At 43.3% G+C, this 51,014-nt stretch overlaps 1 protein-coding gene across 1 annotated transcript; it reads right to left on the bottom strand.

Moving 5' to 3' along the window:
- Positions 1 to 329: 329 nt before the first annotated feature.
- On the bottom strand, positions 330 to 47,767 carry LOC147106697 (inner centromere protein A-like). The gene is made up of 18 exons (XM_086007747.1): positions 47,684 to 47,767; positions 43,808 to 43,994; positions 42,697 to 42,792; positions 40,515 to 41,281; positions 37,250 to 37,295; positions 33,142 to 33,211; positions 32,890 to 33,022; positions 31,678 to 31,726; positions 30,783 to 30,900; positions 20,640 to 20,774; positions 20,233 to 20,342; positions 17,733 to 17,853; positions 17,498 to 17,596; positions 16,308 to 16,510; positions 15,035 to 15,176; positions 13,906 to 14,112; positions 5,189 to 5,336; positions 330 to 2,047 (listed from the first exon to the last, which is right to left on the bottom strand). The coding sequence occupies exons 2-18, from the start codon at positions 43,930 to 43,932 to the stop codon at positions 1,839 to 1,841; spliced, it is 2,778 nt and encodes a 925-aa protein (XP_085863873.1). The 5' UTR covers positions 43,933 to 43,994; positions 47,684 to 47,767; the 3' UTR covers positions 330 to 1,838.
- Between the last annotated feature and the right edge of the window lie 3,247 nt (positions 47,768 to 51,014).

Raw genomic sequence — 51,014 nt, 5'->3', positions numbered from 1 at the left:
CTAGAACAGAGATTAAATCATTTAACAATACTTACATTTTCATGGAATGAAACGTGCTCAAGTTGCGATACAATACTGAGAAGTGGAAAATTTTCTGCATTTAAAAAAAAAAAAACCAACAGCAGCATAAGGTTTAGGCTGAATTTGAATCCAGGCCCAAGAGATGAATGACCGCTCTCCATGTACCAATCACACTCAGCCAAACCAGAGGGCCAACAGGTTTCAGAAACTGTATTCTAGTTTACAATTTTAGCTTATTGTTGCATTTTAACTGATGTTGAAGTTGATAAAACCCAAACTTGTGTCACAAGAACAAAGTTAGACACCACTTCAAAACTAATGTTTAGTGAGTTTTTTTTTTTAAAGTACACTTTTCCTCATGTAACATAGTCCTCGTGTACAAGACAAGACTTAAAAAAAATAAATCACTTGTCAGACTGAGATTAAATCATTCAACAATACTCATCAGACAGAGATAGACTCACTACACAGGAGGCACAAACAGAGTTTCGATTCTCATCCCAGTTGAACTCATAGCGAACACAAAATTCATATTGCACCCAGAATTCAATCTTCTAGGCAAAATTAAGTACAGCACTAAAAAATTGAGTGTCAGAAACATAAGGGGCTTTTTGATGCAAATATTCTCTTCTTTTCAAGACACAACTTTTGCTGGGATATGATTCCATGGGCATCTTGCCCAAGTGACCACACTGCACACAAGAGTCTAAGCAGTGAGTGTTGGCAGGCTGTTTGTGGGAAGGAAAAAGAACCTGATTTCCCCCCCCCCCAGACCTCCCCATGTACACAATCCACAAGGGGAAGCAACTCAGAAGTGTGAACTCAGGCCAATTTTCCAGTCCCTAGCCAAGAGGCAGTGAAACCGATTCCAGCACTTAAAGCGTCACCCTAGCTGAGATCAGCTAACTCAGCACAGACTAGGAGCTGAATTTGGGGACCTTATTGATCGGTATGTCTGTCGGTTTTCCAGTGCATTTGTAAAAATGTGCCATTCCAGAAGCTTCCAAAAATATATCAGTGATGACATAATACAACTTATGAAGACAACCAATATGGAGTTACTACACTAGCCCCAGAGATCAGCTATTTAGTTAAAAAAGTATTTGTTTCAGTGGAACTGCTGCAGCCCCATTTTTTAAAAATGGGTTCAAGAGAGGGACATTCATGCTAGGGACTGGAACTTCGCTCATTTCAGGAATCACCATCAAGCTCTCAGATCAGGTGTAGTCAGGTGCAGAGTAAAGCTCCCAATACCCTAATCCATCATGCCTGGATCCCAGTTTCCGAAAGTACCCTCGACTACACCAGCTTCCCCCTCCCATTTCCTTACACCAACTATCCTGTGAGCTTGCCAATTAGGTGGTCACTTTTTGACCATTTCTCCCCTTTCCTCTGCCAAATAGGAACTAAATAGCGACTTGCCAAACTCATTACATATAGGTTTCTTACAGAAGTCAGACAGAAGAGACTTTTATCCCATCAGGCTGCACTGGATTTGAATCCAAGCCCAAGTGAAAGGCACTCAATACTAGAGTCTAATAAATGAACCAAAAAAATCCCTATATACTAGAATGTAAAAAAAAACCTAAAAGCAAACCCATACTTAATAAAGGTTGCGGAGCAGCAGCTGACCGATCTTCCATTAAGTCTTTATCTGCTATATACATATATATATATATACACACACACACAGACAGAAGAACAGATAAAAGTGAGACAATAAAGCCATGATATCAAGTGGTCAAGCAAAGGGAGCAGGAGACAGTTTCACATTTTACAGTACTTGGAATGTTACTGTAAAATACAACAAGGACAGTTCAGTATTTCTTAAAGCCATAGGGCATGTTCTTAATGCTGCGTGATTGAGGTGGCGAATGCCAAACTGCAGAACTGGTGCGTTTCAGGTAACGTGGCTTGCTTTTGCCAAAGATGGTCTCAAGGTTGGGGGGTTGAATGACACCAAAGAATTTATCCAGGTCAAGAGGGTGGTAATACTGCTTTATGAGTGCTTGCTGCAGTTCTTTACCTGATGATAGAAAAACAAATTCCATTACAATTATGGCATTCAAACACAGTGTGATACACAGGAGCTGGAAAGCTGGTTTACCACAACTCCTCAGATTGAAAACACAAACTAATTTAGCCAGTTTAGTTGCATTGCTGATGGGGTGGGAGGGAGGAGGAGGAGGAGAATCACATTTGGCCCTGATGAATGGTCCACACCGGAAACATCTGTTCACTGCACAGATGCCACCTGACCTGCTGAATATTGCCAGCATTTTCTATTTTTGTTTCAGATTTCCAGTATCTGATTTTATTTGTTTCGAGAGTATCCTGTCCGGCTGCATCACTACCTGGTATGGCAACTGCACCGCCACAGACCGCAAGGCTCTAGAGATGGTGGTGAAAGCTGCACAACACACTATAGGAATTAAACTACCTGCTGTGCAGGATATCTACCCCGAGAGGTGCCGGGGGAAGGCCCCGAGAATCATTAAAGATGTGAGCCACCCCAGCCACAACCTCTTCACCCTGCTCCCATCCGGTAAGAGATACCAAAGCATACAGTCTCGTACCAGCAGGTTTCGAAACAGCTTCTACCCCCAGGCCATAAGACTCATGAACGAGTAATTTATTACTGTTTTATTTATTATTACTGTATTTCTATTAGTATTTTTCATCATTATGCCATATTCCAATGTTGGAAGGACTCGTAAAAATCAACATTTCATTGTGCAGTACACACGTCTGCTGCATATATGACAAATAAAATTGAATTGAATTGAATGAGTCCGACCCATTTGTCCTTCCACTAACAGAGGCCAGAAAAGGAGGCAATTCAGGACAGCGGGGACAAATGTTTTACATTTAGTTACTAGTGTATGAAAGAGTTTGTGCCAACATGAAGAAAAAGACTTTGCTCCTTGCACTTGCTGGTGGTGGAGGGGCAAGGGAAAGGAGATTAACAGACAGTTGGTAGTGGAGAAAAGAAGCTAGGTGGTATCTTTGTTCTCCAGGATTATTCAGGAGTAGTGGGCAGTTTTAGAAGAGGAGAATGAAGTCTGATATGCTCAAGTCTGCAACTCAAACTTGATGTAGAAGAGACAGGGGCCATACCAGTAGGAATGACCAGGATTAAAGGTTTTTCTGAGGACAAAGGCATCAAAAGATAAGGTGAGGGAATGGTTGACCAAATAGCCCACTGCAGAAGTATAATGGTGAATGGTTAGCCAAAGGCTAGGCAGCTGTGAGTTTGAAAGTGCAGTTGTGAGTTTGAAAGTGCAGTTGTAAGTGACTTTGAGCAGAGAGAAACAAGTCCATTCAAGTGGGGTCAAAAGTGAGTAGTGATCGAGATCAAGGCCACGGAAGATGGCATGGTTGAGGGGGCTAGAGGGGTGCTCAAAAGTGGAAGGGAGAGAGTCCAAGGTATGAATTGGTGATAAGGGCCACAATATGATTTGGAAGAGCAGTTGGTGTAAAGTATAGCCAGAGAAGGCTTTAGTAAATGAGCCAAGTGTCACCACCAGCAAGCCAAGTTTCAGTCAAGCCAGCAGGTCAATAAAATCATCCACAATAAGGTTTCGTTTGGAATGAATGTACTTTCTGGATGGAAATGCAGTAATTATATTTCAAGAGTTGAAGGGGGTGAACGGGATGGGAAGATGCCTCGTGAGGTGAATCCCCAGAGGGTATGCTGGGCAGGAAGATCAGCAAAATGGAGTTGAGGCTGCTGTCCGTAAGGAGGCAGTGATGGGTGCCTCAATGGGCCTTCATAGAATGCCAAAAAAGAGGCACACAGAATGACTACAGGCTTATTCAAGGATGCATTCAAATCTGGGATGGTAGGAGAGTAAGACAGAAGAGTAGTGAAGGGTTGGGGAAGGAGGCAGAGCAAGTATACCTGTCCTCGCTAACAAAAGATGCATTTAGTAAGCTAATATGGATCCAAGCAAGTATTTGGAATAATTTGCAGTACATTTGTGAAGTTAGGTCAATGACATCCCTACCAGTTTATGCACACATTCCCTGCAACAAGGTACAAGCCCCATGTGTTAACCCATAAGTAAACTAGGTTTAAATCATTAAGTATAGCCCTCATTTAAATTCCATTTCAACTTCCACCTCCGAGCTATCATTTTGGGGTGGAAGGTGAGGAGTGTCACCACTTCCCATTTTGCAACAAGCTGATCTTCCCCACCCTGTTGCAAACAGTGATTTGGTCTGCACATGCCCTTCAGTGTGCTGTCCTAGTCAATAGTAGACCTACTAGAATGTGAAAATTGAACAAAATGAGGAAAAATTCAACATTTGAAACTTTTTCCTGAAGAAAATTCACTCTTGTGGGGTACGGTTCCAAAGGCACTCATCATGTGAGCCTAAACAGTATCAGCAGCCCTACCTGAAGTGCAGGTTGGGCTCAGCTGCACTGCCTCCTGTGGTCATATCCACACACCTTCCAACAAGAGTCACATCATCAGTAGTAGGAGGAATGGTTGATTTTCCTGCCCCAGACACACTGGGGCCAATTGTAGCCAACCTCGACTGAAATCAGCTAACTCAGCAGATGAGAGGGATCAAACTTGGAACCTTATGGATTTATATGGATCACTGCATAAACTGGTTGAGCCATTAAGTGAGCCTTCAGTACAAGATTTAAAACTGCATAGCTACCACAAGATTTCCGAAAGCAATTAATGGTCTCAGAAAGGTGAAGCCTCTTGCATAATAACCATCAATTTCTGAGGTGGGCAATTGAACATCATGGCCTGGAGTTTGAATCTGGAATCGACTGAAATAGCACAAAAGATCGCTGAATTTAAAACGCAAGTGAGTTATGCCCATAACCACTCATGCTCAAGGTTCCACGATATTTTACACTGGTTCAAAAGTCAATTCATTTGAAGTGGTCCCTGCCTACAAAACTGGCCACCCTACCAGGTCGGCATGCAGAGTTTCTGCTGATTGCACCCATTTGGAGGTGATCATCACATTTCACCTAGAATTTCAAGTGCACAGGTATCCGTGACCACACTAATGCATTGTTAACGACCTGCAGTCGCAATGACCAGCAGTCAATTGAAGCCTCACTCAGGTCTAAGCTTTCCATTTCATTTTAGAAATACAACACAGATTTTCTTTCTAAATTGATCTGAAGTTAGTCACTTACCACTAGCCCAAGCAGGGATCGGTTTACGTGGCGCTCCCTCATCATCTGTGGAATCATCACTGTTCAGGTCCATTCCATAGTTGTCTAGATTTACTTTAGGCAACTTGAGTTTGGGAGTCATGGTGTAAGACTCTAGGGCTGGAGAGTGCTGGAAAACAAGTTAATCTGTTAAACGCCATAAATTGTTGCATGATCAACAATTCCTAGCAAGATCCCCAGAGAGTATATTCTTCCCCCAGTCATGCACCTCCCCACTCTCCCAGTTCTGATCTCCTGTGGTCATGTGGAGCCAACAGCATTTTGGGCCAGCACCAAGAGTCATGCAAGCAAGTCCAGTGAAAAGCCTTTGACTATCCCATCAATAGGGTACCATCCAGGCTCTGCACCTTCCTGTGTAAAGTAGCACAAGTCAATAATAAAAGTAGCACAAGTTAACAAGTCAATGATAAAAACGTTGCAACAGTCTGAAGGTTATGGGTTCAAGCTCCATTAAAGATTTCAGCACATAAGGGAGCTGCTCCGTTGGGACGGACTCCACTTAAACCGGGCTGGGACCAATGTCCTGGCAAATCGAATAACTAGGGCTTTAAACTAATAAGGGGAGAGGGCGAGTTCAGGCAAGAGTAAATTTATAAGTCTGAAGAGAAAAGTCAAGGTTGTAGAGCAGAGTAGCGATTTGGGTAAAATCAAGCAGATTGTGTCAGGAAGGGACAGAGAGTTTAATAACGGTATAGGGCATTAGCGAATAAGGTCACACCAGGGAAAAATAGTAAAATGTTAAAATTAAAAAGGCACTATATTGGAATGAGTGAAGCATTTGTAACAAGATAGATGAATTAATGGCACAGAGATAAATGGGTTTGATTGAGTAGCCATTACGGAGATGCAGGGTCACCATGGTTGGGAACTAAATTCGTTTTAGAAATGATAGGCAAAATGGAAAAGGTGGTGAGGTAGCCCTGATAATAGATGAAAAAGGTAGTAGGGAGAAAGTATCTTAGCCCAGAAAAATCAGAATGTAGAATCAGAATGGGTAGAGCTAAGAAATAACAAAGGGCAGAAAACAATGGTGGGAGCAGTTTATAGGCCCCCTAACAGTAATCAGAGTGTTGGACAGAATATAAATCAGGAAATTAGAGGAGCACGTAACAAAGGTAATGCAATAATTCTGGGGACTTTAACCTTCATATAGACTGGGCAAATCCAATTGGCAAAAGTAGCTTGGAGGACGTTCATGGAATGCATTCAAGACAGTTTTTTGGAACAATATGTCGAGAAACCAACTAGGGAACAGGCTATTTTAGATCTAGTATTGTGTAATGAGACAGGGTTAATTAGTAATCTTATAGTAAAGGACCTTCTGGGAAAGAGCCATCATATGTTCATATTAGAATGATGTGGTTAAGTCTGAAACTAGGGTCTGACATTTAAACAAAGCCAATTACGAAGGTATGAGGGACGAGTTAGATTGAGAAATTAGATTAAAAGATATGATGGTAGAGAAGCAATGGCAAACATTTAAAGAAATAATTCATGATCCTCAACAAATATACATTCCCTTGAGGAATAAAAACTCGACTGGAAAAGTGGTACAGAGAAGTTAAGGATAGTATTAGATTAAAAGAAGAAGCTTACAGTATTGCCAAAGAGTAGCAGCCTGAGGATTGGAAGGGTGTTAAAAATCAGCAAAGGATGACCAAGAAATTGATAGAGGGAGAAAATAGAAGAAATATTATAAACACAGATTGTAAGAGTTTTTACATGTAAAAAGGAAGAGCTTACCCGTAAGAGGCAGAGACAGGAGAAATTATAATGGGGAATAAGGAAATGGCAGAGACTTTATTTTGTATCTGTTCTAGAATTCCCTAGATTCTAGAACAGTCCCCATGGATTGGAAGGTAGCAAATGTAACCCTGCTGTTCCGGAAAGGAGGGAGAGAGAAAACAGGGAACTATAGGCCAGTTAGCCTGACATCAGTAGTAGGGAAAATGCTAGAAGCTATTAAGGATGTGGTAACAGAGGACTTGGAAAAAATCACAATATGATTAGGCAGAGTCAACATGGTCTTATGAAAGAGAAATTGTGTTTGACCAATTAGCAGGGTAGATAAGGGAGAACTAGTGGAAGTAATATATTTGGATTTTCAGAAGGCATTCGATAAGGTGTTACACAAGATTAGCGCTCATGGGATTGGAGGTACAGGAAACTTTGGTTTATCCGGAGGTTAGCTGTCCGGAATGCTCGAGCCACCAGCAAAAATCAGGAGCCATTTCGTTAGTTTTTTTTTCTTTTTGTTGCTTTTTTTTTCCACCAGTCAGGCTCTGCAAGGTCTTGCTGAAGCTGTTGCTAAGCTACAGAGACGCTTGCAAGGTATGGCCGACTGTTTAGAAGCTGAAGCAACGAGGTTTGTTGCCAGATACAGAGCTCAAAATCTCCGTATGTTTCAACATTAGTGCTGGTTTGTCCGGCAGTTTTGATGGGACGGCAACAGCTCGGTCCCGGATAGCACAAAGTTTCCTGTAATATATTAGCATGGATTGAGGATTGGTTAACAGACAGAAAACAGTAGGAATAAATAGGTCATTTTCAGGATGGCAAGGTGTAACTAGCGCAAGGATCAGTGCTTGGGCCTCAGTTATTTACAATCTAGATCACTGGCTCAGGTGAGGGGACCAAATGTAATGTATCCAAGTTTGCTCATGATACAAAACTAGGGGGGAAAGTTAAGCTGTGAGGAGGACCCAAAGAGACTGCAAAGGGATACAGACTGGCTAAATGATTGGCAGATGGAGTACAATGTGGGGAAGTGTGAAATTATCCACTGGCAGGAAGAATGCAAAAGCAGAATTAAAAAAAGACTAGTAAATGTTGGTATTCAGAGGGATTTGGGGGTTCTTGTACACAAATCACAAAGTTAACATGCAGGTATAGCAAGCAGCTAGGAAGGCAAATGGTATGTTAGCCTTTATTGCAAGGGGGTTCGAATACAAGAGTAAGGAAGTCTTGCTGCAATTATATAGGGCTTTGGTGAGACCACATCTGGAGTACTGGGTACAGTTTTGCTCTCCTTACCCAAGGAAGTATATACTTGTCTTGGAGGGGGTGCAACAAAGGTTCACTAGATCGATTTCTGGGATGAGAGGCCTGTCCTGTGAGGTGATTGTGTAAAATGGGCCTATATTCTCTGGAGTCGAGAAGAATGAGAGGTATCTCATTGAAACATATAAAATTCTTTGAGGCTTGACAGGGTAGATGTTGAGGGACTGTTTCCCCTGGCTGGAGAGTCTAGAACTAGGGGTCATAGACTCAGGATAAGAGTCATAACGGCACAGAAGGTGGTCATTCAGCCCATTGAGTCCATGCCTGCTCTCTGTAGAGCAATCCAGTCAGTCCCATTCCCCCGCTGGAGCCCTGCAAGTTTATTTCCCTCAAGTGCCTATCCAGTCTCCCCTTGAAAACAGTGTCTCCGCTTCCACCACTTCCATTGGCAGCGAGTTCCAGGTCCTCACCACTCGCTGCGTAAAAAAGTTTTTCCTCACATCCCCCATGTATCTCTTTCCCAAACCCTTAAATCCGTGTCCCCTAGTCCTTGTACCATCAACGAGTGAAAATAGCCTTTCCCCGTCAGGCCTATCCAAACCCATCCTAATCTTGTACGCCTCTATCAAATCACCCCTCAACCTCCTCTGCGCTAATGAAAACAAATCCAGCTTCTCCAACCTGTCTTTGTAGCTATCCCCGGAATCATTCTGGTAAATCTCCTCTGCACCCTCTCAATGGCCTTCACATCCTTCCTAAAAAGTGTGGTGACCAGAACTGGACACAATACTCCAGTTGTGGCCTAACCAGCACTTTATAAAGGTTCAGCATAACTTCTCTACTTTTGTACTCAATACAGGAAACTTTGTGATATCCGGCACCGACGGGACCGAGCTGTTGCCGTCTGTAATGAAATCTGTTTGTCTTGATCCTGTATTCGTTTTGCACTCATGTATATTACCCTCCCCCACTGTGTATAGTTTCACTTCCTCTTTCCCGACTAACCTGGGAGGTTCCAGGTCTTGGCTCCGCCCCTGACTTCTCTTACATAAAGATCCCAGGATCTGTATGACTCATTCCTGTGAGCCAGTCGGCGTGTTGAGATGTTAGCTCTGATCTTAGTGATTAAAAGCCAACTTGTTTAAGTCTATAACTTCTAGTTTTGTGGTTATTGAAGGCCCATCACCGTCCCATCAAAACTGCCGGACAAACCAGCGCTAATGTTAAAACATACGGAGCTTTTGAGCTCCGTATCTAGCAACAAACCCTGTTGCTTAGCAACAGCTTCTAAACAGTCAGCCGTAGCTTGCAAGCGTCTCTGTAGCTAAGCAACAGCTTTAGCTAGACCTTGCAGAGCCTGACTGGTGGAAAAAAAGCAACGAAAAGAAAAAAAACTTACTGAACCAACTCCTGAATTTTGCCGGTGGATCGAGCAGTTAACCTCCGGATAAACCAAAGTTTCCTGTACATCTATTTATGAAGCCCAAGATCCTATATGCTTTGCTAACCACTCTCTCTATGTCCCGCCACCTTCAGGGACCTATGCACATCAACTCCCAGGTCCCTCTGTCCCTGCACACTCTTTAAAACTGTGCCATTAAGTGTATATTGCCTCTCCCTGTTCCTTCTGCTAAAATGCATCACCTCACACTTCTCTATTAAATTCCGTCTGCCCATTCTGCTAGCCTTTCTATGTCCTGTTGCAGTCGATTGGTGTAATCACTGTTTGCCACACCCCGAAGTTTGGGGTCATTGGCAAATTTAGAAATTCTACTCTGTATTCCTATATCCAGGACATTTACATCAAAAAAAGGAATGGCCCCAGCACTGAACCTTGTGGAACACCACTGTCTACCATCCGCCAGTCTGAAAAACAGCCATTTACCACAACTTGCTGTTTTCTGTCCTTAAGCCAATTCCTTATCCAAGCTGCCACTGGCCCACCTATTCCATGAGCCTCAATTTTGTTAACCAGCCTTATATATGTGGTACTCTGTCAAACGCCTTCTGAAAATCCATGTAGACAACATCCATTGCATTCCCTTTATTGATCCTCCCTGTTACTTCATCAAAAAATTCAATTAGATTAGTCAAACACGATCTGCCTTTTACAAATCCATGTTCGCTCTCCTTAATTAACTTAAACCTCTCCAAGTGCCTGTTAATTTTTTCCTTGACTATTGTTTCTAAAACTTTACCCAACACTGATGTTAAACTAACCGGCCTGTAGTTACTAGGATTGTCCTTACAGCCTTTGAACAATGGGGTCACATTTGCCACATTCCAATCCTCATGCACCTCCCCCGCATCTAGGGAAGATTGGAAAATTATGGCAAGCCCTTCCGCTATCTCCTCCCTCAATTCCCTTAGCAACCTGGGATGCAAGCCATCTGGACCAGGCGACTTGTCCACTCCAAGCATACCCAGCCTTTCTAGTACATCCTGTATCATTTTTCACCCCTTCCATTGCGCTTCTACCTTTTCCACTTCTACCAATATTTTGTCAGCATCCACCTCCTTAGTAAACACCGATACAAAGTACTCATTGAATATTCTAGCCTTGTCCTGCACCTCTAGCATATATCACCTTCTTTGTCTCCAATAGGCCCCACCCTGCCTCTTACTACCCACTTACTGTTCACATGCCAGTAGAAGATTTTTGGGTTTCTTATGTTAACCGCCATTCTACTCATATTTTCTCTTTGCCAAACTTATTTTCATCTTCACTTCCCCTCTCAACTTATTGTATTTGGTCTGGTTCTCCCTTGAAGTATTCACCTGACATGCATCATTTTTGTTTCATCATCCAAGGAGCCCTTGCTTTGGTTCCCTTACCCTTCCCTCTTGTTGGACTGTACCTAGCCTGTACTTGGAACATCTCCTTAAAGATCAGCTATTGTTCCATCACAGTTTTTCTTGTCAGTCTTGTTCCATTTTACCCTGGCTAGATCCTTTTGAACTTAGCCCTATTCCAGTTTAGAAGTTCCACTCTAGATTGTTCCTTGCTCCTCTCCATTGCTAATTTAAATCTTATGATATGATGATCACTCGTACTCAAGTGTTCTCCCACAGACACTTGGTCAACCTGGCCCACCTCATTCCCCAGCACCAGATCCAGCAATGTCTCCTTCCTAGTTGGGCCAAGAACATACTGGTCAAGGAAATTCTCCTGAACACATTTCAGAAATTCCTCCCCCTCCTTTCCCTTTACCCTAGCATTATCCCAATCGATATTTGGGTAATTAAAGTCCCCCATATCACCACTCTATAGCTCTTGCATATCTCTGCGATTTCCCTACAGATTTGCTCCTCTACCTCCCCCCTCACTATTTTGAGGCCTATAGACTACCCCCAATAGCGTGATCATACCCTTTTTGCTCCTCAACTCTAACCAAATGGATTCTGTCCTTGTCCCCTCAAGAACATCCTCTCTTTCCAACACTACAATGTCTTCCTTAATCAGCACTGCCACCCCAACTCCGTTTTTTCCTTCCCAATCTTTTCTGAACACTTTGTACCCATGAATATTAAGTGCCCAGTCCTCACTGCATTTAAGCCACATTTGTTATTGCCACAAGGCTAATTGTGCTTGTAGCTCACCAACCTTATTTACCAGTGTTTCTGTACATGCATTCCAAACCCATTTTTGAATTTTTTGTAGTCTTTCTTAGTCTGCTCCTATCTAATATGGTACTACTTTCTTCTCCAATACTATCCAACACATTCACTCTTACGCACCTTATTCCTCCTTTCTGCTCCTATATGCTGGTGCCCAACCCCCTGCCAAGCTAGTTTAAACCCTCCACAACAGCACCAGTAAACCTCCCCGTGAGAATATTGGTCCCAGCTCCGTTGAGGTGTAACCTGTCCGGCTTGTACTGTTCCCACTTTCCCCAGAAACAGTCGCAATGCCTCAGGAATCTAAAGCCCTCCCTCCTGCATATCTCTCCAGCCATGCATTCCTCAGCACTATCCTCCTATTCTTGTATTCACTAGCACGTGGCACCGGGAGTAATCCGGAGATTACTACCTTTGAGGTCCTGCTTTTTAATCTCTCCTAGCTCCCTAAACTCTGCCTGCAGAACCTTGTCCCTCTTTCTGCCTAGGTCGTTGGTACCGATATGGACAATGACCTCTGGCTGTTCACCCCTCCCCCCTCAAGAGTGTCCTGCAGCTGCTCAGTGACATCCTTGACCCTAGCACCAGGGAGGCAACATACCACCCTGGAGTCACATCTGCGGCCGCATAAACACCTGTCTGCTCCCCTAACTATCGAATCCCCTACCACTATTGCTCTTCCACTCTTTCCTCCCCCCGTGGAGCTGAGCCACCCGTGGTGCCGTGGACTCATCTCTGGCTGCACTCCCCAGAGGAACCATTGCTCCCATTAGTACTCAGAACAGAATACTGGAGAGAGAGAGATGCACGCCGGGTCTTCCTGCACTACCTGCCTGGTCCTCCTCTTCTGTCTGGCGGTCACTCATTTTCTTTCTGCCTGCATACTCAAGCTGCGGGGTGACCACCCCCAGAAACACACTACACACGTAACTCAGCCTCGCAGATGCACCGCAGTGACTCCAGCTGCCGCTCAAGCTCTCAAACACGGATCTTGAGCTGCCATAGCCTTCCCACATGGCACAGGATGTGCCCTCCACAGGACTGAGCTGCCCTGCCATGCCTCTATTTAATAGATAAGAACTAACTCAGCAGATGTCACTTTTTCTACTCTGACGTCACTTTCAGATTCGGCCTCTCACGCTCTGGTCTCGCCCAGGTCCACTGCTTCCTCTTCCTGCTGCTCTCACGCTCTTTACAGCGCTGCTGCTCCTCTCGTGCTCTTTATAGCATCACTGCTCCTCTCGCTGGCCTCTCCGGCCATTTAGGACTGAGATGAGGAGAAATTTCTTCACTCCAAAGGTTGTGAATCTTTGGAATTCTCTACCCCAGAGGGCTGTGGATGCTCAGTTAATGTGTATATTCAAGACTGGGATCGATAGATTTTTGGGCACGAAGTGAACCAAGAGATATGGGAGTAGGGAGGGAAAGTGGAGTTGATGTAGAAGTTCAGCCATTATCTTACTGAATGGCGCAGCAGACTCCGGGGGCCGCATGGCCTATTCCTGCTCCTATTTCTTATGTTCTTATAATCTAGGCTGATACTTCAGTGCAGTACTGAAGGAGCGCGGCACTGTCAGAGATGCTACGTTTCAAGTGAGATGTTAAATTAAGGTTCCATCTGCCCTCAGGTGGACATAAAATATCCCACAGCATTATTTGAAGGGCAGGGGAATTCTCCTGGCCAACATTTATCCCTCAATCAACAGCACCAAAAAAGTTACCTGGTCATTCATCTCATTGCTGCTTGAGATCTTGTGTGCAAATTGGCTGCCACCTTTCTCTATATTGTAACAATGACTATATTTCAAAGTACTTTGTTGGCTGTGAAGCACTCTGGGACAGAGGTCATGAAAGACACCTTGCAAATGCAAGGTCTTTCTGTTTTAGGGAGGGAGGAGAGGTAGAATAAAGGTGATACTGACCACTGATGTTGCACTCTAGTGCTCCAACACACCTTAATTTAAAATCTAAAGGATCGCACTACAATGTAGAACTGAAATCAACAAGTGTCTCCAGTCCTTCTCCATTCCCTCTCCCACCCTCATCACTGAAACACTTACATGCACTTCCACAGTCACATTCAGTATATTTTTGCTGGCGACTTCCTTCTCTGCTTTCCGGTCTTGTTCTTCCTTCCATTTTCTTTCCTCATCTTCACGAAGTCTCTTCTCATTTTCTTGTCGTTCACGCTCCAGTCTTTCCTGCTCCTTTCTAGTTCTCTCTTTTTCCAAACGCTGCCTTTCCAGCTCTGCCAAACGCTGTTCTTCCTACAAATAGGCACATGCAAATATTAAGCTCAAAGCTCTGGGCTACTGTGTTAGTCAAGACACAACTGTACAGCACAAATACAATTGCCAACAACCTTAAATAGCTATGATTCAGCCCACCAAGTGGGCTCTATTTGCTTCAAACTAGCCAGATCAGCTGAACAAGTGATGAGATCACCAAGTGATGTGGAAAAGTAGATACTAGATTAGAATATCTTGTAAAACTCTCCCTTCCCCCAATCATGATGGTGTTGACCCCATATTGGGGGGGGGGGGGGGAAGTACATCACCAGAATGATATTCATGTGAGTTTCAGTGAGATCAGCAGGTCATTCAACCACATTGTGGTGGGGGGATTGTATGCACACGAGTTTTTAAAAAAAGTCACAAGCTATTGAAACCTGATTTTATGCTCAACGCCTATAGAAATTGGTGGATAATGATCTGTTGGAGGAACTGCATCAGATTTTCCCTCCCTAACCAAAGCCAATGATAGCACACTCACTCCTCTCCAGTGGAAGAGATCAGCTAACTCACCACAGCCCAACAACTGAACCTGGAAACTTACTGATCTGCATTGCTTAGCAACTGGATGGATAGTTTCACTGAGCTAATTGGGGAAAGCACTGAATCCAACTTTCTAAAAAAGCAGCAACCTTCTGAAAGTGGAGATCAAGACCACAGGCATCTATTTTTCCATTATTTAGCTGGTGCAATACCAATGTCATTACCAATTAAAGCCAAATATCCTGAAGTTGGATTTTACTTTTAATTGCTGAAAGATACAGTATAGACATTTCAATAACTAGACAGTTTCTTCACCCAATCCCCTTTCTTTTACACTTCACCTACTGCACAAAGAGGGGAAAAAAGAGAAAGGAAGTGGCAGATACACCAGTATCCCAAAGACGAGGTCCCTTACCTGCTTTCGGTCTTTTTCTTGTGCTTCCTTTTGAAGCTTTTCCTTTTCTCGTTGAGCCTGCAGTGCAGCATCCTCCCGTGCTGTTCGCTCCAGCTCTCGCTGTAACTGGAGGGCTCTTTCTTTCTCCAGACGTTCACGTTCTCTGATAAAAGTTAAATTTGCTATTCATTCCTGGTCTTGCACAATTCTATTTTTAGAGCAATACATTTAACATGAATCTACTAATTTTGAACTCCAGCAATGAGGGAAATAACAAATGTCAGGTAACACCTCCCCAATGTAACAGTTGACAAGTATTGGACACTTGAATACTGTCTTTCATTTATTCATGTTTGTACCGTTTATATTGAAGGAGTGTTCGATCAGCGTTGACTTGAGACCGACCAAATAAACAAAGTGCAAATGGGTTGGGGACAAGGCACAAGTTGGGTTGGTTTCCCATTATCTAACAACTGGAAGCAACAGCCCAGAGACCAAGGCAGGCAGAAGCGTTCCTGGCGATTACAGCTAAGAGTGCAGGTGGACGAGAGCGGCAGTCAGTCTACACAGCTTAGTGTACTTTAGATGCCAACTCACCTACTGGCAAGGCAGTATAAATTCCTCAGCGATCAGCACTCTCCAATTACCACAACCAATTTAAGACAACTATTCTGGTTACAACAGATTCCAGTTACAACAGATTCCAGTTACATCAACCACTGCACCAAAAATAGTAACGTTAATCCACCTAAAATTCCACCAGGATTGGAAATATGGGGAGACCTGAATGCGATTAAAAAGCTGTTGTCCAGATTTAAAATGTAAACTTTTCCATCTAGTCACTTGGAGTTCTGCAAAAAGCTTAAGAGCGGGAGCACTGTTGCTAGCTTGCCAATTCAAGTTGTAAGCACCAGACAGTATGATTATGATCATCTCATTAGCATAGCCCATTATACTCTGTGCTGTCGCTGGGATTTCAGTAAGTGCAATAGCCGATATGAAAATTTCATTTAATACCCACTTGATCTGTGTAAATACTCAGCAGTACAATTACAGGTTCTCTCCTTCCAAACCTGGCTTTATGTCTAGAGTATTTTGAGCTGTTTAATACTTGGTTAAAGTACTGGTCGTTGCAAGTTTTATATATAGTGGTAGGAAAAATATGAAGTTAAGGTAATAAATTTAAGAGTACTACACAAAGTGGTCATCTTGCATTAGAGCATTTGGGTTGAAGAGCTGATTTTATCGACAATAAAATCAGCGGTGACAACTACAGCATTTTATTGCTACATACTTCTCTGCCTGGATGCTCTCTTGTTTCCTCTTTCTTTCCTGTTCCCTATCTGCAGCCAGTTGCAGCTCACGCTGTCGCTCTCTCTCTAGCTCAGCTTGCCGCTGCTCTTGAAGCTTTCTGGCTTCTGCCATTTTACGTTGCCGCTCCAGTTCTTCCTCCTTCTTGCGTTGCAGTAGCTCTTTGTGTTTGCACTCCTCTTCCTCCTGTATGGGTAAGCACTGATTAAAGGTCTCTTCAGACAATTGTTCTTAGCTCATCAGAATTTGAATGAAGCACCTGCAAGATTTAGGAGCTATCCAAGTGTTGATCAATAGGATTAAAAACCATATACAGGAAACTTTCTGGTATCCGGCACTGACGGGACTGAGCTGGTGCCGTACCATCAAAACTGCCGTAGAAACCAGCGCTAATGTTAAAACATACGGAGCTTTTGAGCTCCGTGTGAATCAACAAACCCTGTTGCTTAGCAACAGCTTCAAAACAGTCGGCCGCAGCTTAAAAGCATCTCTGTAGCTAAGCAACAGCTTCAGCTAGACCTTGCAGAGCCTGACTGGAAAAAGAAAAGCAACGAGAAGTAAAAAAACTAATAGGAAACGGCTCCTGAATTTTGCCGGTAGATAGAGCTTTCCGGACATTTAACTTCCGGTTAAACGAAAGTTTCCTGTACCACAAATGGCATATTTTAGAAGTCTTGTAAAGCTTGTTTCAGAGCTGCTGAAACAGTAGAGCAAGTTGCAGCAAACAAAATCTGAGGGCGGTAGAAAAAAAAATCCGGAACTTTCAGTCTACTATTGCTGAGGTCCTGGAGTTATGCAAATAAGCGAAAACTTCATAAATGTATATCAGAAACAATAGCTTGCCACCAAACCCAGGAGGGAGGGGATTTAGTCGAGAAGGGTGGAATATAATTTTTAAAAAGCCTTCTACCATTTTAGCATAATCAAATTCAACAAATGTGATAATCACGAGCCATAATAAATAGAAGTTACTATCATTTGAAAAAAAAATCTCAGCTGCTGTCTAAGGTTGGACATTAATCTGCCAATGAGCCAGGATCACTAGAAAAATAGACATGCATGAAGTACCAAGGGTCTACCAGCTTCCATAGAACTGAAACCAATGCAAATTAATGGTAGCATAAAGAGAAGTAACTGAATAAAGAAAGGGCTTCAATGGTACAGCAGCCATACCAGCTGTTGCAATCTCTTATTTCGAGCTTCTACCTCCTCCATCCTCTTGGCAGCTACTTTCTTTTTTGCTTTTTCTTCAGCAAGTCTTTCCTCACGCATCTGTAAAGCGATACAGAATACGACATCAACCCCTTTAAGTGAATGGGTACACTACAGAGGTAAAAACATGGTAGCCAATCCCTAATTGTTTGATGCCTGGGTTACCTGCAGTTAGGCAGCATCAGAATTGCCATACCTTTGCATTTTTTTCATCAATCTGAGCAAACTTCTCTTCAATTTTCTTTTTCTTCGCCTCTTCTTGTTGTTGAACTCTGGACCGAGTTTCCAAAACACGTTTTGCCTGCATTTCCCGCTTCCTGTACAAGGTATAAATATTTGGTCATTTGGGGGAGAAAAAAAAAAATCACAATTATATTCAAGCTCCCCCAACCCCCCCTTAAGAGCACAAGGGTGCAGGGGTGAATGAAAATATTAGTCAAGTTAATTATTTCAATGGATCAGCAAGGTCCTTTCGGAATCCCTGGTATGTGTTGAGTTAACCAGGAAGGGCAGTGAGGAAGTTACAAGTTAGCCTCCAACACCAGGCTAGCAAGAGTGGAAGGAAGAAAACAACAGGTACCCATGCTCAATTGCTCTTCAGGGAAAATATGTATGAAAACAAATCTTACACACACTTCTTTTCTACAGACCTTACTTCCTGTTGCCATAATTTTTAGTCACTTGCGTTAACATTTCCCATTACATTTTGCTGTGTCAACTGTCAATGCTTTTGCAGGCTCTGTCAACTAAGTGACACTTGGCCAATTTCGCAAGTCTCACCCAACTCAGTCGACCACTGAGCCTTTTCTGCAAGCGTTTTTTTTTTAAAAAAACCTCATTCTACATATTTGTTTTCCCTTTTCAGGCTCTTGCCTCCTTGTCAATTAATTTTGATCAAGTTTAATCATCAGCTATTTGGAACCCAGTTCACAATTACTCCAATCTCTGCCTTTATGGTAGCCTCCTTCAACCTTTTGGTCCTCCCTAGTGGTACTTATCTGCTTCCCTCCCTCCTCAGCCGCTCTCAAACAAGCCATTGCTCAATCACCATACCACGAACAAATGCCGTGCTGAGAAAGGATGATGATTTGCACTCATGTAGCTGATTTCACGACTTAAATGTAGCTTTTATTGTTTTCAACCCTGATGCTACCTTCCACTATGGGCCATCATCTGGGGATCTTGCACATTCCAGTCACTGTGCTCTCCAATAGAAATTTTGGTAAAAATTCAAATTTCCTGCATGACCAACTACGAGCTTTAAAAATCAGACAAACCAGTTTATTCACACTGCAGTTGCGCTTGCATCAAAATAGACAAACCAGGCTTGGTTACTGCAATTGGATAGCTACTGAATTGGTTATACTCTTCGAGCCAGTTACACTTATACAAGATAGAATTATGGGGTAGTGCATCTTGGCAGGAACAATAAGGAGGCTACATACAACAGTACTTGGATAATAAGAGTCTAAATGGGGTAGAGAGGCAAAGGGATCTATGGGTACAGATATACAAATCACTAAGTAGCGACACATGTTAATAAGGGCATTAAAAAAGCAAAAAGCACAGGTTCATTTCTAGAGGGATGGAATTGAAAAGCAGAGAAGTTATGTTAAACTTGTATAGAACCTTAGGTTAGGCCACACTTGGAGTATGGCGCACAGTTCTGTTCTCTATAATAAAAAGGATATAGAGGCACTGGAGAAGTGTAAAAAGGATTTACATGGCTGATACCAGAACAGAGATTATACCAGAACAGAGATTACACCAATCAGGAAAGATTGAACAGGCTGGGGCACAAGGGGTGACTTGATAAGAGTTCTAAGATTATGAAAGGATGATAAGGTAGACTTCGAGAAGATGCTTCCACTTGTTGGGGGGGGGGGGGGGGGGGGGGGGCAGGTGGGGGAAAAGGGAAAAAGAGAGGGGAGTGTCCAAAACCAGAGGTCTGATGCATTCTGTTACTCAGGCTAGCCTCAGTCTAGAATATTGCATTCAGGTTCACATTAAACTCTCGTTTAAATGGATGGCACCTAAATATCCGGAATTCTCTATTAACCGGCAAAATTCATACTCTGAAAACAACACCTCAATAACTGGAAATGTTGCAGAGTCCGAGTCTCCCGTGGTGGCCGAGTTAGTCAGTGGGGGTAGTTCTCCAAACTGCCACTAATCGGCTTTTTGGCGCTGTCGGAAGTCCGAACACCTCAATAATAGGAGTGTGACTAAAAAGGCAAGCGTCCACTAAGCAAGCAGACATCCGGGACATGTTTAAGAAAGCTTCCAAAAGAGCTGAAGCAGTTGAAGTGCCTGAGGAATCTGTTTAAGTGCATGATCCTGATGACCCAGCTGACATGGATATTCCTGATGAACCAGCTGACTTGGAATAAGTGTAGTCAACTACAGTACTGTATACAGTCGTTTACTGTATACATTTTGTTTTACTGTTAAGTAATTAAAGAGTTATGGATTACCCTCAACTGGCAGTACTGTACTTAATCAAGCATCTTCCACCATCCATTTAACAACATTCTGTAGCCGAGTACCCAATTACTGTATACTACACATTTCTTGATTTTTTTATTTTTGTTTGTTAAAAATAGCCTCAGTAGATAACCCTCTCAGTCATCCGGAATTTTTAATCAACCGGCACCATCCCGGTCCCGTATACCAAAGAGTTTCCTGTATTTGCTTACTTTTTAAACTCTTCCAATTTGCGTTTCTTCTCTTCCTCCACCTTCTGTATTCTTTCTTCCTCCTGCTCTTGCTTCTTCTTTAGATTTGCCAGACGGACCTTCTCCCGTTCCTAAAATATACAGGGGGAAGTTAGCAAATAGCTGGATCAATTACACGGTGAGTTTTACTTTAATTTACTGCCCAAGTAGAGATACATTATCCATTAAAAACCTGAAGAAATTAAAAATAAGTCAAAAGTCATTAAGTATATAATGAATACAATAAATTGAGTTCAATACAATACCAACACAAAATCACTAGCATTCAGTGAGGCATCCAGCCAAGGATTGCATACTTCTAGGTAACCTCAGGTCTCCTTGTATACAAAGATATTAAATATCCTAAAAAGGAGACAGAATACACATGCCTTGGGATCAACTTTCAGTGGAGTGTTGCGTTTAATGAAGGACTTCACCACTGTGCGGCCAACAGAAACAGGAGTCATCAGCAATTGATTCTTCTGAACTGCGTGGAGGAAGCTTTTGTGCTTTGGTCGAACCATCTACAAAAGCAAAAGATTTGTTCAGGTAAACTCATTGGTCTCTGTTGTATGCTGGATTCAGGGAATGGGAGTGATTTATATCCAGAATCCATCTCAATAGCCGAAGGTACAAAAAACATTGTCTACCAAGTATTCTCATTTATTCAACACCTTGGTTCTGTACATTTCATAATCTTCTGAAGATTACATGTTAATTTCAAATATCAAGTCTTGCAGCACTTAAACTTTTCAAGCACAGCTTCAAACTATGTACAAATTCAACTCGAAGTGGATTGTAGAATGAAAATTCTATGCAACAGCATACTTCAGAAATCAATAAAGTTGCCAATGTTTTGTACAGTCTCTTATGAAATGTAACCTTTATCTGCATTAGAATTAGGCCAATTACCAATGGGAAATCATAGGGCAGCACCACTGTACATTCTGCCAGTTCCAACCTCACCAAGCTATCCCCACCACAGTGTACCAGTTAATGGAGTCAAGGTACCCTAAGGAATTTCTCCCCCCCCATCCGAGCTGAGAATAGATCATTTAAGAGATCAAGTAAAAAAAGATTAGAAAGGTCAAGAGAAATAAAATAATTTAGAAATTAAAAAGAGATCAAGAAAGGACCAATTAGAAATGAAGCAGAAAATTTTAGAATGAATGAAAGGCAGTGATACTAAATAACTAGTATTTATCTGCAGACATCTGGCCACAAAGGGCCTCTGGTTTATCCCCTATACCTCCAGTTAACAAATTGGAGTTCGATACGATCGATAGTCCTTCTGCCACCTTCACCCGCATGTTTTCTTCTTTGGCCAGGATGTCCTATCCATGCAATGAGACTTTCTCCAGTTTTAACTATGTGTCTAAAGCCCTCTCTCTCTCTGGCTTCTTTCCTTCTCATTCTAGAGAGATTGAAAACTGTTGCTTGGATATTGGCCAGCTCCGTCTCTTCGCTCCCTTGTTCACTCTAATCAGTCTCTCTCTGAACTTGCAGCACTCCATTCTCTTGATTCTAACCCAGACATCAAACGTGCTGACAAAGGGGTACTGTTGTTGGATAGCAGGTGGTCACTTCCTGAATCCCTCATTTTCTTCCTCCAAGATACAAACAGGTCTATCCTGGTAGACTAACTGGGACAAGAGCAAGCTAAAACCCGAAATCTTTTTTCCCTTTTCCAGTGTCTACCTACATCTGCAACTTCTCCAATGCCCGTTCAAGGTCAAATTTTCTGGCCCCAATCTTCTTTTTATCATTCAACACCTCAATTCTTCACCGGGACATCCTCGTCCTCCTTGAACAGTAGCCCAACCAGTCCTCATCCTTTACCTAAATCAACTTGTTCTCACCTTGAGCAACTTCACAACTCATTCATTTCCATCAGATAAAAAGGTTTCACTAAGGGAACCCACAAGTTACAGGTTGTCTTTGTAAAATGTTGGAACACTTTGTTCCAGTCCTACTGAGGCCCCTTTCCTGAATTCTTCCTTCATTCTTAAGCCTCCCACTGTCTTAACTATTTACCTTTTTTTCCCCCCCATTACTTGGCTAAGATGATCTGTTACATCACCCAATAACTCTACTGATACTTTCAATTTGTTTCTTCTCCTACCCCCACCTTTTCTAACCTTAATATGCTCATTTGTTTTATTTCAGTTCTGAAGAGCATGTTCTCTCCACAGATAATGACTTTTTCTGTTTGATTTCCAGCATTGCATAATTACATCAAATGAGTACCATGCCTTGGTTTTCAAAGAAAAGTATTCAAGAGATGGAATTAAAATAAGAATTAGCCCCAAAGAAACCTGGTGAAACTCAAGTGAAAACACACCAGGCTCTGATGGCATATGTGCTAGAATGCAGATCGAAACCAAAAGAAATAGCAGAGTCTGACTGCAACCATTCAAACATCCCTGAATACAGAAGTTGTGTCAGAGGACTGGAATGTTTTCATCTAACAGCAGTGTCCAAAAAGGAAGAAAGCGATAAACCAGGTAACTACAGACCAGTCATGCCAACATTGGTGGCAAGTGAGGTTCTAGAGATTGTAATATAGGATAAATTACTTAGAAACTGATAGAATGAATTTGTTAAAAGGCAAGTCATGCATGACCAATTTAAGAGTTCTTGAAGGAAAGAATAGTGCACTGTTAAAGAAATTGAAGTGGAAATAGTATATAGGGACTTTCAAAAAGGAAGCATTTTTGATATTAAAAGGGAAAGCAGCAGCATGGATTAGAGGATGGCTGAAAGGACAGAAAACAGCTGAGGCATATAAACAGTGATGCATACAGGAATCAATGTTGGGACCATGGCATGTGGTCTGGACAAATATAGGGGGCAGAATATCAAAATTTGAAGATTAAAAAATAGGAGCATGGGTAACTGAAGAGGCCTGAATAAGATTTCAGGAGAGCTAATATATTGGGTGATATTTAAGGCAATGCATTTTAGGAGGGAGAATATGGAAAGGAAACATGCACTGAATGGCAACACTAAGCTGAATGGAGAAGCAAAGACACCTTGGGGTTCAGATACAAAAATCTTTAAAAGTAGAATGACAAGTTGCTAAGCTATTAAACATAGGACCCTAGGTTTTATAAATGGGGCCTAGAGAATAAAGCAGAGAACATACCAACCCTATACAAATTTGTTAGGTTACAGTTAGAATATGGTGTCCTGTGTTGAGCAGCTTAGTTTAGGAAGAATGGCAATACCTTGGAGGGGGTACAGAAGACATTCATTAGGATAGGAAGAATGAGAAGCTTCAACAAATGAGATTTGATTCCACCCATTGAATGATGAGGACGACAATTTTAATTGAGGTTAAACAATAAGTATACTTTCAAATAGCTAATTCAACAGTAACTTGCATTTATATAGTGCCTTTAACGTAGCAAAATGTCCTAAGGCGCTTCACAGGAACATCAAACAAAATATGACACCAAGCCACATAAGGAGATATTAAGAAAGAGGTAGGTTTTAAGGAGTGTCTTAGGGAGGGAATTCCAGAGCTTAGGACCTAGGCAGCTAAAGGCACAGCTGCCAATGATAGAGCAATGAATATTGGGAATGCACAAGAGACTAGAATGGGAGGAGTGCAGAGTACTCAGAGGGGCTGTAGGGGTGGAGAGGAGAGAGGCTATGGAGGCATTTGAAAACAAGGATGAGAATTTTTTTTAAAAACTGATGCGTTGCCAGAATGGGAGCCAATGTAGGCCAGCAGGCACAGGGATGATGGGTGAACAGGACTTGGTGCAAGTTAGGATATGGCAGCAGAGTTTTGGATGAGCCGACGTTTACGGAGGGTTCTAGGTGGACACATGGCAGATGAAATTCAACACAAGTTTGAGGTAATACATTTTGGTAGTAAGAATGAGGAGAGACCATACATAGTACAACTTTAAAAGGGATGCAAGAACAGAGAGACCTGGGGGTGCTTGTGCACAAATCTTTGAAGGTGGCAGGACAGGTTAACAAATCAGTTAATAAAGCATACAGGATCTTGGGCTTTATAAATAGAGGCATATAGAGTATAAAAACCAGGAAGTTATGCTAATCCTTTATAAAACACTAATTCAGCCCCAGCTGGAGTATGGTGTCCAATTCTGGGCACCACGCATTAGGAAGGACACGAAGGCTTTGCAGAGGGTACAGAAGAGATTTACTAGAATCGTTCCAGGGATGAGCGATTACAGTTATGTGGATAGACTGGAGAAGCTGGGGCTGTTCTCCTTGGAGCAGAGAAAGCTAAGAGGAGATTTGATAGTGGTGTTTAAAATCATGATGGGTTTAGATAGAGTAAATAAAGAGTAATAGTTTCTGTGGTGTATGTGCCTTTAAGAGCCCCCTGTGTACTGGAATGCCGGTAATGGCACCTCGGGCTATATAAGCCTGTATATTGTCTTGTATCTGTTAGTTCACCTCCAGACTTTGTTCAGTAAACACCTGTGAAACCTACTCCTGCCTTCCGTGTCTCTATTAACACACGGATACAACAGTGGCGACGAAGTGGAAACGGACTTACCTGCAATTCGGCAGTACCTCAAGAAGATCGATTCCTCAGACGAAAGTCAAAGAAAAGCAAGAAAAAAAAAAAAATAAACTGTGGTTTCACCAGCTAGCCGAGCTGGTGGCAGGTACTGCAATAATCCTTCCTGGGCGGCGGGCTGGGGCTCCATCGGCTGGCTCTGCAGCGGGGCCGAGCAGCGAAGGCGGAGGCAAACACAGACAGAGGGGGGGAGCACTCGGGAGACGGCCGTCGCTGCAAAGCAGGTCGGCGTTCGGACAAGCAGAGGGAGGGAAAAGTCCCAGAGAGTCCGGTGGGAACTAGTCTCCACCTGTAAATAAAAACCGCGGAAAACAGCATTGTCAGCAGCAGCGGGAAAGCACGGGAGGCGCCATTTTTTTCCCCAAGATGCCTAAGGCTGGCAATATTAATGCTTTCAATAACGATAGAGAATTAGACAACATATGTGGAAAAAGTGGAGAAATATTGCACAGCGAATGAAATAAATGATAAAAAGGCATCGGTACTTCTAAATCTAATGGGCGCAAGGACATACGGGCTGTTACGAAACTTAATCACTCCAACCAAACCGATGGACAAGAATTTTAAGGAGATTGTTGATACCCTACACTGCCAATTCGGGACAGGACTGGCAGATTCTCGACGAGACAAATTCATCTGCGGTCTCCTAAGTGAAGGAACACAAAAAAAGCTACTTTGAGAAAGATTTGACACTGGACAAGGCTTTCAGTGTGGCTGTATCATACGAAGCAGCAGCAAGAGGAGCTGCAAAGATACAGCAAAAGCCACAGAACTTCGGCACCCATGAAATGACACGGGGTTTCGAGAGATGTTATCGCTGCGGCAGATCCACCCATGACCAGAAGGACTGCTGGTTCAAGGACAAAGCATGCAGGCAATGCGGAAAGATGGGACACATTACACGTGTATGCCGATCTGGAAACAAAAAATCCACTGACAGAAAAAAAATCAATAAAGTACAGAAAGGTACAAATGATGACGGACAGTAGCTCCGAAGACCAGAAGAGCGATAGCGACTCCGCAAACAAGAGACTAAGCTGTCTCAAATTACATAATGTAATTGCCAAAGAAGATTACCAGACCATTTGGGTTACCCTCACGATAGCGGGGTCCCCAGTTAAAAAGGGAGCTAAATACGGGGTCAGCTCTGACCGTCATAAGTAGACGGGATTACGACGGGATTACAAGGATGTCGTCTAGGTAGCATTGAGTCCCCGGAATCCCTTGCAGGACTTGCTCCATAGCTCTTTGCCAGATAGCTGGAGCTGATGCCACTCCGAAAACCAGTCGATTGTACTGGTACAGGCCTGTGTGTGTGTGTTTATCGTGAGATACTTTTTAGAGGCCTCCTCAACCTCCATCTGTAGATATGCTTGTGCTAAGTCAATTTTGGTGAAACGTTTCCCTCCGGATAGCGAGGCGAAAATATCTTCTATCCTCGGAAGAGGATACTGTACCGTGTGAAGAACCGGGTTTAGTCACCTTGAAATCCCCACAGATGCGAACTTTTCTCTGTTCTTCAGATTTATCATTATTCAACGTTTTCTTCATGACCGGGACGATGGGTGTTGCCCACTCGCTCCAATCTACCTTGGGTAACACGCCTGCTTTTTCCAAATTCTCCAGCTCTGCCTCGACGGCTGGGCGAATTGCGTATGGCACCGGCCTTGCCTTAAAAAACTTGAATTGCCGCATCTTCCACTTTTATTGAGGCGGTGGCGCCTTTCAGGGTTCCTAGTTCCTGTTGAAACACTTCTTTGGTGTTAGCCAAGATTTCTTTTAATCGTCCAGGTATTACGTCGTCATCATTTTTTTTCTTACTGGTCACCGTCAGTGCCTGAATGGAGTGCCAGTCTAAACGTATCTTTCTGATCCATTCACGTCCAAACAACGGTGGACCACCATCTTGCAGAACGTATAAATACAACTTCTGTATTTCCTTGCCGTTGTATACAACAGGCACCCTTATTTTCCCTCTGGGGTATACTTTCTGCCCCGTATATGTCTTCAAGACAATGGATGTGTCTTTCAAAGGTATATGCGGAAATAGCCGCTCGTAATCCCGTCGACTTATGACGGTCAGAGCTGATCCTGTATCTAGCTCCATTTTGACTGGGGACCCCGCTATCGTGAGGGTAACCCAAATGGTCTGGTAATCTTCTTTGGCAATTACATTATGTAATTTGAGACAGCTTAGTCTCTTGTTTCCGGAGTCGCTATCGCTCTTCTGGTCTTCGGAGCTACTGTCCGTCATCATTTGTACCTTTCTGTACTTTTCCTTATTGACCTTTTTACTGTCAGCGGATTTCTTTCCAGATCTGCATACACGTGCAATGTGTCCCATCTTTCCGCATTGCCTGCATGCTTTGTCCTTGAACCAGCAGTCCTTCTGGTCATGGGTGGATCTGCCACAGCGATAACATCACTCGAAACCCCATGTCATTCCATGGGTGCCAAAGTCCTGTGGCTTTTGCTGCATCTCTGCAGCTCCTCTTGCTGCTGCTTCGTGTGATACAGCCACACTGAAAGCCTTGTCCAATGTCAAATCTTTCTCAGAAAGTAGACTTTTCTGTGTTCCTTCGCTTAGGAGATCGCAGACGAATTTGTCTCGTAGAGAATCTGCCAGTCCTACCCCGAATTGGCAGTGCTTTGACAGCTTTCGTAATTCGGTGAGGTAATCAGCGTTACTTTCATTCTTGTGCTGATTCCTCCTGAAGAATTTGAATCGTTCCGCTATCAGCAGCGGTGTTGGGTTTAAGTGCTCCTGTAAGGTATCAACAATCTCCTTAAAATTCTTGTCCATCGGTTTGGCTGGAGTGATCAAGTTTCGTAACAGCCCGTATGTCCTTGCGCCCATCAGATTTAGAAGTACCGATGCCTTTTTATCATCCGCTACTTCATTCGCCTTGCAATATACCTCCACTCTTTCCACATATGTGGTCCAATCTTCTATATCACTATCGAAAGCAGTAATACTGCCAGTCTTCGGCATCTTGAAAATCTAAAATGGCGCTTCCCGCGCTTTTCCTCCGTCCCCGATGGATCAAAATGGCGCCTCCCTCGCTTTTCTTTCTTCCCCGCCAAGTTAAGATGGCGCCTCCCGCACTTTCCCGCCGCTGCCAACGCTGTTCTCCGCGGTTCCCGTTGCGACCTGCAGCTTTTCGCGGTATTTCTATTTTTTTTTTATATATCGCTTCAATAGTTTCTCCGTTACTTGGAGAACCGTTCCTGTCGTGGAGCGGACCCTCTGGGGCTTTCCCCTCCCTCTGCTCGGTCCGAACGCCGACCTGCTTTGCAGCACCGGCCGCGCCCCGAGTGCTCCACCCTCTCTCTCTCTCTCTCTTTGCTTCTGCTTCCCGACTCGCTGCCCGGCCCCGTTGCAGAGCCACCCGATCGAGCTCTAGCCCGCCGCAGCCCAGGAAGGATCAGTGCACTACCTGCCACCAGCCCGTTTAGCTGGTGAAACCACAGGTTTTTTTTTCTTGCTTCTGGCTTCGACCTTCGTCTGAGGAATCGATCCCCTTGAGGTGCTGCCGAATTGCAGGCAAGTTCGTTTCTAACTCGTCGCCACTGTTAGATCCGTGTGTTAATGGAGACACGGAATGCAGGAGTTGATTTAACAAGTGTTTACTGAACAAAGTCTGGAGGTGAACTAACTACACAAGACGCTACACAGGCTTATATACCCGAGTGGTCACTACTGGTACTACAGTATACAGGGGCTTCAAAAACATAGTTCCTCTTAAAGGTACATACACTACAAAATCCAATAGGGAATTCAAGAGAAACTTCTTTACCCAGAGAGTGGTTAGAATGCGGATCTCGCTACCAGAGTGGTTGAGGCAAATAGCATAAATTAATTTAAGGGGAAGCTAGACAAACTAGGGAGAAAGGAATAAAAGGATATGTTGATAGGGTGAGATGAAGGTGGTGTGGGAGGAGGCTTGTGTGGCACACAAACACTGGCATAGACCAGTTGGGCCGAATGGCCTGTTTCTATGCTGTAGACTCAGATGTAATGCTCTCTAATGTCATTAAAAAAGCAGAAATCCTCCAATTCATCACATCATGTTCACTAAGAACTAAATTGACCAACAATTCAACTCCTGTGGGGTCCTTGAAGCCAACAGACAGATCAGTTGGGCTGAATGGAATCCTCTCTACAAAAGTTGGTTCGGCCCCAACTGGAGTACCATGTCAAATTCTGGGCACCACACTTTAGGAAGGATGTGAAGGCCTTAGAGAAGGTGCAGAAAAGATTTACGAGAATGATTCCAGGAATGAGGGAATTCAGTTACGTTGATAGACTGGAGAAGCTGGGGTTGTTCTCCTTGGAGCAGAGAAGATCGAGAGGAGATTTGATAGAGGTGTTCTAAATCATGAGGGGTCTGGACAGAGTAGATAGAGAGAAACTGTTCCCATTGGCAGAAGGGTCGAGAACCAGAGGACACAGATTTAAGGTGATTGGCAAAAGAACCAAAGACGACGCAAAAGAAATCTTTTTTATGCAGCGAGTGGTTAAGATCTGGAATGCACTGCCTGAATGATTTGGACAGGTTGGGTGATTGGGCAGAAGCATGGCAGATGCAATATAACGTGGATAAATGCGAGGTTATCCACTTTGGTGTCAAAAACAGGAAGGCAGATTATTATCTGAATGGCAATAGATTGGGAGAAGGGGAAGTGCAACGAGACCTGGGTGTCCTTGTGCACCAGTCGCTGAAGGTAAGCATGCAGGTGCAGCAGGCGGTTAAGAAAGCAAATAGTATGTTGGCCTTCGTAGCGAGAGGGTTCGCGTACCAGAACAAGGATGTCTTGCTGCAGTTGTACAGGGCCTTGGTGAGACCACATCTTGAGTATTGTGCGCAGTTTTGGTCGCTTTATCTGAGGAAGGATGTTCTTGCCATGGAGGGAGTGCAGCAAAGATTCATCAGACTGATACCTGGGATGGTAGGAATGAGGAGGTAGTGGAGATACTGGATGCAATAAAAATTGATAAGGATGTACTAGAAGGGCAGGCTGTACTTAAAGTAGATAAGTCACTAATTCCAGATGGGATGCATCCTAGGATGCTGAGGGAAGTAAAGGTGGAAATTGCAGAGGTACTGGCCATAATCTTCCAATCCTCCTTGGACACAGTGCTGGTGCCAGAGGACTAGAGAATTGCAAATGTTATACCCTTGTCAAAAAAAGGTGCAAGGATAAACCCAGCAACTACACACAAGTCAGTTTAACCTCTGTAGTGGGGAAGCTTTTAGAAATTATAATCCGGGACAAAATGAAGTGTCACTTGGACAAGTATGGATTAATTAACAAATCCGTGCTGGCTTTCCTTAAAGGCAAATCATTTTTAACTAAATTGATTTGAGTTTTTTGATGAGGTAACAGAGGGTTGACGAGGGCAATGCGGGTGATTGGCAGAATAACCAAAGGCAACATGAGGGGAAACCTTTTTATGCAGCGAGTGGTTAGGATCTGGAAATCACTACCTGCAAGGGTGGTGGAGGCAGATTCAATTGTGGCTTTCAAAAAGGAATTGGCTAAGTACCTGAAGGAAAATAAAATTTGCAAGGCTGCGTGGAAAGGGCAGGTGAGTGGGACTAGCTGAAGTGCTCTTGGAGAGCCGGCACGGGCTTGACTGGCCGAACAGCCTCCTTCTGTGCTGTAACCATTCTATGGTTCTAAGAAGGGAAGGCGGGTGGTCAGCAGTTTGGTGGGAATAGGGTCGAGGAAGCAGGAGGTGGGTCTCATGGATAAGATGAGTTCAGAGGGGGCCATATGGGGAGATAGGAGAGAAACTAGAGAAAGATGAGAGTTCAGGGCTAGGACGGAGGGGGGGGGGGGGGGGGAACCTTGGCCTGATGGGTACGGGAAGGGAGAGAAGCAGCTAACAGAGAAAACGCCTTTGTCACAAAGATTGAGACTATGAGCTCCTCGGACAAAGATTCAGAAGGTTTTGCTCACGATTTACCTTGCTAGTTGTAAAACGCGGTGAAGGAGTCTTCTTTTTTGGTGGAGAATCATCCTTTTCCAATACCTCAGAGTAATTACAGGCATTTGCCACTGCGCACTTGTAACTGCGCTTCCGTCTAAGAAAGAGCAACTTAGGAAGTTAATGAAGCTACAAATAAGATGGCCAAAACAGTATGATCTAATCCTCTGTGCTGTTTTATTGCCCAACAGTGCACTACAGTAACTTTTATTCACAGCTTTATTTTCAACCTATTTAACAGTCCACTATAACAGAACTTGAATCCTTGCTTGGTTCGAGCCCTCTTTCCTGAATATTCATCACTGGGATTATACTCCATTCATGCAATGCAAACTGAACAGAAACCAGGGTATATATGCAAGCCTGCTCAGATTCTGTTCATGTATGCAGGTGGTGTTAAAAGATGCAACAATGCTGTGGTGATTGCTTTGGAGATCAACTCTCTCACTCTTGCTTGTGTTTATAAGCGCAATAATTAATGGAACTGGAAAAATGTCCTTCTAATGAACGAGCTCTCCCACTAGAATTTATATTCCTGTACAATGTCTCAACACAAAGCCTCAGTCTATACCTCCCTCAGCTGTATGCTGAGATTTTGACATTTCGCACCCCCCCCCCCTCCCGCAGACCATTTGAGAATTGTGGATACCACAGTAGCTGAATTTTTCCTAAACATCCCCTCCTCCTCAACTGCTTCATGCTAAACACCCAAAATGTGAACATTTCACTAGTTGTGTGCTTTGACAGTTGGATCCAACAAGGTTAATAGTGGAGTACTGGCTCAAAGTACCACAATGCTACATTTAACTTCAGGACATTGAGCTCTGCACACAGCAGGCAGGAGTCCACACAGAAACTCAACTCTCACACTTACCCAAAACTCTGGCTGTCAGGAGATACCAGTTTATCAGAATCACTGCTGTCTGTGAAATTAAAAACACACAAGTATTAAAAACCAAGCGATAACAGTCAATAAGTACATCCTCAGGCAACCTTTCCAGCTACAATTCAATTTCACATAATCTGGTACTTCCATTTTGGTGCTCTCAGCTGTCATCGAGCAACCATTTTCCCTTTAGAAACGTTGGAGAATGAAAAGTTCCTTTCTCTTTCACTGCTTCTCCAAGTTCAATTTATGGTAGATATCCTGGTATATATAAAAAGTCCATTTTAGTTGGAACAGTTCTGATGTTAAAACTGGGCTCAGCATCCTGAAATGAGGGGAGAGAAAAAAAAAAAGACACATGCAACTTACAATAAGGGTCACTCCACATCAATCAGCAGGAACCCTGGTTTATTTTCCTCTATCTAGTGCAGGGACACCATGGTCAACTGTAGTGCCTTCACGGTCACCCACTCCCCAACAGGCCACTGGTTGGAACTGGGACCTTCCTAATCTGTAGAACTCCGTACCAAACTATGTGATGAATTTAGCCACTACATTGAAGAACCCAACCTTTCAAGTTTCAACTCAAGTTTATAAAATTTGTTAACCAAACTTGCATGCCAGTTTTCCCTTGTAACTCATACCATTTATAGAGAAATAAGAGTTATCCATTGGGACATTTATCGAAGTTATGCATACTATATAAATGCAATTTGTTGCTACATTTGATGCACACAACTATACATGATGCAAGTTTAAGTTCTGTTAAAGCTGCATTTTTGCCCTTCTACAAGTTCAGTTTGAGATCAGCCTACTCTAAAAATAATTATTTTAACTACAAGTAAAGTTTCTACTGTAGCGCATGCAATAGCAGCCGTAGCACAGCATTGCTTTTTATTAAAACGTAACATAATCGCCACTCCTTCATATTGCCCATTATAGAAAGTTCTCTGTATAAACTCTTGGAGAGAACAATGACCCAGAGTTATAGGCGTTAGAAAATCCTATAGAGTTAGATAGGGCTCGGTATCTTAGGAATACATGTCCCATTTTCCATTACTTTTTCCAAGCTCTAATGCACTTTATAAAGAAATCATTAAGCACAGCATCTCAAAAAAATCATGCAACTATGTTGAGCTTTTCCAGAGTAAAATTGAAATATAGCCGACTGAAGCTATAAAATTTACCAATTACACAGACCTTTTCTCTGAATTCTTGATGAACTTCTGCAAGCTTGTGGCTTAGACACAGCAGCTTCCACCTCCTTCTCTAGATTACGGATGGCAATTTTCGCGACACTTCGTGTGCATCTACGTTCTTGATTTTCAGGAACCTGTACACGAATAAAGCCGCTTAGAACCTCCATTTATAAATATTTTATCAATTAAACAAAAACCAGCCACAGAAATTAAATGTCTCTTAGAAAATCAATGCCAATTGTATTCTACCTACCAATGTGGCTGGCTGCTCCCCCTCCTTTGGCTGCTCAAGTTCAAGCAGAGTGCTAGAAATTGCTTCAACACTGCAATGACAAGAACTTACTGTTTTCAAGTTTCCTACACGGCATTTTACAATTACATGAGCCAAGGGATCTGCTCCTCATCTTCAGCATCACCAGTTTAGCTATGCAGACAGCAATATCTCCCTTTCCATAAGCGGAAAAAGCAAACAACTTGGGGTAGAGCATCCGCTCGGTTGTGCCGGTTTGTTCGGCAGAATTCACCCAGAAATCAGTGTAACCAGCGCAAATGATTGCAGAATTTTAAGGATGTATTAATCACCATTGGGAGTTTCCACTAATTGTGCTCTTTTTGCAGGCCTTCAAGCGCCTTTAAAAATTAAGCTGGGTCTTTTGGGCGCAAGGAATTAGGCAGGTTTTAAAAGCTTTTGAATTTTTTTTTTTTTTTATATATAGTTTACCAAGAAACTGATGACTGCACCCCAACATAACTAGCAAATGGTTCTGCAGATATTTTTGTTTTTTTTTAAAAAGTCACTCAGTAATTTAAAAATCAGGTTACTCAGGTGGTGGAGAGCCAGATTTAAATTGCTTATTTTTTGTTGTTGAGATAAACCCATTTTCAGCTGTATTAAGCAAACTGCACCAATTTACCACAATATATCAAAGGAATTTTTTTAAAGCAAGTTTTAAAAAAAAATCACATTTTAAAATGCTGCCCAATTGCACTGGTTCATGGCAGATTTTGCTTTTGGCAATATGCAAATGAGTTTGAGCGGGAACTCAAGAAAAAACACTTCACAAAACTAGCGCAATGTTTTGTGCAATTTGCATCCAGATTGCCGATTGCAGCCAAAGCGAAAACTACCCCCATCCATTTGCTTTTTCCAAACCCTGGTACCGCTCCATTGGCCAGATGTTTAGAAAAGATATCTTAAAATTAGTTTTTCCTACCATAGCACATTTGACATTGTTCGGATCCAGCCACCTTTTGCTGTTTGAACAGAAATCTCAACAAGGGGAGGAGGCTGTGTATCTACTTTTGTGGTCCCCTCCCCAAATCTATTCCATTCCCATGCACACTCATTGGCATTAGAAGTGCAATGTGATCGGTTATACAGCTTTGTAACAGTCACTTCAAACACTGTTCAAGGTGTCTGGCTCTCAAGGAACTGTGTTGGGAGGGATTTTTTTTTTTTTTTTTTTTTTAAAAACATTAAATTACCATGGATTCTTGTTTACATGCCTAGTTAACTTCCTGCAGAAACCTCCTTTGTTTTACTGTAAAACGTGAGTCTAGGATTTGCCTAGCCACCTCTGGCATTAAAATACCAGCTACAATATTAGAGTTTTGCAATTCCAGTGAAAGAATTTGAAAAAAGGCTTCAGAGAGTTTTCAACCCAGAAGCCTATGTAGGTCCCATTTCCAAAGTGGCAAGTTTTTTGTAACTTTTTAAATTGTGAAGAGTGTAAAGCAGGGTGCATTTAAAGTGCTGTAACCTATAGGGCTACGGACCAAGAGCTGGAAAGTGGGATTGGGCTGAATAGCTCTTTCAGCCCACAGACACGATGGGCCCAATAACCTCTCTCTGCGCTGTAAATTTCTATGATTGGTCTGAAATTTGGGTTAAATTTTAAAATCAAAAGCAAAAGAAGGGAAACCGCCATGAAGGGTTTACAAGTTACTCATTGTTCAGTAGTGTTAGTAGAAGCAGCAGTCTGGCCCTTCTATACAATTTCACAAATACCAGAATTTCAAGTGAAAGGGTGCAACAAATAGCATGGGGGAACATGAGTGAGCGCGTGGGACTGGGTGCAGGGTTAATCGGGTAAAATTCCAAGCGTGTTAGGAACCCGCCTCCAATCTGCCCACTTCCTGGTTTAACGGAGGCGGGACGGGACGGGGGGGTGGGGGCAGCCAACCCACTCCCAGGAGGCAGGTTGGTAATTAAAATATTTTAGTGAGGCTGGCAGCCTCCGGTTTAACCTGCAGGTTTTAGAGTGGGTGGCCAGGCCTTGGGAAACCCAGTAGCTGATGTGAGGGGAGGACAGCTTCGGGGAGAAAGCAAGTGCCTTCACAGCACTGCTTGTGGGCCAGGACAAACAAGTGTGCTGCCTCCCAGCCCCACCCCTCAAGGTTGGATATCGGACCCCACGCCCCTCTGGACTCCATAGAATTGTACAGCACAGGAGGCTGCTATTTGGCCCATTATGCTTGTGCCGGCTCTTTGAAAGAGCTATCAAATTAGCCCCACTCCCTCCTGCTCTGGGATGCAAAATCTGCAGCTAAAAATCAATTCTATTCTGTACATACTACACAGTTAATCCAAAAAAGACTACCCTACATTGTAACCCTGAACCAAAGTGCCATTCTTGCTCCCAACCCCCACCTCAGATGCATGCCGAGAGTCCGGCAGCAGCACAGATATCAACAGCCACCTAAACACCTCACCTAAGTGGCTATTCAGCCCATGTCGTCTGGCTACAGGACATCCCAGCTGAATCACATTCCATCCACTTCTGAGTTTGTCACATCATGGTGATCCAAGGAGGGGAGCCCAGTCAATCATTCCTCCTTTCTAACTCAATGTTAGAATATCCCTGAAAGATTATCTGGTAATTTTTCTCTTTGCTGTTTGTGGGAGCTTGCTGTGCACAAATTGGCTGCCGTGTTTCCTACAATACAACAGTGACTACACTTTAAAAAGTACTTCACTGGCTGTAAAGCGTTTTGGGACATCCTGAGGTCATGACAGGTGCTATATAAATGAAAGTCTCTCTTTTCTTTCAATGAAGTGGAGGTCATTTGCAGCACCCCATTAACAAAGTATTTACTCTAGCACATGGACCTGGGATCATCATAAAAGAAAATAACTTAAATTTCTATAGCGCCTTTCACAACCGCAAGACATCCCAAAGCTCTCCACAGCCAACGAAGTACTTTTAAAGTGTAATCACTGCTGCAATGTGCGAATGATCAGATCGTCGGTTTTAATGATGTTGGCTGAGGGATAAATACTGGCCAGAAGATCGGGCATAATTTCCCTGCCCATCTCACTCAGAGGCATCTTAGGCTATGACTCATTACTGTACTATAGTACATTGAGCCCAATGACTTACTGAGTCATTACATAAAACTGAGTGCTCACAGTATTCTGCCAGGAACAACCCAAGCACATTTAACCAAATTAGTAATATTTATGATCAGTATAAACAGACTAAAACACTTTACAACTGACTATTTTCCTGCAGGTTAGCTTAGCAGCTCGAAGAGATGTGTAAACATTTGCACAGATCAGCTCTCCACATCATTAACAGATAAATAGACAAATCGACCACTGCCACTACAATACAATAAGGAGGTCCAATAACTGACTCCAGTGATTGACTTTAAAATCCAAAGCTTTACAGACATCAAGTCTCAAATTTTGAAGAGCGTCATCTCATCATATTGACACCAACAGCAAGATGGCTGCTTACATTCATTAGAATGCAATATTTTAATTTAACAATCAGGCTTTTTAAATCAATTACAAACTCCAAACCTTGAATTATCAGATCAGAGCCTGCTATTCTGTATTGTAGTGAATAGTTAATGTCACAAGCTGGTTACTGGATCTCTGCTTGGGAAGAAATAGGGTCAGTGAAGTTGGCCTCAGTGATCCTGTTTTAGGAAAGTATTGGAGGAGAAAAAACACAGGGGTCTCTCTCCACAATGTCAAATAAGGACAATCAGTATACCGCCTATGCTCCAACAGCCTGCAACACTCACTGCCTGGGCTCACAAACAAGGAATGATTACTTGACAAGATACTGACCAGCAGCTAGCACTTGTAGAACTGTCCCTCCAGATGCCCACACAAAGATTGGACACTTGGCAAGGCAACCACCTCACATTAAATTATGTCCAACTTTGACACCACCTTCAGAAAAGGAGGGATAATTCAAAAGAACTTCTGCAAGAGATCCCTCTGGGTAGGATACACCAGTCAGGAAGGTGTACATTTGCTGTACTTGGCTTTAACCCATTTAAAAGAACTTTAAAGGATCAGACCTCAGAGCAACAAACATCAGACATGCATTCCAGTAAAATTCTCTTACCATTTTTCCTCACCAATTCCTTTCATTTTGTCTGTGCAGTTTGGATCTAGAGAAAAGGCAGGCATATTACCAAAATAAGTAAATTATATATAGGTTTTGAAAAAAAAGTGAACACTCTGATCAATTGAATCAAAAATTCTGAACTAACATGTATTCTCAAATCTGGATTCAAAGTCAGTTGCAGCATCTGGGTAGCCAAGTCCCTAGCACAATATATCATATGGGTTATTAAAAAATACAAGGAAGCATAATCGGAACCAATTGCCAATTGAAAAGAAAATGGGCAGCTTTCCCAACCAAGACCCTCACCCCAACCGCCCTGCACACTATTGTACGCTGATGGCTTCCTCCCCCAATTTGGCCATACATAACCATCAAAATCTTCAATCATCCCCCAAAAATCACACCATCCACAGCGACAAAACATCGCTTTTCAATCTGGGGAGCAGTGATCACACCCTAAGAGAATCTGAAAACAACCCAATGCTGTGGACTTTCCTCGTGACGATTATTTGTGCCTGAAGCAATCCCACTTATTCCGGGTAACATACTGTGATACAAGACTGATAACTTGCATTTATATAAATACAGGAGCCAATGTAGGTCAGAGAGGACATGGTGATGGGCAATTGGGATGGTGCAAGACAAGAAATTTATGGAGGGCAGAAGACCAGCCAGCACAGTACTACAATAATGAAGTCTGGCGATGGCATTGGAATGAAGGAAGGTTTCAGAGGCAGATAAGCGGAGGTTGGGGTGGAGGCAGGCCGTTTGAGAGATGGAAGTGGGCAGTCTTTCTGATGGAAAGTCTATGGGGTCATAAGCTCAGAGTTAAAGAAGATGCCATGGTTGTAATCTTCAGACACCAGCTGGGGAAGAGGATGGAATCTTGACAAGGGTACAGAGATGTGGTGGGGACCAAAGATAATGCTTTTGATCTTCCTAATGCTTAGAAGGGGAAAAGCTTCAATTCATTTGATGGTTTTATGAAAGGGAAATCATCAGATTTGACAAATCTGATTTTTTTGAGGATGTAACTGGCAGGGTAGAGAAGAGGGAAACCAGTGGATGTAGTACATTTGGATTTTCAGAAGGCATTCTATAAGGTGCCACACAACAGGTTGTTACACAAGATTAGGGCTCATGGGATTGGGGGTAATATATAAGCATGGACTTAAGATTAGTTAACGGACAAAAAACTGTAGGAATAAACGAGTCATTTTTGGGTTGGCAGGGTGTAACTCGGGGAGTGCCACAAGGATCAGTGCTTGGGCCTCAGCTATTTACAATCTATATCAATGTAATGAGTGTAATATATCCAAGTTTGCTGACGATACAAAGCTAAGTGGGAAAGTAAACTTGTGAGCAGGATGCAAAGAGGAGCAGGAAGTGTGAAAGTATCCACTTTGGTAGGAAGAATGGAAAAGCAGAATTTTTTTTTTTAATGATGAGACTAATAAATGTTGGCATGCAGAGGGATTTGGGGGTCCTTGTACACAAATCACAGAAAGTTAATAGGCAGGTACAACAAGCAAGTAGGAAGGCTAATTTAGTATGTTGTACTCCAACCCTTGCAATAAAGTCTAAGAGTAAGGAAGTCTTGCTGCAATTATACCGGGCCTTGGAGAAACTACACCCAGAGTACTGTGCACAGTTTTGGTCTCCTTAACCAAGGAAGTATATACTGGCCTTTGAGAGGGTGCAACAAAGGTTCACCAGATTGATTTCTGGGATGAGAGGGCTGTCCTATAAGGAGAGATCAAGTAGAATAGGCCTATACTCTCTGGAGTTAAAGTGAGAGGTGATCTCATTGAAACACAAAATTCTTAGAGGGCTTGACAGGGTAGATGCTGAGACAGTGTTTCCCCGGCTGGAGTCTAGAACTAGGGGTCACAGTCTCAGGATAAGGGCTCAGCCATTCAGGACTGAGATGAGGAGAAATTTCTTCACTCAGGTTTGCGAATCTTTGGAATTCTCTACCGCAGGGGGCTGTGGATGCTCAGTCGATGTGTATATTCAAGACCGAGAGCGACAGATTTTTGGGTACTAAGGGAGTCAAGGGATAGGACAAGAAAGTAGAGTTGATGTAGAAGTTCGGCCATGATCTTACTGAAGGCTCAAGGGGCATTATGGCCGATTGCTGCTCCTGTTTATGTTCTTATTTGACGAGGTCAGATAAGCAGTCTGAGGGGATTGAGATATAGAACTGGGTGTCATCAGCGTACATCTCTGCAAGATGATGTCACTAAGATGCAGCATGTAGATGAAAAAACAGAAGGGGCCACGGGTAGATCCTTGGAGCACTCTGGAGATAACTGTGCGAAGGCAGGAAGAGATGCAATTATTGGAAATACCTATCTAATCATAGCCAGAGTGACAACTGAAACCAAGCAATGACAGTCCCCCTGAGCCAGATAATGGAGGATAGTGGGATCTCTACGGTTAAAGACCGTAGAGAGGTCATGGAGGGATAATGCACCACAGTCAGTGACCTGGGTTAGGCTGTTTTGGTGCTGTGGCAGAGGCAGAAACCTAACTGGCAATTTGAAAGGGGAGTGATGGACATGGACTTGAGGCAACAATTCATTCAAGGACGAGAGAGGAAAGAGGGGTTGGAGATGGGGCAGTAGTTCTTAAGGACAGAGGGTCATGGATTTTTTTTTTTTTTTTTTTTTTTTTAAGGGAGTGGAGGGGTGGTGTTAATTGTTTAGTAAAGGAGGGTCAGTACCCTGGAAAGGATGGGAAAATGTATGGAGTCAGGCCTTAAACATCACCTGCAACAAAATGCAGGAATGCCAATTTAAAAATTATACATTGTACATACCACAGCCACACATCCTCCAAAAATTCCTTCACTTCTCACCAAATAACTGCTAGAGGGGCATTGGACAGAAGGGCACCCTCCTCCCCACATTATGGCCATCCCCTCCCCATTGAGCCATTCTGAGAGATCATGAGGAATACGACTCGTCTCTTGATCCCAGAAGACCCAGGTCATTGCTTCTTCAGCCTGAGCACTGGAGAGAAAGGGCTTGCTGCAATAGACAACTCACTACAAGCTGCAGCATCTTTTCCCTGGCAGGTCCACCCTCAACACACACATGGCTGCAATATATGTTTTTCTTCATCTGAAGTGCAATTTTATTGTACTACATTCTCATATATAATATAATAAGAGGTAGAGTTCTAAATATAATTCTGCAGCCAGAATACAAGGTGTAAATTGTAAATACATTGTAAATATTCTTTAGACAATTATACTCACAGTTGGAAGCAGAGGACTCCAGCACACTCTTCCTCCTAACAATGGATTTACGCAATGATTTTCTCATGGATTTCTGTACCACGGCAGTCCGTTGAACATTCAATGAATATTTATCCACCAACCTAACACAGTTGGACTGGCGGCTGGCACTGCTTTTCTGCACTGATCTACGGATAGCTCGATGAAGAGTCTGGTTTTCATTTTCAGAGATGGAGTTCTCACTAGCAGCTGGCACCCCCAGAACATTCAAGTCCTGGCCAGCTAAACCAGACTCTCTATCCACACCATTTCCTTTAAAAGCAACAGCCTCTGCTATTTTCATCTTGGTTGCTGCACGATTTGAGCTTCTGGGGATCACTGCAGTGGCAACAGGAGTCAACGTTTCCAAAACAGGTCCACTTGGAGGAGGTGGTTTTGCCTCAAATGCCTTTTGGGGCAATTTCACATCTTCAGAAGTGAGCAGAGTTGGGGCTAAGTTGGCCATCTGACCTTTTTGGTGCAGCTCCACACTCTTAGAGTCATTCAGTGACAGCATAACCAATAGCACTTGACCATTAACCGGAACAATAGGGGACTCACTGTTTTTTTCAGTTTCTAGATTGGCAGTCGCTACTGCACGTGCTGCTGCTGCTCGTGTCAGGCGTACAGGATGCGCCTGCTCCTCGGCTATTTTATTGCAGCCACTGTTATCCTCCTCAAAAACCCTACGGTTGAGCTTTGTCCGCTGAATTGAAGAACGCCTTAAATGCTTTCTGCTTCGAGAAAACCTGGATGAATAAAAATTTTAAAATATCTCTGAACAACTAGCAGATTTGCTTTGAGGCACAACTCTCACGAGTAGCAAAATTCATCTCAGACAATTACAATCAAACTACTGAAGAATGACAATTTATCAGGATTCATCTATGTCATTTGTAATTTTGTGTTTTCTTTAAATGGGGTTAGGGACCTTCCTCCCTTCCCCAAGTTTCTAAAGACACTGGCTCAGTTCCACAGGAGCTGGCAGCCGCCAAGTACTTCTCCCACAGGACAGCATAAACAGTGGTGCCTGCAACTATTTTATCATGGAGGTCATCACATCCAAGCCAGATCCTGGTTTCACCAAACATCCACACCTGCACACATTGTAGTACAAGTCACTAGATAACGATCAGGAGCAGGAACATCGACTGTTCCCCCTCCTTCCCCAACGGGCTCAGGAGCATTGAGGCCAGTCCATTTCATCCATAGGGTCACTTTGGTCAATCAATCTGAAGAGAGACTGTAAATCAAGTCAGACACCTGCTGGTCTGTATAGTTCTTCTTTTAAAGTCATTAAAAATCAGGTTACTCACAGGTGGTGGGTTGGCACTGATTAAAATGCTTACTTTTTGCGATAAACCCATTTTCGGCTGTATTAATCAAACGTCACCAAGTAGCCACTCAAATATATATATTTTAAAATTTATAAAGCAATTTTTTTTTTTTTTTTTTAATTACATTGTAAAAAGCTGTAGATTGCACAGGTTCATGGCAGACTGTGTTTGGCAATATGCAAATGAGTTTGAGTGGGCCCAGAGGGGAAAAACTTCTCAAAATTGCCGCAATTTTGGGCGCAACCTGCGCCCTGATTGCCGATTGTGTCCAAAGCAGAAACTTTACCTCCATGTTACTTGCCAACTAAGCCATCAATTAGAATCCCAAAATGTTTAGGAAGTTAAGCATGAAACGTTTCTAACTGACTTTTAACTAAGAGGGTTATTTTGTTGAACTGGACAGGATCTTAGTTCTCCCTGACGTCACAGTACAGGGTATAATGAAACTGGACTTTCTCTCCCTCCCCCACCACCCATTCTTTTTCTAATTTATTGGCATTTGATCTTTCAAGTAAACTCATTCACACCTACAAGTTATTACTGCAGTTAGCGAAGCAACTTCTGTACCCTGTATATAGTTTACATTTTCATGCAGCCACCCAGGGTTCACAAAATTTTAATAAAAAAAGTTATTCCAAACCAGTCTAACATCTAGCAGACTGCTCAGAGTCAGCACCAGATCACCCATAGCCTGAAAAAAATACACTTTTCAAATAAAAATAAAAAAGGCCGAGGGATTAGATCATATAAATCCAGTATTGAACGTACAGGTGATTGATGCCGTTGAGCTGTATCTCACGTCATTAAACACCCATTGATACCCTTACCTCTTATTGGCATCCTGAGCCACAGATGGGCGTCTCCTTCGCCGTTTTCTCTCTGAAGGTGTTTTTGGCATCAACTCAGGTTCTGCATTAAAATCACTGAAAAAAAAACATCTTCAATTTGTATAGAAATAACCAGCTAAAGCACAGTAGTAAAACTCACTCGTCTCTGCCCAATGTTCCTATTATGTTTTGGGGGTTTTATGTTAGATATTCCACTTGAGTTTACCTTCCACTTCTGTAGGTGGATCTTGCGTTCCCCATGATAGCAGAGTGTATTTTTACTTGCTCAATACTATACCAAGACCTAGGGACTGAACAGAGAACCCTTGCAACTGCACTTTGAGTCTCAAAGTATATTCAATCTCATGCTACATTCCAAGAAGTCAAATAAGCTGTCAGTTGGTTCTAGCCCAAGAACAAGTACTTACTACAAAACAGTAGACTTGCATTAAGTTACAAACAATGCTATGCTTCAATATATTAAACAATAATGGTGCTTCTTTCCCATCTGTCTCAACATACATTGTATCTTGAAAGTAGAGGTGCACTTCTTGGAATCAAACTAGCCAAGAGTGACTGAACTCTAAAGTAAACTCAGCCACAGAAGCATAATTCAAAATCCTTTTATGTATTGAAACAAAGGCCATCAATAAAAACTGCTTTTTCCTTAGCTATATTGAAATGGTTAGTCACATTTTCAAATACATTGCATGTTATCAATTGAATGACATGGCTAGTTTCACTGATCTGAACAACACTGAATAGGCTACCAGACAAGCTGGCTGTCAAAAGTGAGTTGTGGAGTTATACGAGAGCCAGACCTAATCCTGTCGCACCAGATATCCACACACTTCTCAGCAGGAGTCACTGGATAGCAGTCATCACAAATTCTGGCTGATTTTTTTCCTTCCCCAAACCAGAACGTCCCCATCTTCCACTCCAATTAAGATCAGTGCAGATTCAAGGATCAATTTTGGGGCTCAGCCATCTTAACCAGCCTCACCATTCAGGGAGCAATTTTCTATATTTGACTACTACTAAACAGACAGTATATCAAACAAGAGGTACAGTGGCTAAGATGAAGCTTGCCATATCCCAGGACAACTCTTACCTGATAAACATCTTCTTGGCCTCCTCCTGGATTTCTTTCAGCCATACTTCATTGTCTTTGAAATCTTCAATAACAGCATTGAGTTTTTCACCAAAAAGCTTCAGCATGTCATCAGTGTCCTCCATTGCAATTGCTGTTCTCGAAGCCTTGATGTGCCCGAATGGCAGGAAAAGAGGAGATTTAAAAGCTGGCAACAGAGTAGGCAAAATTAAGTGATTTAAATTTCAAGTTGGAGTGTAAAACATATTTTGTATATTGTGCCAATATAAAATGTGACAGTGTTCCTAATGAAGAGAGAAACATCACATCATTCAAGAACCATTAGTCATTACCAATTGAATAATATCAGTGCTGAGTTAGCCAATCACAGCTGGGGAATAGTTGAAGCATAAGTTAGTGTCAGCCTTGGCTCAGTGGTGATCTCTTGTCTGAGTCAGTGGCCTGGAATTTGTGGTCAGCAGCAAAGTAAAGGCATTCGCCGCTGGCCACGAAGTAAGCTTTCCACAAAGATCTCGATCTCTGCGGCAAGAAGTTTGGCTTTCCAAACGTGCAATTGAAACCAGCGCAAGTTAATGGGGAATCCCTAATGTGAGCTGCTGTGATGTCAACAAGCTAAGCAGCCAATCAGAATGCAGAATTCTCAAGACTGCAAACCAGGAAGAGTAAGCTCCTTTGATTCTAACTTTTTAAAAATGTTAGACAGCAAAACAAAGATTGAGGCTCTCATGGGGAAAAGGTAAACCTGAAAAAGATGAACAAATTAATAAAAAAATGTAAAGTCTCTTCAAAATTCTAATTTTTAATAGCTAAATTGGACATGCCACAAAATTAAAATTAGCTTTTCAGGGCCATAAATGTTTGTTTAGAAGTCAATATGCTGTTAAAACCACAGTTACACCCAATCCAAAAGGCTCTAACTTTTAATGGGGTATTTAACAGCAGTATTACCACAGAAGAGCCAAAGTTTGTCAGTTTCCCTGATTTCACAGGTTACACTGATTGCCAGCTGTGGCGGGGGGGGGGGGCAGGGGGCCACAGCAGAGCCAATGTCGGAGCCGTGAATGACTAACCGCAACTTCAGGATTTCCGCGTTGGGATGTACATGCACTACATTCTGGAGTTGGTCAGTTTCAAAGGGGTTCTCTGTTAGCACCCACTGCAAATTCCGGGCCAGTATGTCGTCGATTCGAGCTCCACTTGAGAAACTCGAGCAAATCTAGGCTGACAATTCAATGCGGTCGCGAGGGAGCGCTGCATAAACAGAGGTGCTGTCTTTCAGATGATACAATAAACCGAGACCCTATCTGTCCTCAGGTGGACCCAAAAGGTCCAGTGATAAAGGAGCAACCAACACTAACAAAATAAAAGGTTCTGGTCATTATCTCATTGTTGTTTGAGGAACCTTAATGGGCAAAAATTAGCTACCACATTTCCCTACATTACAATAGTGACTATACTTCAAAAGTACTCCCTGGGTTGTGAAGCAGTTTGGGATGTCCCGAGTTGGTGAATGGGAATACAAAAATCAAGTTATTTCTTCTTTAATTGGCCTCAGCAGCTGGGGGGAAAACAAAGCAACTCACAGTTCTGTTCCCGATTGTTAATATCAATTGTCAAGCTTGTGTGCCGAGGTAATGTGGAGAGAAGCACAACCACACAACTTAAATTAATATTTTACATATTAAAAATGGTTTCAGCCAGCTGCATTTCAAGTATTTGCCAATCACAAGTAAAATAGTAATGAGGGTACCAGCACTCAGATGGGGTTTTTTTTTTTTTTTTTTTTTTTTTTTTAAATTCATTTTTATGGGATCTGGGTGTCGCTGGCAAGGCCAGCATTTATTGCCCATCCCTAATTGCCCTTAAGGTGGTGGTGAGCCGCCTTCTTGAACCGCTGCAGTCCGTGTGGTGAAGGTACTCCCATGGTGCTGTTAGGTAGGGAGTTCCAGGATGTTGACCCAGCTACGACGAAGGATCGGTGATATATTTCTAAGTCAGGACGATGTGTGACTTGGAGGGAAACTTGGAGGTGGTGGTGTTCCCATGCACCTGCTGCCCTTGTCCTTCTAGGTGGATTAGGTCGTGGGTTTGGGAGGTGCTGCCGAAGAAGCCTTGGCAAGTTGCTGTAGTGCATCTTGTAGATGGTCCACACTGCAGTCACGGTACACCGGTGGTGGAGGGAGTGGATGTTTAAGCTGAAGGTACCCCACAGTACTGTTAGGGAGGGAGTTCCAGGATTTTGACTCAGCGGCAATGAAAGAATGGCGATATATTTCTAAGTCAGGATGGCGTGTGACTTGGAGGGGAACTTGCAGGTGGTGGTGTTCCCATGCACCTGTTGCCCTTGTCCTTCTAGGTGGTAGAGGCCACGAGTTTGGGAGGTGCTGTCAAAGAAGACTTGGCGAGTTACTGCATTGCATCTTGTAGATGGTACACACTGCAGCCACGGTGCGCCAGTGGTGGATGGAGTGAATGTTGAAGGTGGTGGATGGGGTGCCAATTAAGCAGGCTGCTTTGTCCTAGATGGTGTCAAGCTTCTTGACTGTTGTTGGAGCTGCACTTATCCAAGCAAGTGGAGAGTATTCCATCACACTCCTTACTTGTGCCTTGTAGATGGTAGAAAGGCTTTGGGGAGTCAGGAGGTGAGACACTCACCGCAGAATACCTAGCCTCTGACCTGCTCTTGTTGCCACAGTATGTGTGTGGCTGGTCCAGTTAAGTTTTTGGTCAATGGTGACCCCCAGGATATCTACGGCAGGGGATTCGATGATGGTAACGCCATTGAATGTCAAGAGGCAGTGTTTAGACTCTTGCTTGTTGGAGATAATCATTGCCTGGCACAAATGTTACCTGCCACTTATCAGCCCAAGCCTGAACGTCATCCAGCTCTTGTTGCATGCAGGCATGGACTGCTTCATTATCTGAGGAGTTGTGAATGGCACTGAACACACTGTAGTCATCAGCGAACATCCCCATTTCTGACCTTATGACGGAAGGAAGGTCATTGATGAAGCAGCTGATGGTTGGGCCTAGGACACTGCCCTGAGGAACTCCTGCAGCGATGTCCTGGGGATGTGATGATTCACCTTCAATCACCACAACCATCTTCCTTTGTGCGAGGTATGACTCTAGCCAGTAGAGAGTCCCCACCCCCCAGCAATTCCCATTGACTTCAGTTTTACTAGGGCTCCTTGATGCCACACTCTGTCAAATGCTGCCTTGATATCAAAGGCAGTCACTCTCACCTCCGGAATTCAGCTCCTTTGTCCATGTTTGGACCAAGGCTGTAATGAGGTCGGCAGCCGAGTGGTCTTGGCGGAACCCAAACTGGGAATGCGGATGTGTCAGAAACTAGATAAATACCATGTTTATTTAACGTGAAAAATTCAAGTCGACTGAAGCCTGTAACCAACACATCGGAGTGCCACTGCGCCATGTTGCAGTTCAAAACTCACAAAGGCTCAAACCAATTTCCAAACAGCGCCCCTGGAGAGGAACTAACTCAGATGTGTCTCATTGTCCCCGCGGCCTCACCGCGCCGGACATTTAAAGCCAGACCTGCAACAGCTCACGGACAAAACCCCAATCCCCACTTCACTTGTTGCGCACAGACGGCAGCTCTCTCTCGGTTCTCGGCCCAGCGCTCCCAGGCCGCCTGCTGTCCTTATTTACCCTTCTCTGCGGTTAGAGAGCTGCTGAAGCCGCCCCTCCTGCCGCAGCACAGCCCGGGGAAGGGGAGGCAGAGACATCAGGCGTTAGCCCAACAACCTGGCCTGAACCCGGACCCATCGCAACATCTTCACCCGCCGCGAATCGTGTCACCAGCAACCGGCCCGCACTCCCATCCTCACACACAGACACGACCCAGCCGCTTACCGGAGGCTCCCGGACAGAGCAAGCGCTGCGGGTTCGCTGAAGCACAAACCGCCCGACACAAAACCACCGTCCCCCGGTCAGCGCGCGCTCGCACCCGTTTGAACTTTTAAATCCAGTGTCAGTTATACAACTAGCCAATCGCGGCGAGGCGACCCGCCGTGACGCAATCGACGCGCGAACTGACGCACGACGTCGCACTTCTCCGCACCGAGCTCGCGGGCAGCAGCGGAAAATCTCGCGATATTACATCACTTTTTTTTCCTTTTTTCACCCCTTCCCCCACCTCATTTCAATTGGCAGATTTTTCTGTGTTATATAGTACACATGTTGACTTAATTCCAACGACCACTTGTAAATATTCTTAGGGACTCCCTGAGAAGCTCTTAAGGAATTTCCTGTCCTTATTTCTGAAGGACAATTATCAGCTACCCAAAGGAAAAGTGTATTACAAAAATGTTATTTGTACACAACAGCAGAATGTGCAAGGTTACAATAGAAATCTTATAAGGTGATGAAACCCTGGAATCTCCTAGCAGACCTCCGTTGGGCTAGAGATCCCATTTTGAGAACCTATTGCCTAAATGACTGTTTCCAGCCAGTTTTAAAATTAGCCTCATATTCTGCCCCAAGCATCTAATGGTGCCCCTGGGGTAGCCAATACTTGCAGTTTACTTGTGTCCCAGCAAGTGGATAGCCAATGCTCCTTTTAATATTTCTTTTGTGTGCACGGCCCCTTTAAGGGGTTGTGCAGCCCATTCAAAATGCCACTCATGCACGGTTTTTCACATTTAAAAGCCAATGAGCTGGCTGTGCAGGCGCTCCAGAGCAAGAGAACATTGCTGGCTACAAAACAGAAAACAGTGAGCAGGAGTTGAGGGCAGTTACTCAGAATGAGAATAGGTGGGAAGTACTGTTCCACAAGGATCGGTGTTGGGACCACTGCTGTTCACCATTTACATAAATGATTTGGACTCAGGAATCGGAAGTAGAATTCCAAAATTTGCGAATGACCAAATTGGGAGGTATAATACTGAGGAAAACTGCGACAAAATACAAGACGGCAATAATACATTTGCAGAATAGACATGTAATTGGCAAATTAATTTCAATGTACATAGGTGTGAGGTGGTGCATCCTGGTAGGCAAAATAAGGAAGCCACATACTGCTTGGAACAGAAGAGTCTAAATGGGGTACAGCAGACAGACCTGAGGATACAGGTACACAAATCACTAAAAGTAGCGACACAGCCATAAAAAAAGCAAACCAAGCACTGGGGTTCATTTCTAGAGGGGTAGAATTAAAAAGCAGAGAAGTTATGTTAAACTTGTGTCAAACCTTGGTTAGACCACAGTTGGAGTACTGTGCACATCATCTTCCAAAATTCCAAAGATTCTCGAATGGTTCGCGCAGATTGGAAGGTAGCAAACGTAACCCCACTAATTAAGAAAGGAGGGAAGAGAGAAAACGGGGAACTACAGACCAGTTAGCCTGACATCAGTAGTAGGGAAAATGCTAGAATCTATTAAGGACGTGGTAACAGGGCACTTAGAAAATAATAATAGGATCGGGCAGAGTCAACACGGATTTATGAAAGGGAAATCATGTTTGACGAATTTATTAGTTTTTTGAGGTTGTAACTAGCAGAATAGATAAGGGGGAACCAGTGGATGTGGTGTATTTGGATTTTCAGAAGGCATTCAATAAGGTGCTACAAAAAAGAGGTTATTAAACAAAAGTAGGGCTCATGGGATGGGGTCATAGAATCATAGAATGGTTACAGCACGGAAGGCAGCCATTCGGCCCATCGAGCCTGTGCCGACTCTCAGCTAGTCCCACTCCCCTGCCCTTTCCCCGTAGCCCTGCAATTTTTTTCCTTCAGGTACTTATCCAACTCCCTTTTGAAAGATAAAGTTGAGACTGCCTCCACCCCCCTTTCAAGCAGTGCATTCTAGATCTTAACCACTCGTTGTGTAAAAAAGTTTTTTCTTACGTCGCCTTTGGTTCTTTTGCCAATCACCTTAAATCTGTATCCTCTGGTTCTCGACCCTTCTGCCAATGGGAACAGTTTCTGTCACTCCACCCTGTCCAGACCCCTTATGATTTTGAACACCTCTATCAAATCCCCTCTCAATTGTCTCTGCTCTAAGGAGAGCAACGTAACTGAAGTCCCTCATCCCTGGAATCATTCTTGTAAATCTTTTCTGCACCCTCTCTAAGGCCTTCACATCCTTCCTAAAGTGAGGTGCCCAGAATTGGACACAATACTCTAGTTGGGGCCGAACCAGTGTTTTATAAAGGTTCATCATAATTTCCACACTTTTGTACTCTATGCCTCTATTTATGAAGCCCAGGATCCCGTAAGCCTTTTTAACTGCTTTCTCAACCTGCCCTGCCACCTTCAACGATTTATGCAAACATACCCCAAGGTCTCTCTGTTCGTGCACCCACTTTAGAACTTTTCCATTTAGTTTATATGTCCTCTCATTCTTTCTACCAAAATGCATCACTTCACACTTTTCCGCGTTAAATTTCATCTGCCACGTGTCTGCCCATTTCACCAGCCTGTCTGTGTCTTCCTGAAGTCTTATCACTCTCCTCCTCACTGTTTACTATACTGTACTTCCAAGTTTTGTAGCATCTGCAAATTTTGAAATTGTGCCCTGTACACCCATGTCCAAGTCATTAATATCTAAGCAGTGGTACTAGAACCGACCCCTGGGGAACCTTCCTCCAGTCCAAAAAACAACCGTTCACCACTACTCTCGGTTTCCGGTCGCTTAGCCAATTTCGTATACCATGCTGCCACTGTCCCTTTTATTCCATGGGCTTTTCTGGCAAGCCTATTATGTGGCATGTTGTCGAATGCCTTTTGGAAATCTATGTACACTACGTCAACTGTATTACCCTCATCAACCCTCTTTGTTACCTCATCAAAAAACTCAATCAAGTTAGTTAAATACGATTTGCCTTTAACAAATCTATGCTGGCTTTCCTTAATTAATCCACCCCTATCCAAGTGACTGTTGATTTTGTCCCTGATTACTGTTTCTAAAAGCTTCCCCACTACCGAGGTTAAACTGACTGGCCTGTAGTTGCTGGGTTTATTTTTACACTCTTTTTTGAACAATGGTGTAACATTTGCAATTCTCCAGTCCTCTGGCACTACCCACATATCTATGGAGGATTGGAATATTATGGCCAGTACCTCCGTGATTTCCACCCTCAATTCACTCAGCATCCTAGGTTGCATCCCATCCGCTCCTGGTGATTTAGCTACTTTAAGTACAGCCAGCCTTTCTAATAACTCTTCTTTATCAATTTTTATACTAT

The sequence above is a fragment of the Somniosus microcephalus genome, chromosome 15 (genome assembly GCF_052327205.1).
Source record: "Somniosus microcephalus isolate GS21.2 chromosome 15, FLI_Smic_1.0, whole genome shotgun sequence".
In the NCBI taxonomy this organism is placed as follows: Eukaryota; Metazoa; Chordata; class Chondrichthyes; order Squaliformes; family Somniosidae; genus Somniosus; species Somniosus microcephalus.
This window is presented reverse-complemented; position numbering and strand designations above follow the sequence as displayed.

Bases quoted from the DNA above. Each gene is read 5' to 3' on its own strand.
- LOC147106697 (XM_086007747.1), bottom strand. From the start codon at position 43,932: ATGGAGGACACTGATGACATGCTGAAGCTTTTTGGTGAAAAACTCAAT. The intron at 41,282-42,696 runs GTAAGGGTATCA...TTATTCATCCAG, and splicing joins GCTCAGGATGCCAATAAGAG to GTTTTCTCGAAGCAGAAAGC. The intron at 2,048-5,188 runs GTAAGTGACTAA...TTCTATCATCAG, and splicing joins GATCCCTGCTTGGGCTAGTG to GTAAAGAACTGCAGCAAGCA.